Raw genomic sequence first — 72,089 nt, forward strand, 5'->3', positions numbered from 1 at the left:
ATTAAACAAAAACCGGTTTGAGCTCCCAAGACTAACCAGACAGGTTCTCTTAATCTCCTTTTATATTTCAAGCAGATAACACTCAGAAGACAAAATTCCTTCAGCATGGCCTCAGGTTGAGGATGGGTAGCCTTTTCAGCCAGCCAGCGCTTAGCCACAGAGAATTTACTCTGCCAGTGGAATTCCTTGGAGATGAGGCTGCATGAAACTCGGAATCATGCGTGTTTGTTATTACAACAAACTTGGGCATCAGTTGAGGTGCGAGGCGAGGCACTGCAAGGGAAAGGGAAAAAATTCCTGGCTCCGAGTTTCCCTGAAAAGCACGCCCAGCTGCATGGGGGTTTGACATCGAAAGACTGTCCTGAAAAAAAAAGGCGGTCTAACCCCCCCTGAAAAAGATGTCCGTAACGCATAAGGGGGCTTGGGCCAATGCTTTCATTCACTGATGAATGCCCGTCATCCATTGGATGAACTTAATTATTTCCATTGAGTTGTTTAAAATTAATAATTAAGGGGGAATTGTCTCCTCCCCCCCCCCCCCCGCAACTAAGCTGGCTGGCTAGTCACTCAACTCTTCCAATAGCTACCTCCAGCCTTTGTTCTATGAACAATAGGCTCCTCACCTCAGCTATTGACACCGCCCCCAAGCCGGTGTTTACCTGAGTCGCCGGCCCGAAGGCAGACGACCCGCTGAGACCTGGAGCCAGAAAATTCACAAGACCGCCTCTGAAGCCACAGACTTGTGGGGGGTTTGTCGATCCCCCAAAAGACTATTTAACCTGTCTTAAAATTATTAAAACCAGTCTTGACCGGAATCCCCGCCTTGACTCAAATCTCTTTTCGTCTCCTCTGTCCCTGTTCCCCCAAAATTCTCTCAACGGTTTACATGTGGCTGCTGGCAGCTACAGTTAACACCAATACTCTTGAAACTATTCCACAAAATAGAAACTGAAGGAACACTACCCAATTCCGTCTACGAACCCACAATTACGGTGATACCAAAACCACACAAAGATCCAACAAAGAAAGAGAACTTTAGACCAATTTCCCTTATGAACATCGATGCAAAAATACTCAATAAAAGTCTTGCCAACCGAATCCAAGAACACATCAAAACGATCATCCACCATGATCAAGTAGGCTTTATCCCGGGAATGCAGGGTTGGTTCAATATACGGAAATCCATCAATGCAATCCACTACATAAACAAACTCAAAGAACAAAACCACATGGTCATTTCATTGGATGCTGAAAAAACATTTGACAAAATTCAGCATCCTTTCATGCTTAAAGTCTTGGAGAGAACAGGAATTCAAGGCCCATACCTAAACATAGTAAAAGCAATATGCAGCCAACCAGTAGCTAGCATCAAACTAAATGGAGAGAAACTTGAAGCAATCTCACTGAAATCAGGGACCAGACAAGGCTGCCCCCTTTCTCCTTATCTTTTCAATATTGTACATGAGGTACTAGCTCGGGCAATTCGACAACATAAGGAGGACAAAGGGATGCAAATTGGATAGGAAGAAGTCAAACTATCTTTATTTGCAGACGACATGATAGTCTACCTAAGTGACCCAAAAAACTCCACTAGAGAGCTCCTACAGCTGATAAATAACTTCAGCAAAGTGGCAGGTTATAAAATCAACACAAGCAAATCAGTGGCCTTCCTATACTCAAAGGATAAGCAGACTGAGAAAGTAATTAGGGAAATGACCACCTTCACAATAGCCACAAACAGTATAAAGTATCTTGGGGTGACTCTAACCAAACATGTGAAAGATCTTTATGTGAAAAACTTCAAGACTCTGAAGAAGGAAATGGAAGAAGACCTCAAAAAATGGTAAACTTCCCATGCTCATGGATCGGTAGAATCATTATAGTAAAAATGGCCATTTTGCCAAAAGCAATAAACAGATTCAATGCAATACCCATCAAAATCCCAACTCAATTCTTCACAGAGTTAGAAAGAGCAATTATCAAATTCATCTGGAACAACAAAAAACCCAGGATAGCTAAAACTATTCTCAGCAACAAAAGAAAATATGGGGGAATCAGTATCCCTGACCTCAAGCAATATTACAGAGCAACAGTGTTAAAAATTGCATGGTATTGGTACAGTGACAGGCAGGAGGATCAATGGAACAGGATTGAAGATCCAGAAATGAACCCACACACCTATGGCCACTTGATCCTCGACAAAGAGCCTGAAAATATCCAATGGAAAAAAAATAGCTTTTTCAACAAATGGTGCTGGTTCAACTGGAGGTCAGCCTGCAGAAGAATGCAAATTGATCAATCCTTGTCTCCTTGTACTAAGCTCAAACCCAAATGGATCAAGGACCTCTATAAAGCCAAACACTCTGAAGCTAATAGAAAAGATACTGGGGAAGACCCTTAAGGTCATCGGTACAGGGAGAAAATTTCTGAACAGAACACCAATAGCGTATGCTCTAAGATCAAGAATTAAGACATGGGACCTCATAAAATTACAAAGTGTCTGTAAGGCAAAGAACACCATCAAGAGGGCAAATCGGCAACCAACAAATTGGGAAAAGATCTTCACCAATCTTAGATCAGATAGAGGGCTAACATCCAATATATATAAAGAACTCAAGAAGTTAGAGTCCAGAAAACCGAACAACCCTATCAAAACATGGTGTACAGAGTTAAATAACGAATTCTCACCTGAAGAACTTCGGATGGCGGAGAAGCATCTTAAAAAATGCTCAACTTCATTAGTCATTAGGGAAATGCAAATCAAAACAACCCTGAGATTTCATCTTACACCATTCAGAATGGCTAAGATTAAAAATTCAGGAGACAGAAGTGTTGGAGAGGGTGTGGAGGAAAAGGAACACTCCTCCACTACTGGTGTGGTTGCAAATTGTTACAACCACTCTGGAAATCAGTCTGGCTGTTCCTCAGAAACTGGGCACCTCACTTCCAGAAGATCCTGCTATACCACTCCTGGGCATATACCCAGAGGATTCCCCACCATGCAATAAGAATACATGCTCTATTATGTTCATAGCAGCCCTATTTATAATTGCCAGATGCTGGAAAGAACCCAGGTATCACTCAACAGAAGAGTGGATGCAAAAAATGTGGTATATCTACACAATGGAGTACTATTCAGCCATTAGAAACAATGAATTCATGAAATTCTTAGGCAAATGAATGGAGCTAGAGAACATGATACTAAGTGAGGTAACCCAGACTCAAAAGGTGAATCATGGTATGCACTCACTAATAAGTGGATTTAACCTAGAAAACTGGAATACCCAAAACATGATCCACACATCAAATGAGGTACAAGAAGAAAGGAGGAGTGGCCCCTGGTTCTGGAAAGACTCAGTGAGGCAGTATTCGGCAAAACTAGAACGGGGAAGTGGGAAGGGGTGGGTGGGAGGACAGGGGAAGAGAAGGGGGCTTACGGGACTTTCGGGGAGTTGGGGGCTAGAAGAGGGGAAATCATTTGAAATGTAAATAAATTATACCGATTAAAAAAATTTAAAAAATGTACTTTAAAAGGAGTTACCACAGTGAAAAAAAAAAGAAAAAGAAAAAGAAAAAGAAAAAGAAAAAGTTGAATTTCTGAAATTTGATTTGCAAAGTGACAATTTACATTGAGCATGGAGTAAATGTTCTGGAACATTTGAGAATGATGAATAAATGCCCTAAAGTCCTGGGGAGATGGTAACCATACTAGGGTCTTATATGTAGACTGAGAAGCCCATTCTTCACTGGCATTGGAGCCTATACTATCAGGATCCATCATATACTGAAGACCAGCTGAGACATACAGTCTATAGAGTTGAGCAACTGCTATACTGTTGGAATTTCCCTTCACAGCTAGCCATTCCTGGATTAGTGGCACTGCAGGTGTAAATCATCCCAGTGAATCCACTTTTAACATCAGTTATTCATTCTGTAAGTACTGTGGCTCATGGAAAAGCCTGATTAATATGTTGTTTTATCTCATCAATAGAAATTCAACAAACAGAAATCAGTACAAGATCATTAGTTAATAATTCCCAATACTCATGAAAACACCACACAAATGATGTTCAATATTTGTTTATTGAATGAAAGCCTCAATCATCATCACCAGAATTATTATTTATTTATTTGTTTGATATGTTTCTGTCTCCCATGTTCCTACTACCACAACTTATTATTTAAGCATGTACAAACCAAGAAGTCATTAGTTTGGCCATTTAATTTTCTCCAAATTTCTCCTTCTCCCTACTAGGTGATGGCCACGTGGTGGGGTAGCTTCAGAGGCTTTAAGTTGCTTGGAATTGCACAGTTCTTGAAAATAGAGATTTAAGCCCAATGTCCTGAACTGCCAGTTTGAAGCTTGTCATGGAGTCATCCTAGCCTTCTCACTATCAATGTCCACAGTACCACAGGTTTTCTGTGGTCAGGGTAAATCAATTCCATGGTAAATAGATGCCTCAAGAACCAGATAAAATATTAGAAGAGTGAGACAATTCCCAAGGGAATCCAGGCCTAATAGGGCCATAATAGTTTTGGTTTCTCATTAATACTGCAATTTGTGAACCCAAGGTTCATTCCACTTCTCTCAATTTTTCCTTATGCTGGATGGTAATGTCCTTTGGTCCATTAAAATTGGAAAGGGTTTGATTGAAGATACTGTAGAATATTAATCCTTAAAGACACCATGCAATGATTCAACCTTTGATGACGTCTCTCCAGATCCCCACTCAGCAAATTCTTCTGTGTAACAAAAACATATTACTGTAGGTTTTTTTCTCTGCATTGTACAATCCAGCAAGATAAAACCTGTTCATTAATTCTAAGTGAGAGATACCATTGCAATGCTTTTAGACACCTATCCAACTCACCCTGCACAGAGAAACTTATTTTTCTTCTTTTAGCTTAAGAAAATTTTCCCAATTTGTTCTAGTACCAATGATTAACTCCACAATGCTCCAAGGACACTTGCTCCAGATAATCTCTAACCTTCCTTAAGGCATAAACTATTGCCTGATTTCCTCATTCAGTACTTTCTCATTCCATGCTTAATATTTCCTCTACACATTGCCTTGTGAATTGTGTCTTCCACCACTTTCTCTCTCTAGAAAGAGATAGATATTGTCATATCAGACATATATTTGTGAAAATTTTTATTTAATAAAAAACTTATGCTTCAAAAATTGTAAACAGAATGCGTTTTTAAATACAAAATTTGAAGAACATTGAAGCACCTGTCACTCTCAGTTTTGCTGTGAGCCTTTGAATGTTGACATAACAATGGCCTGTCATCCTGACTACTAAAGAATCATAAGACGTCAGTGGTTGGTTTTCCAAGTGCAATTTTCAGTTTGGAATTTAGTGACTAGAAGGAAAATGATCATTTTCCATCCAAATATTTGTTCTAGATTCCTTGTTCTACTGTAAAGGTATGTATTTAATAACTAATGTAATTCTTTTGATAGTCTAATTGAATCAGTACTTGATCTATCTAGATTCCTCCACATTTTCGGAACTAACTTATAACTTGACAGTGGCTTCATTCAAACATACTTATTAGCAATATTAACTACTAATCCTCAAAGAAACAAAGTTATCATGTAATGGGAGGTATGGTTTGATCTTCCAAGAGAATACTTTCTATAGTCCTTAGAAATTCATATCCTGGACATGAGAGACGAACATTTAACAGAGTATCAGATTGTGTTTCCCCACTGATACACAATCAAAATTGTGTTTCCCACACTGATACAAAAAAAAAAAAAATACAAACTTTTCTAGTAAACTGGCCAGGTTCAACCTAAAACCTATGAGCTGTCAGATTTTCAGGAAATTTCTATTTTTTTTTTACTAGATATGACATGAGTTTTTTTGTGTTTTTTGTTTTTTTTTATGTTTCCAATATTTTAATGTTCATTCATATAGAAAGAAATCCCTTTCCAAACATGTCCATTTACTTTCAATATTACATACCATGAAACAGAGTTCATATTGTTTTAAAAATTATTTTTACAATATTGTTGACCATGTGTGATGTTATCAAATGGCTGCTGTTCCTCCTGACTCGTCTAATGTCAAGGCTCCTAAACCCTTTCTTGTTAAAACCTGGTGTCTCTCTCCATATTCTTTGAAATATATATTAAATGTTTTGGGCAGTGTAATATTCATTTAATATATGCTTTAATCTTCAAAATTTATAAGCAGGTTAGAGCAAAGAACCACAAAGATAGTAGCTATCAATCTGTCTATTGATCTATCATCCATTTGTCTCTATATTCTATCACCTATATAACTTTCATATACATATGAACGGTTATGAAAATGTTATTCCTTCCAAAGTATTATGGCCCAACAACTATTACAAAATATTTTTAAATCTCCTTAGAATAAGAAAAGAAATGCATGTAATCCTGTGTCTGTTGGAATGAGCCTTAGGATATTGACATCACAATGGTTCTTAAGGATGACTACTACAGAACCCTCAGATTTCAGCAGTGTGTCTAGCAACTGTAGTAAACAGTTTGGTGTTCAGGAGCAAGAAGAGAAAATTCAAGTTTACTGAAAGATTCTCTCTGACAGGCTCCACAGAAAAGGTATTTTTATAAGAATTTTTTTCTCTTGATTGCCTAATTCTATCAGGAAAAGTTCTCTCTTTATTCCTCCAGATCTTATGAACTATCTCAACTAAGCAGTGTTTTTTTTTGAAAATGGAGTTATTGGAGGAATATCCAATATCAATGTTCTATAGAAACAGCATTATTTTGTAAGGAGTGATATGCTTTAAGCATACAGGAGAACAATTTCAGTAAATTGAAAAAAAAGTCCATGTAATGAGTGACAATTTATGTGCAACACAATTGTTTTAACTACCATAATTACAAAGATTTTTGAAAGAATTCGTCATATACATACATACATATATATTGGATATATTGTTGACGAAAATCTGTTATTCCATATAAATACTCGAGGATCATCAATTATTCACTAATATAAAAGCCACATATATGAAGGGAAAAGGCAGTATGTGGCCTTTTCTAAAATATGACATAGTCTTACACTATGGACATCACACTTCTAATTTCCCTTGGTTTTTCTGTGTTTATTTGATTTCCATAAGATGCTACATAATTAATTGTAAGATTTAAAGTGGATCTCTACATTATTTTAGGCATACTTGCTAAATAAACATTTTTTTTACTTAATATTTATGTATCTTTTTCCATAGAATTTAACGTTTCCTATGATTTTTACACATATTAGACTCTAACATTCACAGAGTTGGTGAAGTTTATATTCTGTCTTTTCAAATTTACTCTCGATAGGTTGAAAAAAATTAAGAAATATATATATATATATAATATTATATTATATTATTTATATATAATGTTTTATAAAAAGATTTCTCCTATTGTTGCAGAAATATTATTGTGGTTATCTATTTATATTTATCATCTATTTATTGTTGTGAAAATATATTATTCCTTACAATAGAGTGTAGAAGGAAGATTGGAAATCCCTGCATATGATCCTTGTACACAAGTGGCAGCTCATATAAGCCTTTTGACTATATAGTTTCCTAATTAGTATAAAGAATCAAGAAGCATCTGATATACCTATTAATAGCAGCTACTAATCACAGGAAACTGCTGGCACCTAATATTTCCTGGTTGGTAATTCTGTACATGCTAGAGAAAAGTGCTGTGATTAAATGAAGCCATATTCAAGGTTACACTGTAACTTATGACCATGGAGGTCATTACATATAATCTCCACAGCCCAGCTTCATAGCCTTCATATTAATCTAGAAGGTATGAAGTTGATAATGACATTGTCAAATAAACAATTTAAGCTGTGTTCTCTTAAGTTTGTATATGGCTTAGAGAACACACATCAAAAATATACTTTGCTTATTTTGGGAAATAAACTTCTGGTCATCCTTACATACTATTTCTGAAGATCCATTTCAAATATTGTGTGAAAATAAAATGTTCAGAAGAGAATAATTGAGTAAATTTTGTTTTCAACCCTGATGAGTCATTTTAAGTACCCAGCATAGAAAATGTTAGTGTCTGACTGAAGCAGGTTCAAAATATATGAATATCCAGGCTGTCTATCAGTCTGTAATTCTTCTTGTCATTTCTTCTCAACTCACATTTAGTCTACACTTGTAAATACTCACAGTATTTCAATAAAGTAATCAACTCACTTGAGTGAAAATGAAAAAAATGTATAAACTGAAAACGTGCCTTTTAAGTATAGTTGGTATAAGTGAAATTTACTTAAATATTGGAGAGTAAAAGAAGCTAAAATGAATGTTTTTAGAAAGACCATATGTTTGTTCTACTTCTGCTGTCTATTAATAGCAATTAAAATTATTTTGAGAAGTAAAGTTAGTTTGAGAAGTTATAGTAAGAACATTATTGGTCTCATAGGAGATAATTGTAAATATTTCCACTTACAATGAAGATTATCTATTATCAGATATTTAAATTAGAGATTTTAGTTTTAAGCAATTCTTCTGAATTTTTGATCATATATATACAATTAGATACCTTGTGATTGAACGAAAATATAAGTACAAATTATTTTATTTGATGTAGACATGTGTTTGTATATTTGTGTGTGATTGTCCATGTGTATTGTTTAGTAAAGTTACATAATATGTTTATAATTTGACTGTTACATGGTACAATAGATAGTGTTGAAACTTTTGTCTATAGTATCATGTTTCGAAAGCATCACACATTTGAAATATTTAGCTAATTATACACACACACACACACAAACACACACACACACACACACACACACACACACACACACATATATATATATATATATATATATATATATATATATATATATATATATATATATGTATGTATATACATACACACAAAAACACACACTTGTATATATACATATATATGTATATATACATATATATGCACATATATATATATGTATACATATACATATGTGTATATATATATGTATACATATACATATATGTGTGTGTGTGTGTATATATATATATATATATATGTATGTGTGTATATATTTGTATATATGATGAATTTGTGTTTACATTTTGTCATAATGTCTCCTGAATCTGAGAGAGGCAAATTAAATATCAGTTTAAGAACAAAATATCAGCTTAACAGTGTGTTCCATACAGACTAGCACACCCAGGTTCACACACTCACATATATAAACACAAACACTCACCAACACACATGTACACACACACACACACACACACACACACTCACACTCACAGGGGACATACTCAACCTATCATGAAAAAATAGAAAAGTCACAAACCTGGGTTAAAGTCTGGAAGACAATTCTACAAGCAAATCATCGTAGGAAACATGCAGGAGTAGCCATTCTAATATCAGATAAAATTTACTTTTAACCTAAAGTCATCAAAAGAGATAAGGAAGGAAACTTATTACTGGTCAAGTTAAAAATCCACCAAGAAGACCACATCTCCAGGTCCTGCAAGAGGCAAGAGGGGCTTCCGGGCGGCCAGCGGGGAGAAGTTGGTGTGCTCTGGTGAATCCAGCAGGCATCAGCAGGAGCCTTCAGTTGTATGCATTGGGATCTGAACAGCCTGGGCCACAGCACTCGGTCTCCAGGAAGTCCTGGAGACCTGGTGTGCACCCATAGGCAGTCTGAGAGCTAACAGCACAGCTCGCTCCTGTGGCAAGGAGCTTAGGCTTCAGTCCTGAGGCCTCTGGCTGTAGCCCTCAGACCTCACCTCTTTAGTATCCAGGTCACCCTGGGCGGCAACACCACATTTCCAGGTCTTGCAAGAGGGAAGAGAGGCTTCAGGGCAGCCAGTGGGGAGAAGTAGGTGTACTCCGGTGAATCCAGCAGGCCCCAGCGGGAGCCTTCAGGTGTCTGCTTTGGGGTCTGAACAGCCTGGGCAACAGCACCCTTTTTCCAGGCAGTACAGGAGGTAATCTGTGCACCAGGGGCCACCTGGGAAGCGGCAGCTTGCACTGGTGAGTCCAGCACTGACAAGACCAACTCTCACCAGTGAGAACTAGATGGCAAAAGGCAAACGCAGGAACGTCACTAACAGAAATCAAGGCAATATGGCAACATCTGAACCCAATTCTCCTTTACCAGCATGTCCTGGATACCCCATCACACCAGTAAAACAAGATTCGGATTTGAAATCACTGGTCATGATGCTGGTACAGGAACACATGAAGGACATACTTAAAGAAATTCAGGAGAAAATGGATCAAATGTTAGAAGCCCTTGCAAGAGAAACAAACAAAAAAAAAAAAATTATTGAAAGAAATCCAGGAGAATACAAAAACCAATAATGAGGAAAAACATTTAAAGAAATACAGGAGAACTTTGGTCAACACGCTGAGGTCATGAAAGAGGAAACACAAAAATCTCTAAAAGAATTACAAGAAAGCACAAACAAGCAAGTGAAGAAGTTAAGCAAAACCATGCAGGATCTAAAATCAGAAGTAGAAACAATGAAGAAAACTCAAATGGAGACAAATTTGGAGATAGAAAGCCTTGGGAAGAAATCAGTGGACATAGATGCAAATATCAACAACAGAATACAAAAGATAGAAGAAAGAATCTCAGATGCTGAAGATACCATAGAAACCATGGACTGAACAGTTAAAGAAAATGCAAAATCAAAAAGCTTGTAACCCAAAATATCCAGGAAATCCAGGACACAATGAGAAGACCTAACCTAAGGATTATAGGCAAAGATGAGAGTGAAGATTTACAAATTAAAGGGCCAGAAAATATCTTCAATAAAATTATGGAAGAAAACTTCCCTAACCTAAAGAGAGAGATGCCCATGCATATACAAGAAGCCTACAGAACTCCAAACAGATTCGACCAGAAGAGAAATATTTCCCGTCACATAATAATCAAAACACCAAATGTACTAAACAAAGAAAATATTAAAGGCAGTAAGAGAAAAAGGCCAAGTAACATGTAAAGGAAGACCTATCAGAATCACAGCAGACCTGAGACTATGAAGGCTAGAAGATCCTGGGCTGATCTCATGCACACTCTAAGAGAACACAAATGCCAGCCAAAACTACTAAATCCAGCCAAACTCTCAATCACGGTAGATGGAGAAAATAAGATATTCCATGACAAAACAAAGTTTACCCAATATCTATCCACAAACCCAGCCCTACAAAGGATAATAGGAGGAAAACACCAATACAAGGAGGGAAACTTCACCCTGGAAAAAGCAAGATAGTAACCTTTCATCAAACCCAAAAGAAGTTAATCAATCAAATTTAAAAAATAACGTCAAAAATGACAGGAAGTAACAATCACTATTCCTTAATATCTCTTAACATCAATGGACTCAATGCCCCAATAAAAAGACCTAGACTAACTGACTGGATACATAAACAGTACCCTACATTTTGCTGCTTACAGGAAACACACCTCAGGGTCAAAGACAAACACTACCTTAGAGTAAAAGGCTGGAAGACAATTTTACAAGCAAATGGTCTCAGGAAACAAGCTGGAGTAGCCATTTTAATATCAGATAAAATTGACTTTCAACCCAAAGTCATCAAAAGAGACTCTGAGGGCATTTTCTTCATAGGTCATTGGTGTAGCAGTCCCATCCTACCATAGGTAGAGAAAATTCTGGCTTGTATTAGAAAATAGACAGAGCAAACTATGCAAATAAAGTTTAGACACCCTGTCCGGACTTTTTTGTGATAATCAACAAACTGAATGGTGATATAAGCCTTGCCTTTCCATCAGTTCATGACTTTTTTTTATCACAACAATAGAAAGGAAACATCTCATAACTATCATTTGCATATTTTAATAGATATGTCTTAATCTTTTTCATTAAAATCCCAAGTTTCTGTCTCTCAAAGTGGTACACAATGTGTTTTTTAAGCAAAGTAATAAGCTTTTTAGAAAAAAAAGTAGAAAGAAAATGAGTATTCTTAATGTAAATCTTCACAAAAGAAAACATGTGATATAGAATTGAAACTTTTTTTTTTAAGTAAAAGCCTAAAAACTCATATATTAAACAGGAATTTAGAGAGAGTAGGGAATGACAACTTCTATGATTGTTTAAATGTGAAATGTTCTCTGCCATGATGGTTATGGGTTTTAACATTCTGAAACTGTTACCGCCAAATAAACTTTTGTCAGAATCTATAATGTGGCAAGCTAATATACTAGCAGATGATCGTCTTGAAATGCTTGCATTGGATTATTATATGATCTGTGACAGCTGAACCCCCATTGAACAAGGCTTTGGGGGATTTATTTTAGGAAAAGTCTCCTGCTATTTATATGCTTTTCGTGTTATGATTATACATTTATAATAATCAATATGTAATAGCACACCCAATTGTAGCAGATCTCTGTAGATCCATGAAGATGTTCTGTCTTATAGGGATGCTATATAGACAAATAGATAACTTTAAATTTAATGATGATCCAAAAAGAATTCCTAAAATCACTGTGTGGTGGTGTCACTTGCCTGCCAGTAATCCCAGCAGACTTGGAGGCAGACACATGTGGATTTATGAGCTTGAGGTCAGACTGGTCTACAGGGTTTGTTCCAGGATAGTCAGGGCTCTACAGAGAAACACTGTCTCAATAAAACCAAAATCAAAAAAAGATTCCTAAAATTATATCTGGAATTATTTAAGCTCTTTTAAAATGGGACTACTCCTAAATCCTTTTCTATAGTCAAACTGCAATGAAAATATTGCCAGTCTCCCAAGTGTCAAAAGTTAATAGTAACCCGACTTTCTCCTACTCAGACCACATGTTAAGAGGTTATAAAACAATTAGTCAAATGTCCTAAAAAGGATACTAGGAGTTATTATAGGTGCTAGGACAGAAGATAAAATATAAACTGGGTTTATTTATACAAAACTTCACTTACAACTTAGTTATGGTTTTAAACTTTCTATGAACTTGTAGAAAAGACATATGATAGATGTTACTATCTAGATAATTACTACTATTGGATATACTCACAAACATTCTCTGTTGTAAACTTCTATTCCAATTTGTGATTTGATCCTTGTGTGAACTTGTGATGAACTTGTAACATGTGATCATGCATTTTGAAAGATGTTTAAGTACTGAAGTTAAAAGAGATAGGATACTACTACTACTACTACTACTACTACTACTACTACTACTACTACTACTACTATTACATTTCTCTCTCACTCTCCTGCTCTCTCTCACTTTTTACCTTTCTACAATTAGAACTTCCCCCCTCCACCTCACCTACTTAAGATCTTTCTGCTTTTCCCTTTTGATACCTTTACATTAGAAACTTTTACAACTTAGTAATAGACTAATTAACTACTTTTATAAGAGTCCTATTTTTCTCCCTGCAAAGACTTCTGACTAGCAAGCTGAAAGTTAGAGGCCAGCAGTTGCTGTTGAGATAGAACTAAGACCATACTGCTTAATCCTGTGCTGTTAGCCTACAGGTGTTAGCCACCTAAGGCTGCAGTCTTTGACCATCAGAAAGAGCAAGACAGTTTTTAGGATATTTTAGAAGTTATCATCAGCATTTTAGTACAGTTAGAATGACAGAGACCCTCAGACTTCAAAGCTATCATCACAGAATCCTACTCTCTGCATACCCAACTACCTTTACCTACAAACACTCATGTCTCCATATACTGAAATACAATCTTAATATTCTGCTATTTACTTTCTTAACATCTTTTCCCCTCTAATGTTCCCTGAAACCATTTCATGTCATATTTTATATGTGGTTATTCACTATGTTGTACTAGTGCTGGTCATGTGAATTTGGATATGAGTGTATCTACTAGAACAAAGAAAACATGCTCATTAGTTAAACAATCCTCCCAAAAAGCTTCCAAGTGCCACTTTATCCTCCTAAGAGATAGAGCATGTAGAAAACATCCACATATTTATGTACATAATTTTGGCTGGCTTTTCTTATGAATATCTAGAGATACACAATTACTATGAGTTCACAAAAGCAGTGCCCATATTCATGTCCAGAATAAGCATTTCACAGCACTGATCATTCCCTGTTCCTTATAATCCTCACTCCTGATCATCAGTGCACTTTGCTGACATGTGGAGAGTATGAATGGGGGCCTGGTATTTCATTTAGGGTTTTGCTTTCAATGTCACTTATTACCTGAACACTGGAATGCAGTTGGACTTTCCAATGACTGTTGTCCAATTCAAAAGAAGTTTTTTGACTAAGATTGCAGCCAGTCTATGTGTGTAAACATAAACATGGAAGGCGATTTTACAACATCACCATGAGCAAAATTATAATATGTTCTATCCTATGACCAATGAGCCTTTAACTACAATTTCAGTATTAAGCATTGCAGTCCCTCACGTGGTTCATGTCTCAAACCTGTAAACATACATGGTTACCTCATAATAGTTGTTCAACCATAGCAACGGTGTGATGAATTTAACAGTGTTATAGCATGCTGTTTACAGCAGTAGGTAAGACCATGGCTAACTTTTATCTCCCCAACCACCCTGAATAGCATACTCAGACACTATAAAAGTTAACCAGAAAGGAGATAGTTTTCTCGTCATTTTGAGTTGGAATTCAGTTAAAGGGTTTTTTGCTGTTATCATCTTTTTACTTTCACATCGCATGAATTTTATTCTTCATTCAATTATGTTTTAGTTGTTTCATGGGATTGAAGGCTTTGATATCATTTTCAATGATACTTTCTCCAATTAACTCTCCCTAACTACCAGTTTAGTTCACATTCCCTTGTTCCTAACTGTATAAGCCTTTTAAATTCCCAAACCTCTATATTCACATTTTTCCTAGAATTCACTATACCTATTGATGTAGACTTAAATGTATCCTTCTAAAAGCTCCTTCTTTTCTTCTACAGAGCAGAAATATAACTATGTATCTGTAAAGAATATATCATTGACATAACAAGAGATATAACGAAATATAATTATTTCAAAGTTAGAAAGAAACTGAGAAATGTGAGTGACACTAATAAGAGAAGAGTTATCAAGAGCTCATTACTAACAAAAGAAATTGGAATTTAGATTTTCAAATATAGTTTCACTTTCTGAAAATTGTAAATTTTCTGATATAGAAGTTATTCTAACACAAAGTACTGCCAATAATGTTGGATAAAAGATATTATTTCATATTTTTATGAGTTTAATTATATCAATCCATTGAAAATCATTAGGATTTACATCATGTGCTAAAATCTGAAATATCTTATGATGCCATGATTATTCATCTAGTTGTTTCCAGTTTAGGATCGAATCATGTTTGAATATTGATCATATGCAAGTAGAAAAATTGGAATCATCAATGAATTTCTGACAAAATATTGTTTTTCAACAAGATGAAGGAAATCTTAAATGTATAAAGTAAAATATTAAAAACACTGAAAACAAAGGAAAAAGATAAGATTAATATGAATATGTGTATAAATTAAATTTGAGCTGGAAATTCTACTGATGTCGGATTTGCATTCATATTATATATTTTAAATCAGACAAAACTTTGGGGTAAAGCATATATATATATATATATACATATATGCGTATATATGTGTGCATTTGTGTATGTGTGTGGTGTGTGTGTATGCATGTGTAACACATATATTGATTGTGCTTGGTCTGGAGAGTTGCGTTATTAGGAGGTGTGGCCTTGTTTGAATAGATGTGGTCTTGTAGGATGAAGTGTGTTACTGTGTAGTTGGATTTGATACATTCCTCTTAGCTTCCTGTAAGTCAGTCTTCTATCTGCCTTTTGGTAAGTACATAGAATTCTCAGCTCCTCCTGAACTATGACTTCCTGAAAGGTATCAAGTACGCAGGTTGATGAAAACGGACTGTACATCTGACTCTGTAATCCAGGCCCGTTAACTGTCCTGTATTGGTGTTTACTTTGTTAAACTGTCTCTTCATAGCTCTAAACCCCAAATGAAGACACTGTGGATGGAATTAACAAAAGATGTTAGAGAAAATGGGCAATTTTTAGACAGTGATATGCTAGAATGTTGTAGTCTGGTGGACTTTATCAGTAAATAAAAAAGGTCACTAAGGTGGAATTCATGAATAGAAAATACTAAATGATATATAATTTATTAGAAATTTGAAAAAGGAAAGAAGGATTTAGGAAAGTAAGAACATCATGGGATAAAAGATGAAGTCAATTTTTATTTCTTTTGATGAAATTTGCATTTTTCTTTTTTTTATTCGATTTTTTTTTTATTTACATTTCAAATGATTTCTTCTTTTCTGGCCACCAACTCACTGAAAGTCCCATGAGCCCCTTACTTTTCCCCTGTTCTCTCACCTACCCCTTCCTACTTTCCTGTTCTGGTTTTGCCCTATACTGCTACACTGAGTCTTTTCAGAACAAGGGACTTCTCCTCTGTTCTTCTTTACCACATTTGATGTGTGGGTTATTTTTTTAGTATTAAAGTTTTCTAGACTAACATCCACTTATTGATGAGTGCATACAATGTTTGATGTTTTGGGACTGGATTACCTCACTTAATATGATGTTCTCCAACTCCATCCATTCGCATAAGAATTTCATGAATTCACTGTTTCTAATGGCTGAATATTACTTGATTGGGTAAATATATCACAATTTTTTGCATCCATTCTTCTGTTGAGGGATACCTGGGTTCTTTCCAGTTTCTGTCTATTATAAATAGGTCTGCTATGAACTTAGTGTAGCATGTATCCTTATTATATGCTGAGGAATCCTCTGGGTATACGCCCATGAGTACTAAAGCAGGATCTTCTGGAAGTAAGGTGTCCAGTTTTCTGAGGAACCGCCAGACTGATTTCCAGAGTGGTTGTACCAATGTGCAACCTCACCAGCAGTGGAGGAGTGTTCCTCTAGCTCCACATCCTCCCCCAAAACCTACTGCTCCTTGAATTTTTAAATTTAGCTATTCTGACTGGTGTAAGATGTTTGCATTTCCCTAATGACTAATGAAGTTGAACATTTTTTTTTATATTTTTATTTTCTATATTCTTTGTTTACATTCCAAATGATTTCCCCTTTCCCGGATCCCCCCTCCCCATATGTCCCATAAACCTTGTTCTCTCCACCCATTCTCCAATCACCTCGCTTTTCTCTTTCCTTATATTCCCCTCGAATGCTAGATCAATCCTTTCCAGGATCAGGATCATCTCAATACTTCTTCATGGGAGTCATTTGTTATGCGATTTGTGTCTTGGGTATTCAGCACTTCTAGGCTAATCAATATCCACGTATCAGAGATTGCATTCTGTGTGTATTTTTTGTGATTGGATTACCTCACTTAGGATGATATTTTCCAGATCAAACCAATTGCCTAAAAATTTTGTGAATTCATTGTTTCTAATTGCTGAGTAGTATTCCATTGTGTAAATTAACCACATTTTCTCTATCCATTCCTCCTTTGAGGGGCATCTGGGTTCTTTCCAGCTTCTGGCTATTATAAAAGAGGCTGCTATGAATATAATGGAGCATATGTCTTTATTGCGTGCCGCGGAATCCTTTGGGTATATGCCCAGGAGAGGTATAGCAAGGTCCTCCGGAAGTGTCATGTTCAGTTTTCTGAGGAACCGCCAGACTGATTTCCAATGTGGTTGTACCATCTTACAGCCCCACCAGCAGTGGAGGATTGTTCCTCTTTCTCCACATCCTCGCCAACACCTGCTGTCTCCTGGGTTTTTGACCTTAGCCATTCTGACTGGTGTAAGGTAAAATCTCAGGATTCTATTGATTTGCAATTTCCTCATGCCTAATGATGTTGAGCACTTCTTAAGGTGCCTCTCAGCCATTCAATTTCTTTAGGTGAAAATTCTTTATTTAGATCTGTACCCCATTTTTAAATAGGGATATTTGATTCCCTTGGGTCTAACTTCTTGAGTTCTTTGTATATATTGGATATTAGCTCTCTCTTGGATTTAGGGTTGGTGAAGATATTTTACCAATTTGTTGGTTGCCAATTTGTTCTTTTGATCATGTCCTTTGCCTTATTGAAACTTTGTAATTTTATGAACTCCCATTTGTCAATTCTTGATCTTAGAGCATCAATGAACTCCATGTAAAACCAGACACACTGAAACTAATAGAAAAGAAAATGGGGAAGACCCTAGAGGACAAGGGCCTGGGGAAAAAGTTCCTGAACAGGTCAACAATAAATTAAAATTTATTTTTAAAAGCAATATGAACTCCATTTCATGGTATGCAATATTGAAAGTAAATGGACATGTTTGGAAAGGGATTATGTTCTATCTGAATGAACATTAAAATATTGAAAACTTTTAATAATTCATGTCATATTTAGTAAGAAAAAATATAAATTTCCTGAAAATCAGAAAGCTCATAGGTTTTAGGCTGAACCTGACAAGTTTACAAGAAAAGTGTGTAAACACAATTAGACAGTCTAGAAAATGTTCCTCTCTCATGTCCAGGGTATGTATTTTTTAAGGTTTATAGAAAGCATTCTCTTAGAAGATCAAATCATATCTCCTATTACATGATAACTGTATTTCTTTATGGAATTAATAATGAATATTTCCACTAAGTATATTCAAATGAAGCCACTGCCAAGTTACTAGTTAGCTCAGAAGATTTGGAGGAATCTAGATAGATCAATTCCTGATTTGATAAACTTTCATAAGAATCAAATTAGTTCTTATGTGCTTACCTTTACATTGGAGCCTGGAATCAAGAATCAATCAATGGATGACTCTAGTCACTGAATACCAATCTGAAGATTGCAGTTGGTAATCCAACCACTGAGGTCTTATGTTTCTTTAGTAGTGAGGGTGATAGGCCATTGTGATATCAATATTCAAAGGCTCATGTCATAACTGACAGTGTCCAGTGCTTCAAAGTCCTTCAATCTTATGCATTTAAAAATGTATTCTTTTTACAATTTTTGAAGAATAAGTATTTTTATTAATAAAATTTTCACAAATATATCTGATATGATATATAATAGGTACATAGTTAAAAGGATTGGAGGAAAGAAAAACACAAACTCAAATAAACACACACACACTCACATATATGAAGATGGATACATAGAGAGAGAGAGAGATAGATAGATAGATAGATAGATAGATAGATAGACAGATAGACAGATAGATAGATAGACATTTGAAAGATATCAGGAATAATATCTGCTCAAGAAAATGAAGAATATTTTTAAACTGAGTATAATGCATGTTCATTCCCACATAGTCTCAATACCTAAAACTTTTTTTTGCCCTATCAAAGGTATATGTAAAAATGCAACATCATTAACACTGTTAATCTTAGATATCAACATGTAAATATCATAGAAGATATCACATATCATATAGTGATTTACTACGTAAACTAAGAAAGATTCACCAACAGGGTGTCAGACTGCATTGAAGATTTAGTTATATTTTTTCCATAACAATATTTGCACATTTCAGAATCACAGTTAAATATAAAAACATTCTGTAAATTAATCCATTCTACCATCTACAACTTCATTATAAAAACCATTAAGTAGATACAAAATATTATTCTATTTGATTTTATTTCTATTATTTAAAGTTTGAGGTTTAAAAATTAATGATTTTTTTCTTCCTTATATTTTTCAGATAAAACATAACATTTATTTCCTTTCTGCAGGAGTCAAACTTGGTGTCTTGCAGAAATATGTTTATCTTGTTCTCATATTCTGGGGACCCCAGACCCATTTCTAATATACATGACCCATACCAGTGCTAATTCAGGAAGCTGAATACAATTCAGAGCCAGCTTGTTTCCGAATCCCACAAATTTCCAGACAGACAGACACACATATACAGAAAGAGACACACACAGAAACACACACAAACTTAGGAAGAGAGAGAGACATAGAGAGACAGAAAGACAGAGAGAGACAAGGAGTCAAAGAGAGAAGTCAGGAAGCACAAAAATGGTGGAAGCTAAAAGAGTGTAGACAATTTGTAAAACTGGGCTTTGTGGTGATAAGCTAGTATCAGGAAATGCAGAAGGAAGAGATGATGGCTAAATGTCCGGGGAAGGGGGTCATGTGAATGTCAGATAAAGACAGACTGGAGAAGTTGCAGGAGGAACCAGAGTTAGCTTGGAACATATCCTGACTATGTGTACTTTGCAAGACTTCCAGGTGGATTCCATCTGCACAGGGATCAAAACCTGCAGAAACACACTGTAAAGGCTACAGAACTGCACAAGAAGTGCTTGTTGTCTGAGACCCCTCAATCAGAAGAGTCTATTATAAAGATAATTGTCAGTAAGGCTGCCTAAGCTATAATGAAGTAAGTCATGATGGAGTCAATATGATTATCCTGATGGGGATCCTGGAGATGGCTGTGTTTGGTACTGCTTCTAGATCATCTGATAAATATTATGGTCCATATTCATATCCACAATCATAGTAAGGTACTTATACATAGCTGGCACTGGAGATCAGATTGATGTCTAGATCCTACATGTCACAGTAAATTCAGTTGAGGATCCTGATGCATACTTATAGCACCCAATTTTGAACGTGCAATATGTTTTGATATCTGTGATCCTACCAGTAAGAAGAAGCTGTGTTAATGTTAGTACTACATACCGTGAACAGAAATCATGACAGAATTGATTATTACTAATCTTATTGAGATTATAGAGATGGCCATGATTGGTGTTGCCTCTTGAGAATCTAATGAATTTTATGGTACATCCTCACACTCACAATCATATTAAAGTAGGTATTCTTAGTTGGCACTTAAGATAAGATTGATATCTGAAACCCTACCTGCAAAAATTAATTCAGTTTATGCTCCTGATACATGTCGGTAGCACAACATATCGACCATATAATGTATTTTGGTGCTTGGAGCCCCAAGAATGTCAATGTTTCCAGCTGCCAGTAAAATTATTACTGATGTCAGTATTCCATGCTTCTGAACCATTTAAGAGAAACCTCCTTCAATTCTCAAGGAAGGGAAGGTATTTCTGTACATGTTCATACCTGTCCTCTGAAACTACCTTGATTTTCCTGAAACTACCTGCCAACGTCCACCATGATAAATTCGAGATCCCTTTTGCTAAAGGGAAGCAGGTTGCAACTGATTCAGATTACCACTTTTGAGAACATTGAAGATATCCTTGATCCCATCTGCCAGGAAAATTAATTGAGAGTACTAACCCATGATGCCACTGGTAACTATTATGAAACCCATTGTCTGTGGGTCATTCAAAAGTTCCATTTTATTTGGAATTCTTCAGCCAGAAGTGTCTATTGTGACATTCCTCGTCAGTGCTGCGGCTGAAGTGCGTAATGTGGTAAGTGTTGTGTGCTGTTACTGGAACCATTTTATGAATATGATACTACCTAAAACCTGAAAGTTTGTTTGTGTTTGTACTGCATGTGGTGAAGAACAATCATAATTTAGTCATGGTTCCTGTTGCTGTTGGAGACCATGATGATGACAATGATCTTTCTGCTGCATGAGAATCCATAAAATTCAAAGATCTATAGTGCACTCTAAATCAATTTGTGTTAAACGTTCTGAGTTGGCCCTAGAGATCTGATTGATGTCTGAGAACTTACCTGCAATAAGAAGCTATGTAAATATCTGTGATGCATGCACACAGGTATCAATGTTTACCATGTAATTTATAAGATCCTTCTGCCACCAGAAGAGGTAATGATGTCCTGACACGGCAGAAGTAGTTTTTGAACATAAAATCTTTTTCCATCTGATTCTATCTTGATGTCACTGATATAAACTTGTGGCAAAAGACACCATGGTATTGCTAAAGATCTATGTGACCATTGGCAACCTTGTAGTCAATTATGTGTGCTGTCATTAAGAACCATGTTATTATTTCTAAAATATTAAATAGCTAAAGTACCTGCAGGGACTATGACAATGGCAATCATTCCCACTGCCTGTAGTAGTCATCTTGAAAACCATTGTCCATGAAGTCAAACGTGAAAGTCAAGGTCATTACTTCTCCCCCATGCCATACAGAATTCTATGTTCTATGATATAGTGAAGCAACCTGAATAATGACAGCAGACACCATTTTATTTCCATTATTCTTTAGGTCTCTCACTGCCATGTGTCAGTGATCCCTGCTGTCTCTTTGTGATCACAGTAATATGAGAGTGACCACAATAATAACAGTTGGTAGTAATATTAATAGTCAAAAGTCCTGCCTAATATCTTAATTAGGTAAATGCTGTGTGCATCTACTGAGTGTACCATTAATGCTGCTGATCCTACCTGCAAATTGATAATATGTTGATGTCACTGCTATATGAAGTAGCCAACAATCATGATGGAGTCTATAGTTTCACATGCTGATGGAGACCTTCATGATGGCTGTGATTTGTGCTGCTGCCTTTGGAATGCTGAATTCTAAGATCTGGACTGATATATGATATTATATTTAGGTAAGTGTAATGAGCTGGGATTGAAGATCAGAATGATGTCTGAGATAATAACTTCCACAGCTCTGATGACAGCTCTGATGGTTTTGTGTATCTCCTGCTGTGGACCATGAGTTCATTGATAGATATATCATGAGGAAAGCCAGCATTGCATTTTTACATTTTTAGATTTTGTAGGCAGCAATGCTGTCAGTAATCAGTGTACCATCTCCATGTAGCACAAGAAGCCATCTATTCACCCAGTGACACAGAGGAGACATCCAACACCAGTGAGAACTGTTCTGAAGCTCATAGTAGCCCATGAGGAACACTCAGGGAGGAGCCTTCAAATTTGTCTCCGGCTTTGGACTATGTTCTGCCATGCACGAAGGTAGTTAAGCACTGAGGAGTTATAGCAGTATAGTAGGACAACTTCTGCTGCTCAGAGAAAGAGCCAGGCACCCTGAGGATACAAGAGCCTAGAAACAGCCTGGGACTGTATTCTTCCAATTACTGCCTGTACCCAGATTTGAACTGAGCTTCATTTTTACATACCGAAATATAACTACAAGAGAGAGGTTTTCGCAGAATTACTTACACAGCAGTGTACACAGAGAGAATGGGCCTCCCAGGAGCACAGAGAAGCCACAGTCAGACACAGCAAAACCAGCTTACAATAGAGATAACCAGATAGCAAGAGGCAAAGTCAAGAACATCACCAACAGAAACGAAAGCAACATAGCTGCATCAGAACCAAGTTCTCTAACAAAAGGAAGTTCTAGCTACCCCATCACTGCAGAAAAGCAAGACCTGGTTTTAACATCACACCTCATGAAGCTGCTAGAAGATTTCAAGGAAGACATAAATAACACCCTTAAAGAAATTCAGGAGAACAAAAGTCAAAAGGTAGAAACCCTTCTAAATGAAACACAAAAATCACTTAAAGACATACAGGAGAATATATGTCAACAGATATAAGCCCATAAAGAGAAATCACCAAAATTCTTGAAAAAATAAAGGAGAACATGTGTCAACAGGCCTAAGTCCTGAAAGAATAAAGCACAAAAATCCATTAAAGAATTAACAGGAAAACATAAACAAACAAGTGAAAAAATGAGAAAACCATCCAGGATCTAAAAACAGAAATAAATGCAGCTATGAATAACGAAAGGAGACATAATTGGAAATAGAAAACAATTTTGGAGAAAAAAAATAGGAATCATAAGTGCAAACATCAACAATATATTACAAGCGATAGAAGAAAGATTTCAGGTGCTGAAGATACCCTAGAAAGCATTGACTCTACAGTCAACAAAAATGCAAAATGCAACAAGTGTGAACCCTAATCAGACAGGAAGTCCACGACGTGATAAGAAGGCCAAAACTATGGATTAAAAGTATAGAAGATAGTGAAGATTTACAACGTAAGGACCAGTAAAATCTGTCAACAAAATTATAGAAGAAAACTAACTTAACCTAAAGAGAGAGATACCCTTGGACATACGAGAATCCTACAGAACTCCAAATAGACTGACTCAGAACAAAAATCCTCCGGTCACATACTAATTATAATACCAAATATGCTAAGCAAGGAAAGAATACTAAAGCAATAAGTGAAAATGGTCAAATAACATATAAAGGTAGACCTCTAAGAAATACACTGGACTTCTCACCAGAGACTATAAAATCCAGTAGAAGCTGAGCAGATGTCAGGCAGAACCTAAGGGAACACAAATGCCAGTCCAAAGTATTATATCCAGCAAAAATCTCAATTTCTTTAGATGGAGAAACCAAGGTATTTTATTAAAAAAAAAAAAAAAAAACTAACTAACTTTTCCACAAATCTAGCTCTTCCAGGAATAATGATTTGAAAAACAAGAACAAATGAATTGAAAACATACAATGGAATAAACGAGTAATAATCTTTAAACAAACCAAAAAACATAACCACACCAATATAAAAAATACATAAAAATTTCAGGAAGCAACATTCATTGTTTCTTTATATTTGTTAACATGAAAGGATTCCATTCCCCCCAAAAAGACACAGAATTACAGACAAGATATATAAAGACGACTCGCCAATTTTCTGCATAAAGGTAATAAATTGCAGTGTCAAAGCTGAATACCACCTCACAGAAAAAGGCAGGAAAACAGATTTCAAAGCAAATGGTACAAGGAAAGAAGCTTGAATAGCAAATCTAATAGTGGATAAAATTGTCTTTCATCCAAAAGTTATCAAATAAGACAAAGAAGGACACATTATACTCAACAAATGAAAAATCAACCAGGATGACCTCTCAATTCTGAACATCTATGCTCCAAATAAAATGGAATTCTCATTTATAAAAGAAACTTTAAAGCCTACATCACAGCCCACTTAATAATTGTAGGTGACTTCAAGACCCAAATCTCTTCAATGGACAAATCAGTCTAACAAAATATAAATAGATATAGTAAAACTAAAAGAATGTTTTGAACAAATGGATTAAATATATATCTATAGAACATTCCATCCTAAATCAAAAGAACATAGCTTCTTCTAAGCACTTCACAGTATCTTCCCAAAATTTAAACCTATAATTGGTCAGAAAACAGACCTCAGCAGATATATCAAGATCAATCTAATCACATAAATCCTATCAGATCACTATGGAGTAAGGGTGGTCTTCAACAGCAACAAAAAGAACAGAAAGTCCCATATATAAGGAAGATGAACACTGATACCCAGGTCAAGGAATAAATAAATAAATCGTTTTTTTGTTTTGTTTTGTTTTTTTTTTTTATAATTTAAAGAAAATGAAGGGACAACATTGCCAAATATATGGATCACAATGAAAATGGTGCGAAGAGGAAAACTCTTAGCACTGAATGCCTCCAAAACTAAGCTTGAGAGAGTTTGCACTAGCAGCTTAACAGCACACCTTAAAGACTTAGAAGAGAAAGACGCTAATACACTCAAGAGAAGCAGAAGACTAGAAGTCATCAAACTCAGGGATGAAATCAACCAAGTTGAATCAAAAATAACTATACAAAAATCAACAAAACCGGGAAACTGTTACTTAGAGAAATCAACAAGATAGATAAACTTCTAGCCAGACTAACCAGAAGGCTCAGAGACATTATTCAAATTAACACAATCAGCAATGAAAAGGGAGAAATAACAACAGAAACAGAGAAAATTCAAAAAATTGTCAGATTCTGCAACAAAAGCCTATACTGAACAGTACTGGAAAATCTGAATGAAATGAATATGTTCATAGACAGTTACCTATTACCAAAATTTAATCAGGATTAGATATACAGTCTGAATGGTCCAATAACCCCTAATGAACTAGAAGTGGCCCTTGACAGTCCCCCAACCAAAAAAAAAGAAAAAAGAAAAAGAAAAGAAAAAAAAAGAAAGAAAGAAAATGAAAAAAATAAAAAGAAAGAAAAAAAAAAAAGAAAATCCCAGGACTAGATGGTTTTAGTTGAGAACTCGATCAGAACTTCAAAGGGGACTAAATACCAATACTCTTTAAAGTATTCCTCAAAGTAGAAATAGAAGGAACACTATCCAATTCATTCTATGAAGCCAAAATTATACTGATACAAAAACCACACAATGATCTAACAAAGAAAAAAGAACTTTAGAATAACTTCCCTTATGAATGTTAGTTCATAAATACTCAATAAAATTCTTTTCAACTGAATCCAAGAACACATCAAAATGATCATTCAAAATGCACAAGTAGATCTCATCCCAGGGATGCAGGAGTTGCTCAATATATGGAAAGCTATCAAAATAATCCACTACATAAAGAAACTCAAAGAAAAAAAATCACACGATCATTTTATTTGATACTGAAAAAGCATTTGAAGAAAGTCAGCATCCTTTCATGTTAACGTTTTGGAAAGAACAGGAATTCAAGGCCCATATCTAAACATACTACAGGCAATATACAGCAAACCAGAAGCCAGCATCAAACTAAATGGAGAAAAACTTGAAACAATCACACCAAAATAGGGATTAGACAAGGCTGCCCTTTATCTCCATATTTATATAATTTAGTACTTAATATTCTATGTAGAGCAATTAGACAACAAAAGGGGGTCAAAGGGATACAAATTGTAAAGGAAGAAGACAAATTACCACAATTTGCAGATGATATAATAGTATATTTAAGAGACACAAGAAACTCCACAAGAGAACACCTACAGCTGAGAAACAACTTCATCAATGTGACTGGATATTCAATTACCTCAAGCAAATCACATTCCTTTTTTCATCATTCCATTTATATGCAGTTCTTCCTTTGAGAAATTCATACACACGCACAGACGGAAACACACACAGACACACAGACACACACACACATATAATTTTTTCTAATTTTTTTGCTGTTCTCTCTTCACCCTTCCATTTATTCTTTTTTTTTTTAAATCTTTGAGGACCTTTTCCCTTTGTTTACTTTAGCCTTTACTGGAAGAAATTTCAATCAAGTTAGGTCAGATTATATAGGACAGTGTATATGGGCATACACACACACACACACACACACAGGAATCATTTTTTTGTTGTTTTGTTTTTTTTTTTTCTTTTTTTATTCGATATATTTTTTATTTACATTTCAAATGATTTCCCCTTTTCTAGGCCCCCACTCCCTGAAAGTCCCGTAAGCCCCATTCTCTCCCCCTGTCCTCCCACCCAACCCTTCCCTATTCCCTCTTCTGGTTTTGCCGAATACTGCTTCACTGAGTCTTTCCAGAACCAGGGACCACTCCTCCTTTCTTCTTGTATCTCATTTGATGTGTGGATGATGTTTTGGGTATTCCAGGTTTCTAGGTTAATATCCACTTATTGTAAGTGCATACCATGATTCACCTTTTGAGTCTGGGTTACCTCACTTAGTATGATGTTCTCTATCTCCATCCATTTGCCTAAGAATTTCATGAATTCATTGTTTCTAATGGCTGAATAGTACTCCATGGTGTAGATATACCACATTTTTTGCATCCACTCTTCTGGCCAGGGATACCTGGGTTCTTTGCAGCATCTGGCAATTATAAATAGGGCTGCTATGAACATAGTAGAGCATGTATCCTTATTACATGGTGGGAAATCCTCTGCGTATATGCCCAGGAGTGGTATAGCAGGATCTTCTGGAAGTAAGGTACCCAGTTTTCTGAGGAACCGCCAGACTGATTTCCAGACTGGTTGTACCAATTTGCAACCCCACCAGCAGATGAGGAGTGTTCCTCTTTCTCCACATCCTCGCCAACACCTGCTGTCTCCTGAATTTTTAATCTTAGCCATTCTGACTGGTGAAAGGTGAAATCTCAGGGTTGTTTTGATTTGCATTTCCCTAATGACTAATGAAGTTGAACATTTTTTAAGATGCTTCTCCACCATCTGAAATTCTTCAGGTGAGAATTCTTTGTTTAACTCTGTACCCAATTTTTTAATAGGGTTGATTGGTTTTCTGGAGTCTTAACTTCTTGAGTTCTTTATATATATTGAATAATAGCCCTATATGGGATGTAGGGTTGGTGAAGATATTTTCCCAATTTGTTGGATGACAATTTGTTCTTTTTATGGTGCCTTTTTCTTTACTGAAATTTTATAATTTTATGATGTCTCATTTGTCAATTATTGAATTTAGAGTATACACTATTCGTGATCTGTTCAGAAAGTTTCCCCCTATACCGATGTCCTCAAGGGTCTCCTCCAGTTTCTTTTCTATTAGCTTCAGAGTGTCTGGCTTTATGTGGAGGTCCTTGATCCATTTGGATTTGAGCTTCGTACAAGGAGACAAGGATGGATCAATTCGCATTCTTCTGCATGCTGACCTCCAGTTGAACCAGCACCATTTGTTGAAAAGGCTATCTTTTTTCCATTGGATGTTTTCATCCCCTTTGTCGAGGATCAAGTGGCCATAGGTGTGTGGGTTCATTTCTGGATCTTCAATCCTGTTCCATTGATCTGCCTGCCTGTCACTGTACCAATACCATGCAGTTTTTAACACTAATGCTCTGAAGTATTGCTTGAGGTCAGGGATATTGATTCCCCCAGAATTTCTTTTGTTATTGATAATTGATTTAGCTTATCTGGGTTTTTTTATTTTTATTTTTGTTATTCTAGATATTTTTGAGAATTACTCTTTCTAACTCTATAAAGAATTGAATTGGGATTTTGAAGGGTATTGTATTCAATCTGTATGTTGCTTTTGTTAAAATGGGCATTTTAACTATATTAATCCTGCTGATCCATGAGCATGGGAGGTTTTTCCATTTTTTGAGGTCTTCTTCAATTTCCTTATTCAGAGTCTTGAAGTTCTTGTCATAGAGATCTTTCACATGTTTGGTAAGAGTCAACCAAAGGTACTTTATATAGTTGGTTGTTATTGTGAAGGATGTCATTTCCCTAATTTCTTTCTCAGCCTGCATATCCTTTGAGTATAGCAAGGCTGCTGATTTGCTTGAGTTGATTTTATAAACTGCCTCTTTGCCGAAGTTATTTACCAGCTGTAGGAGTTCTCTCGTGGAGTTTTTGGGTCACTTAGGTAGATTATCATATCTTCTGCAAATAATGATAGTTTGACTTCTTCCTCTCCAATTTGTATCCCTTTGACCTCCTTATGGTTTCTAATTGCCTGAGCTAGTAACTCAAGTACAATAATGAAAATATAAGGAGAAAAAGAGCAGCCCTTTCACAGGGAGTGTCTACTCCCTGATTTTAGTGGTATTGCTTCAAGATTCTATACATTTAGTTTGATGGGGTCTACCGGTTGGCTGTATATTGCTTTTACTATGTTAAGGTATGGGCCTTGATTTCCTGTTCTTTCCAAGGCTTTAAGCGTGAAAGGATGCTGAATATTGTCAAATGATTTTTTTCTGCATGCAATGAAATGACCATGTGGTTTTTTTAATTGAGCTTGTTTATGTAGTGGATGGCATTGATGGATTTCCATATATTTAATCATCCCTGCATCCCTGGAATAAAGCCTAATTGATCATGGTGGATGATCATTTTTATGTATTCTTGGATTCGGTTGGCAAGAATTTTATTGAATACTTTTGCATCGATGTTCATAAGGGAAATTGGTCTGAAGTTTTCTTTCTTTGGTGTATCTTTGTGTGGTTTTTGTATCAACGTAATTGTGGTTTTGTAGAAGGCTTCTGTTTCTATTTTGTGGAATAGTTTAAAGAGTATTGGTGTTTGATCTTCTTTGAAGGTCTGAAGGAATTCTGCACTGAAACCATCTGGTCCTGTGCTTTTTTTTTGGTTGGAAAGCTTTCTATGACCCTTTCCATTTCTTTAGGGGTTATGGAACTGTTTAGATGATCTATTTGGTCCTGATTCAATTTTGGTATTTGGTATCTGTCTAGGAAATTGTGCATTTCCTCCAGATTCTCCAGTTGTGTTGAGTATAGTCTTTTGAAGTAGGATATGATGATGTTTTGGATTTCCTCAGTTTCTGTTGTTATATCCCCATTTTCATTTCTAATTTTGTTAATTTGGATACTTTCTCTGTGCCCTTTCATCAGTTTGGCTAAGGGTTGATCTATCTTGTTGCTTTTCTCAAAGAATCTGCTCCTGGATTCGTTTATTCTTTGTATGGTTCTCTTTGTTTCAATTTAATTGGTTTCTGCCCTGAATTTGATGATTTCCTGTCTTCTATTCCTCCTGGGTGAATTGTCTTCTTTTTGATCCAGTGCTTTCAAGTTGTCCTTAAGGTGCTATTGTACCCTCTATCAGTTTGATTTTTGGAGGAACTCAGGACTATGAGTTTTCCTCTTAGTACTGTTTTCATTGTGTCCCAAAGATTTGGTTATAGTATGCCTTCATTTTCATTAAATTCTAAAATGTCTCTGATTTCATTCTTTATTTCTTTGTTGGCCAAGTTGTCAATGAGTAGAGCATTGCTCAGCCTCCATGTGTATGTGGGCTTTCTGTTGTTTTTGTTGCTAATGAAAACCATGCTTTCTCCATAGTGATCTTATAGGTGAAGTCAACTTTCAGGTGCAAACAATAGTGTGGTGGTTTGAAGATGCATAATTATCAGGACTTATCAAAACTTTGAAAAAGTAGGGTAAGGAGATGAAATATGTCATGGTGAATCACAGTAAAGGTTAGGCTTTGAGATTTCTTGAAATTCTCAAGTCTAGGCAGGGTGATACTGATGATATTTCCAGTGGCCTGAGGGAAGGTGTCTCCTGTCTGCACATGGGTCATGATGTAGGACACTTGGCTCTTCTAGCATCACGTCTTCCTGCACAGTGATATACACTTCCTCACAAGGTGGTAACAGAAGGAATCAAATAGATAAGAGAAGGGGTAAGATCCCACATGGATAAGCTTGGTATTTATGTTTTAGCAGTGAATTCTGAGTAATATCATGTTAGACATTATTATTACTGGGTTACTTTTTTCATGTGAACATAAAGAGACATAATTGTGTGTCAAATTAACAAGCTATGGATTGGGATGGTTACTCTCAGTGTTTATCTTCATTACACCTAAATTAACTACAATCTAGAAATGGTAGGCACACCTATGATCCAGGTCTTGAGGATGAAAAACAAAGTATTTTGTTATAAAATCAAGAATTGTGAGGACACAGGTTTAGATCCATCCCTAGAAGCATATTAGCTATGAAAAGCTTGGGGACAGGTAAGGTGCATATCCATAATCACAGGAGAGAGTTGAATGCAGATTTCGGAGGTCCAGTCCATTCTGTTATAGAATAATTTCCAGGTATACAAAAGCTTGGGTCCAATCATAGTGATATAAGACATTCATCTCATTACTCAGATGTGAGAGCCATACAGATCTGAGTTCAAGATCTATCAAGTTCAAGAATTACAGAGCTAATTCCGTGATATCCAACCTTAGAACATGAAATCACTAAAAACAGAAACCTTGTGTAAATGTAATTGATCGTGGGAGAAAATTTACAGATCCAGCATCCAGAAGAATTTGTTAAATGTTAGAATGTACCTATGGGTTTATAATGAAGAATTGAACCTGGTACTGGTACAACATATGCTACTTAGCAAGATTTCAGATAATGATTCAAAACATCACTGAGGAGAAATTTTCTGGGAAGTGTAACCAGAAATCAAAAAGAAACTGAATTCCAGAGAAAGACCTCTTGCTGGCTACCAGGTAATATGTAAGAACCTTTCAAGTGGTAATGAATTTGAATGAATAAAGGGATAATGAATAGACATTGAATCTTGCCAGTGTGGGAGACCAGTAAATATCAGTGAAGAAAGCACAGCCTCATGGGCAATTGAAGATTCAAGACTGAAGGGTTTTTTTGAATTGTAGCTGATGCTTGGGACCTTGATGATAGCTTTCCAGAGACTCTTGGTAGAAATGCTGCCTAGTTACAGTAGAAGATGCCACTGTATTTGAAATGCGAGTTCCCTGGGATGACCACCAAGAAGAGCAGAAACCATGGAGTGAAGTTATCCAGAGCCTAGTGTGATAGAGAAAGAATAGTTGGAGGAGTGGCTCAAGCCCTTTGTAAGAACCCAAAGAATCATGCCTGAACCAAATTAGATACCTGCTATGTAAAGATGCAATGTTGAAATGAGAACAGCCCTAGTGAAAGAGGTAGATAATAGTTTAGAAAGCTGAAAGAATGCAGGAAATCAGAAATGTAGATATAGACTTTGGTGTTTGCTCTGCAAGTTTTTGGAATTGATTTTGTCTAGACTTTCCTCAATGTTAAGTTTTTGGAGTATATGACCTACTATTTCACTTACATTTTATAAGGGATTGCAGTTCTAAGAATGCATGAATCTTAAAAGAGACTTTAACTTTAAAACACTGCTGAAGCTGTGCTAGAATATGTGGAGTTGTATTTACTCTATTTTTTGTATGGGTATGCATAGGTATAGCCCCAATGCACTCATGTGTTTGAATAATCTAATGGGTTCCTGAGAGTGGAATGTGATTGATTTAAAAAGCTTACCCTAATGGAAAGTGTGGAATAATCAGATGTTTTCATATTGGGGAAGATGTAGCTTTCTTACAGGAAGTATGCAACTGCATGTCACAATGTAGTTAGGTCTTGTATGTTTCTTGAAATTCTCAAGTCTGGGCAATGGGTTCTAGAGAGTCCTCCTGGATGGCTTTGGGAGAGTCTTTTGCCTGCCAGTGGGTCATAATGTAGGACACTTGGTTTCTTTATTAATGACTCTTTCTGCATAATACTGTACTTCATGCCATGATGAAAAAAGAAGGAATCTCTAAAACTGTAACCCAGCCTTGATTGAATGTCTTCCTGTGTAAGAATTGTCTTAGGGATAGAGATTATATGGCAATGAAACCTTTATTAAACAGATATGGGGGCCAAGGACTTGTATATTATTGGCATAGTTGTGAGCATCATTTTTAAGAATGCAGATTTTGTCACTATGGAAAGCTGTGGGATGGATTAAGTGGGGCTCAATTGGACAAAATAGTACAGCATGGAAGACAGTGGTGCTGAGAGTGATTTCAACTGTTGAGACCTGGTTCAATGGATTTCAGAGGAATAGAAATTTAGTATGCGTCTTAAAAACAATTTTCATGTTATTTTTTTGTAGTTCTTTTTGCCCTTTTCTGAAGATTCTGCTTGAGCATAAGGTAAAGTGATTTAGGATAGTTACTATAAGAAAGAAATTCACTAAGCCAATTCATTTCAACTTTCTCCAGTCGTTCAGTCTTACAGGGAAGGTTTTATTCATCAAGTGCACCAAACTGAGGAGGAAAAATACAAAATGTATGGTTCAGACATAAGTGGAGAACCAGAAAATGGAATGGAGCTAAATGCTCTGTAGATGAATATTAAATATGGTTAAGGTAGTGTTAATATTGGGTAAGATGCCACCTAGCTTACTGTTTATGGTTTTGCAGTGAACCAAGAGAAAGTTTCATCATTATAGGCATTACTATCAACTGGTTATTATTCCCATTTGGACACAAGGTAATATGATTGTGTTTCAAATTAAATAGTGATGGATTGTGATGACTATTCTCAGTTGTCAATTCTGTCAGAAGAAGACTGCATCTAGAAATGGAGGCCATAACTGTGATTCAAACCTTTTTTTAAAATATTTTTTTCTATATTCTTTGTTTACATTCCAAATGATTTCCCCTTTCCCGGATCCCCCCTTCCCATTTGTCCCATAAACCTTCTTCTCTCCATCCATTCCCCAATCAATTCCCTCCTGTTTTTCTCTCTCCTTATATTCCCCTCCAATGCTAGATCAATCCTTTCCGGGATCAGGACCTTCTCCATACTTCTTCATGCAAGTCATTTGTTATGGTATTTGTGCCTTGAACATTCAGGTCTTCTGGGCTAATTATTATCCTCTTGTCAGAGATTGCATTCCATGTATATTCTTTTGTGACTGGGTTATCACACTTAGGATGGTATTTTCCAGATCAAACCATATGCCTAAAAATTTTGTGAATTCCTTTTTTCTAATTGCTGAGTAGTATTCCATTGTGTATATTTACTACATTTTCTGTATCCATTCCTCCTTTGGGGGCATGTGGATTCTTTCCAGCTTCTGGCTATTATAAATAAGGCTGCTATGAACATAATGGAGCATGTGTCTTTATTGCATGCCTGGGAATCCTTTGGGTATATGCCCAAGAGAGGTATAGAAGGGTCCTCCGGAAGTGTCATGTCCAGTTTTTTGAGGAACCACCAGTCTGATTTCAAAAGTGGTTGTACCATCTTACAGCCCCAGCAGCAGTTGAGGAGTGGTCCTCTTTCTCCACATCTTTGCCAGCACCTGCTGTCTCCTGAGTTGTTGACCTTAGCCATTGTGACTGGTGTAAGGTGAAATCTCAGGGTTGTTTTGATTTGCATTTCCCTAATGACTAATGATGTTGAGCACTTATTAAGGTGCCTCTCGGCCTTCTGAATTTCTTCCGGTGAAAATTCTTTGTTTAGATCTATACCCCATTTTTTAAATAGGGTTATTTGGTTCCCTGGGGTCTAACTTCTTGAGTGCTTTGTATATATTGGATATTAGCCCTCTATCAGATGTAGGGCTCGTGAATATCCTATCCCAATTTGATGATTGCCAGTTTGTCCTTTTAACAGTGTCCTTTGACTTACAGAAACTTTGTAATTTGATGAAGTCCCACTGTCAATTCTTGATCTTAGAGCATATGCTATAGGTGATCTGTTAAGGAACTTTTCCCCTTTGCCCATATCCTCTACGGTCTTCCACAGTATCTTTTCTATTAGTTTCAGTGTGTCTGGTTTTACATGGAGGTCCTTGATCCACTTGGAGTGAAGTTTAGTACATGGACATAAGGATGGGTCAATTCACATTCATCTGCATGCTGACTTCCATTTTAACCAGCACCATTCGGTGAAAAGGCTGTCTTTTTTCCACTGGATGTTTTTGGCCTCTTTTTGGAAGATCAAGTGACCATTGGTGTGTGGGTTCATTTCTGGATCTTCAATTCTATTCCATTGGTCCACTCGTCTGTCACTGGGCCAATACCATGCAGTTTTTAACACTATTGCTCTGCAGTATTGCTTCAAGTCAGGGATACTGATTCACCCAGAATTTATTTTTTTTGTTGAGAATACATTTAGCTGTCCTGGGTTTTTTGTTATTCCAGATGAATTTGAGAATTGCTTTTTCTAACTCTGGGAAGAACTGAGTTGGGATTTTGATGGGGATTGCATTGAATCTGTAGATTGATTTTGGTAAGATGGACATTTTAACTGTATTAATCCTGCCAATCCACAAGGATGGAAGATTTTTCCATTTTTGGAGGTCATTTTCGAGTTCCTTCTTCAGAGTACCTGAAGTTCTTATCATATAGATCTTTCACTGATTTGGTTAGAGTCACACCAAGATACTTTATATTGTTTGTGGCCATTGTGAAGGGTGTCATTTCCCTAACTTCTTTCTGAGCCTGATTATCTTTTGAATATAGGAAGGCAACTGATTTGTTTGAGTTGATTTTATAACCAGCCACTTTGCTGAAGTTGTTTATCAGCTGTACGAGTTCTCTGGTGGAGGTTTTCAGGTCACTAAAGTAGACTATGATGTCATCTGCAAATAGTGTTAATTTGACTTCTTTCTTTCCAATTTGTATCCCCTTGACCTCCTTATGTTGTCTAATTGCTCTAGGTAAAACTGCAAGTACTTTATTGAAAAGATATGGAGAGAGAGGACAGCCTTGTCTAGTCCCTGATTTTAGTGAGATTGCATCAAGTTTCTCTCTGTTTAGTTTGATGTTGGCTAACGGTTTGCTGTATATTGCTTTAATGATGTGTAGGTATGGGCCTGGAATTCCTGTTCTTTCCAAGACTTTTAGCATGAAAGGATGCTGAATTTTGTCAAATGCTTTTTCTGCATCTAATGAGATGATCATATGTTTTTTTTTCTTTGAGTTTGTTTATGTAGTGGTTAGCATAGATGGATTTTCTTATATTGAACCATCCCTGCATCCCTGGGATGAAGCCTACTTGATCATGGTGGATGATCGTTTTGATGTTATCTTGGATTCGTTTGGCAAGAATTTTATTTAGTATTTTTGCATCAATATTCATAAGAGAAATTGGCCTGAAGTTCTCTTTCTTTGTTGGATCTTTGTGTGGTTTTGGAATCAGCATAATAGTGGCTTCATAGAATGAGTTGGGTAGATTTCCTTCCGTTTCTATTTTGTGGAAAAGCTTGAAGAGTATTGGTCTTAGCTCTTCTATGAAGGTCTGATAGAATTCTGCAATGAAGCCATCTGGTCCCGTGCTTTTTTTTTTTTTTTTTTTTTTTTTTTTTTTGGTTTGGAAGACTTTCTATGACTCTTTTTATTTCTTCAAGTGTTATTGGACTGTTTAGTTGATATATTTGATCCTGATTTAGTTTTGGTTTCAGGTATCTGTCTAGGAAACTGTCCATTTCCTGCAGATTTTCCAGTTGTGTTGTGTATAGGCTTTTGTAGTAGGATCTAATAATTTTTTTAAATTTCCTCATTTTTTATTGTTATATATCTCTCTTCGTTTATAAGTTTGTTAATCTGGAAGCTGTCTCTTTGCCCTTTGGTTAGTCTGGCTAAGAGTTTATCTATCTTGTTAATTTTCTCGAAGAACCAGCTCCTTGTTTTGTCAATTCTTTCTATGGTTCTCTTTATTTCTACTTGATTGATTTCGGCCCTGAATTCGATGATTTCCTGCCTTCTAGTCCTCCTGGGTGAATTAGCTTCTTTCTTTTCCAGGGCTTTCAGGTGTGTCATTAAGCTGTTAGTGTATGCTTTCTCCATTTTCTTTTGGTGGCACTCAGAGCTATGAGTTTTCCTCTTAGTACTGCTTTCATTGTGTCCCTTAGATTTGGGTATGTTGTGTCTTCATTTTCATTAAGTTCTAAAAAGTCTTTAATTTCTTTCTTTATTTCTTCCTTAACCAAGGTATCATTGAGTAGAATATTGTTCAGTTTCCACATATATTTGTGTTTCTAGTTGTTTTTGTTTCTATTGAAGACGTTTTAGGACTTAATGAAAATGAAGTTACTCCATAGATGACACACATGATTTTGATCCAAAACCTGGCCTGGAAAAACATAAGATTTATTCCACATCTAGAAACATATTCACCATGAAAATCTTAGATTCAGGCATGGTGGAATTTATCTTTAATCACAGGAGTCAAAAGCAAGTTTATTTCTGAGTTCTATACCATCTTGGTATAGATCATGTTCCAGGTAAAGAAAAGCTTAGGTCTAGGCCTGTTGGCATACAACTTTATTTTCAGCACCCAGGTATGAAGACCATCCAGATTTCTGAGTTCAATTCAGTTTACTGAGCTACTTACTTGGCAGCCAAATACAGATAATGGGGACATAGGAAAGTTGTGTAAATGTAATAGAACTGGGGGATGGTAGGAGAGAATGTTCCTACCACAGCAACCAATCGCACTTGGGAGCTTCAGGCGACTCACTATGCCTTTAGAATCAAGAGTAGAACAGGTTATGTGGACAACTGATACTGGTGAGCTAGAGATAAGAAACTGCCAGTAATTTACAAGAGACTAATGACTCTAAGGTGAAATATTTGTTAAGTGTCACCTGAGAACACAAAAAAGTTGTATTCCAGAGAAAGGCCTCCTGCTGGCATGCAGGTAATGTTTAAGAAATTGTCAGGACATGGAGAACTATTGAGGCTTGTCAGTGTGAGTGGTCAGAAAATATCATTGGAGATTTTTCAATCCCAGTGGCAGCTGAAATCCCAGTCTTAATTGATTTTGTGATGAATTTGAGGATTGCCATCTTAAAGACAGCAAGCATATCAGAAGGAATAGGTGTATGTGCTGTCTCTTTGCAGATGAAAACCCCAGTTTATTGGATATGGCAGTACCATAGTATGACCATGAATACCAGCAGCAGTGGAGTGGAATAAGCTAGGGCTTAGAGTGATACAGAGAGCCAAGTTGGAGTTGTGAGACTCCATATAATAGTTTCTGGCTATTATAAATAAGGCTGCTGTGTCTAGATTTACATGGAGGTCCTTGATCCCCTTGGAGTTGAGCTTGCTGATACAGAGAAAGATTAAACACTCCTTTACCTTTGGTGGGATTGCAAGATGGTATAACCACTCTGATATCAGTGTGATGGGCCCTCTGAAAACTGGCCATGATACTTCCATGTGACCCTGCTATTCCACTCCTGGGTATATACTCAGAGGATTCCCTAGCATGCAATGAGGACACATGCTCCATTATGCTCATTTCAGCCTTATTTATAATAGCCAAAGTTCGAAATAACCCATATGTCATTCAATGGAGGAACAAATATAGAAAATGTCATATATTTACACAATGGAATACTACTCAGCAATTAAAAACAATGAATTCATGAAACTCTTAGGCAATTAATTGGAAATGGAAAATATCATCCTACATAAGGTAACCCAATCACAAAAGAATACACATGGAATGCAATCTCTGACAAGTGAATATTAATTAGCCCAAAAGCTCTGAATACACCAAAACCAATTGGAGTATCAAATGATTCGCATGAAGAAGTAAGGAGAGGGCACTGATCCTGGAAAGGCTTGATCTAGCATTGTAGGGGAGTACCAGGGCAGAGCAAAAGAAGGGTGGTGATTGGAGAATCAGTAGAGAGAAGAAGGCTTATGGGACACATGAAGAGGGGAGAACCGGGAAAGGGGAGATCATTTAGAATGTAAATAAAGAATATAGAAAAGAAAAAAAAAGAAAAAAGAGCAAGAATAGAAAAAAGAAAGAGATTGAAAGGAAGGAAAGAAGAAAGAAAGAAAGAAAGAAAGAAAGAAAGAAAGAAAGAAAGAAAGAAAGAAAGAAAGAAAGAAAGAAAGAAAGAAAGAAAGAAAGAAAGAAAGAAAGAAAGAAAGCTGTTTTGAACATAGTGGAGCAAGTGTCTTTATTGCATGCTTGAGAATCCTCTGGATATATTCCCAGGAGAGGTATAGCAGGGTCCTCTGGAAGTGGCATATCCAGTTTTCTGAGGAACTGGCAGACTGATTTCAGAGTGGTTGTACTATCTTGCAGTCCCACCAGAAGTGAAGAAGTGTTAATCTTTCTCTGGATCCTTGCCAACACCTTGACGACAGTCTCCTAGTTATTAACCTTAACCATTCTGACTTGTGTGAGGTGAAATCTCATGGTTGTTTTGATTTGCATTCCCCTAATGACTAATGAAGTTCAACATTTTTTTATGGTTCTTCTTGTCCATCTGAATTTCTTCAGGAGAAAATTCTTTGTTTAGCTCTGTACCCTATTTTTTAATAGGAATGTATGATTCCCTGGTTCTAACTTCTTGAGTTCTTTGTATATATTGGAATTTAGCCTTCTGTCAAATGTAGGGTTGGTGAAGATCTTTATCAATCTTGTTGCTAATTTGTACTTTGATGGTATTTTTTGCCTTACAGAAGCTTTTTAATTTTATGAGGTCCCTTGTGTCAATTCTGGATCTAAGAACATGAGCTACTGGAGTACTCTTTAGGAACTTTCCCCCTGTGCCCATGTCCTCCAGGGTCTTCCCCAGTTTCTTTTGTATTAGTTTCAGTGTGTCTGGTTTAATGTGGAGGTTCTTGATCCACTTCGACTTGGGCTTAGTACAAGGAGATAATAATGAATCAATTTGCATTCTTCTGCATGCTGACCTCCAGTTGGGCTAGCACCATTTGTTGAAAAGGCTACCTTTTTTTCTACTGGATCTTTTCAGGTCCTTTGTTGAAGATCAAGTCACCATGGGTGTTTGGATTCATTTCTCGGTCTTCAATTATATTCCATAGATCCATTTGCCTGTCACTGTACCATTATTATGCAGTTTTTAACATTATTGCTCTGCAGTATTGCTTGATGTCTGGGATGTTGATTCCTCCACAAGTTCTTATACTGTTGATAATAGTTTTAGCTATCCTGGGTTTTCTCTTATTCCAGATGAATTTGAAGATTGCTTTTTCTACCTTTATGAAAAACTGAGTTTGAATTTTGATGGGGATTGTGCTGAATCTGTAGATTGCTTTTGTCAGGCTGGCCATTTTAACTATATTAATCCTGCCAATCTATGAGCATGGAAGATTTTTTCCATCTTCTGAGGTCTTCTTCAATTTCCTTCTTTAGAGACCTGAAGTTCTTCTTATGCAGATCTTTTATTTGTTTGGTTAGAGTCACACCAAGATGCTTTAGCTTGTTTGTTGGTTGGTTTTCTAATGTAGCCTTACTTTGTAGGACATGATTATTGTGCTTCACAGTGGTGAAACAGTTGTAAATATGAATTATTCACCCAACCACACTCTTGTTAATATAAAAACACATTGAATAATGTTGTATATATAAGTGTGTGTATGTATGGATATATACATATGTGTGTGTGCATCTATACATTCAAATGTATATTCACAATGTGTGTATCATAATTTTAAGGCCATCCTATAGGTATGTAGCTTATTTGGATACAATTCATATTACTAAACCAGTCTTTGAATTATTAAATACTCTCACAACAATAAAACATTTTAACACCTTCAGAATGATTTACACCCATCATCAATAATTTCAGAGAACTTTCATTACCCTCAAAATAATTCTTCTTTATATTAATAATAATTCTCCCAAAGTTATCAGCCTTCCTTATACACAGGTTGACAACTGAGCTCCAGAATTCTTTTGCATTCCCTGTGCTCAAAGTCCCCAAACACTAGTGTTCTAGATGCACAGTAATATTGAAGTGGCTGCTTCCAGATTCTTTGGAATGTCTCCTATTCCAAATGATGTTTTGTGTGGGCAGAGATGACAGGATGTTTTTCTAAAGCAGACATAAAAAATAATGCTTTGTTAAAGGAGACATAGGTGACTGGATGTTTTGCAATAACAGACTCATGAAAGGATATGTGGTGTTGAGAAGGAATATAAATATAACCCCAGAGACAGTGGGAGCTTGATCAATGGTTTGCTTTCTTCCACCTCAATAGTCTTCCCTGAGGATTCACACATATTGGCTCATAGCAAAATGTTTTGCTGAGTTTCACTTGTGGTGACTTGATAGAGAGATATTGAACAAAGGGCTTCTTGTGAGGTTCCTGCATATTCTTGCCTCTCTCACAGACTCAGGCTGGTTTGTGAGACTCTCGGTTGCTTATGGATTGAAATGAAGTTGCTGGTTCATGTGCGGTGGTTCATGTGCGGTGCTTGGCAAGAGCACTGAACTGCAGCTCCTTATAGACAGCCTGGACATTCACCTACATCAGTCAGACACTAACAAACCTTTTCTATGTTGGGACCTAACAGTGTTTGATCATAGTTGAAAGCAAAATTTACCCAATTATTCACTTCTGAACTTTTCATTTTCTAACAGTTTTTGTAATGAATTTTCAGTAATATTATCTAAAGATGCCCAGAAATTTTATCTTCCAAGCTGGATGAAGTATTGATGTCTATTCTCCAGACCTTTTAAGAACTATCTTAAATTATTTAGTGAGAACACATTTTAAAGTATTTTCTTGAGAATATCAGTATCAACTTCATACCTTCTAGAATAATATGAAGGCTATGATCATGGGTAATAGAAAATATTCTGTGTCTATGTTGTCAAGGAAAACAAATAACAGAGGAGACTACAATACCAAGCAATATATCATTCATATGAACCAAAGAGGAGAAACATTACACAGATAATCAGCCATTAAGCCATTTTTCTTCACCAATCTAGTTCTACACAGGGAAAAACAGTCTAAAGATAAAGTATATATTCAAGATGATAGAAATGATAAATAACCCTGTACTCATTCATCATAGATGTGGGACAAGTAAATGGCAACAAGCAAATAACAGATACTCATGATACTAGTCTATATAATGCTGATACAGATAGCAGGTGTTGGCGAGGATGTGGAGAAAGAACACTCCTCCACTGTGGGTGGGGTTGCAAATTGGTACAACCACTCTGGAAATCAGTCTGGTGGTTCTTCAGAAAACGGGGCAAGTCACTTCCGAAAGATCCTGCTATACCACTCTAGCGTATATACCCAGAGGATTCCCCAGCATGTACTAAGGACATATGCTCCACTATGTTCATAGCAGCCCTATTTATAATAACCAGAAGCTGGAGAGAAACAAGGTATTCCTCAACAGAAGAATGGATATAAATAATGTGATATATACACACAATGGAATACTATTCAGCCATTAGAAACAATGAATTCATGAAATTCTTAGGCAAATGGATGAACCTGGAGAACATCATACAAAGTGAGGTAACCCAGTCTCAAAAGATCAATCATGGTATGCACTCACTAATAAGTGGATACTAACCTGGAAAACTGGAATACACAAAACCTAATCCACACATCAAATGATGTACAAAAACAACGGAGGAGTGGCCCCTTGTTCTGGAAAGCCTCAGTGTAGCAGTATAAGGCAAAACCAAAACATGGAAGTGGAAAGGGGTGGGTGGGAAAACAGGGTGAATGGAGGACCAGAGAAGGAGAAATCATTTGAGATGTAAATAAAAAATATATCAAATAAAAAAAATAAAAAAAAGATGCAATCCTGCTATTTGAATAAAGTAAAAAAAAGCAGGGAGATATGCCAGTACGTGACAGGATTAGTAGCATCATTAAAACTGAGTTGTGACTATTGAAAATTTTAGGGATAGGTGGAATATACAGTGATACCTGTTCTCAAAATAAAATACTTAAAATAAGAGAAGCAAGGTGTCCTCTTGCTTGTGGTTTCCATATAGATTGTAAAAAACAGAGAGGGGTATCCCTGATTATGATTTTTGTACCCAAACTGCAACCCATGTAAACTTCTTCATCTCATAGACTCAAAATTCATATGAAGAATCAAGAAGCAGCTATGATCCCTACTGTTAGCTGGTACTAATTACGGAAACCTGCTGATCCCAATTACTTCCTAGTTGGTGATTCTGCACATATTAGAGAAAAATTCTCTGATTGAATGAAGCAGAATACAAGCTTGCATTCTATCTTATGACCACGGAGGTGTTTTCTGGGACTACAACACATATAACTTCCATTGCCCATCATCATAGCCTTCAAATTATTCTAGAATGTATGAAGTTCATACTGATATTATCCTGTTAATAATTTAAGATATGTTCTCATTAGTTCGTAAGAGGTCTGGAGAAAGACATCAATAACATACCTTATTCATCTTGGGAGTTAAACTTTCTGGCCATCATTTAAATATCAGGTGTTTCTTAATTATTTCAGGACAAGAATAAAAGAAGGATTCACACCTATGGAGAAATGAAGTCTGAGTATTCTGTAGCAGTCAGGAAAAAGGACATAGATACACTGTGAAGTCAATATTTTAAAGATCATGACAACTGATTAAAAAACAAGCATTTATTTCCGTTACAATTTGTGGTTCATTTATTTTCTAACAGTTGTTGAACCATTAGTGTTTGTTAGAAATCACATATTTCCACAACCATATCTATAAATGTTATATAGGTGAGAGATAGAATATAGGGCAAGATGGATAATAGATCATTACAGATTGATAGCTACCCTTTCAGTGGTTCTTCACACTGCTCATGAATTTGAATACAAAAGCATATATTAAGTGAATATCATACTGTCGAACACAAATGATAAAAATGTCAAAGAATATGTAGATAGACAACAGCTTTTATTTAGAAAGCATTTAAGAGACAGGAGATTAGATGTGTCAGGATCACAGCAGCCTTGATTATCATCACCATATCAAACAATAATGTAAACAATTTTACAAAAACCAATTAAATTTCATGATAATAAATATTAAAAACAAATGAACATATATGGAAAATGATTCCTTTATTTTTGAATGAACACTAAACTTTTAAAGTTTTTAAACACAACATATCTAGGAAAAAATAACAGTTTTCTGAAATCACAAGCATTTATAGGTTTTTGGTTGAAAATTAATCAGTTGACAAAAAAGTCTGTTATTCATAGTGGGTAATACAATTAGATTGTCTAGAATATACTCCTCTCTCATGTTTGGGATAGGTATGTTTGGAAGATTTATAGAAAGCATTCTCCTGAAATCTCAAAGCATAGCTCTCCTTACTTAACTTTTTTTGTTAAGTGAACTGGTACTGAATATTGGTACTAAGTAACTTTCTGTGAGGCCACTACCAAGTTAAAATCTAGTTTTCTAGATCTGGAGAGTCAAGATAGAACACTTCCTGATTCCATTAGACTATCATAAGAATCAAATTAGTTATTACATACATGTCTTTATAGTGGAGCCTGGAATCGAGAACCAATCAATGGATGTGAAATGATCACTTTCCTTCTAGGCACCAAAGTGAAGACACCAAACTGAAGTTGTTAAGTCAACAACTTAAGACTAAGGAATCTTTTTTTTATTGATATATTTTTATGTACATTTCAAATGATTTCCCCTTTTCTGGGTCCTCACACCCCACAAGTCCCATAAGCCTTCTTCCCTCCCCCTGTTCCTCCATCTACCCCTTCCTGCTTCCCTGTTCTGGAATACCCGTATACTCTTGCACTGAGAATTTCCAGAACCAGTGGCCACTCCTCCATTCTTTTGTACATCATTTAATATATGGATTATGTCTTGGGTATTCACAGATTCTAGGCTAATATCCACTAATCAGTGAGTGCATACCATGATTAATCTTTTGAGACTGGGTTACCTCACTTAGTATGATGTTCTCCAGCTCCATCCATTTGTGTAAGAATTTCATGAATTTATTGTTTCTAATGGCTGAATAGTACTCCATTGTGTAAATGCAAATCAAAACAACCCTGAGATTTCACCTCACACCAGTCAGAATGTCTAAGGTCAAAAACTCAGGAGACAGCAGGTGTTGGTGAAGATGTGGAGAAAGAGGAACACTCCTCCACTGCTGGTGGGATTGCAAGATGGTGAAACCACTTTGGAAATCAGTCTGGCAGTTCCTCAGAAAACTGGGCATGACACTTCCTGAGGACCCCGTTATATCACTCCTGGGCATATATCCAGATGAATCTTCAGCATGCAATAAGGACACATGCTCCACTATGTTCATAGCAGCCCTATTTGTAGTAGCCAGAAGCTGGAAAGAACCCAGGTGTCCTTCATCGGAGGAATGGATACAAAAATGTGGTATATTTACACAATGGAGTACTATTCAGCTATAAGAAACAATGAATTCAACACAAAGGATTGTTTAGTAGTCATGGTGACAGGTCACTGTGATGTCAACATTCTAAGGCTTATGCCCTAACTGACAAATGACAAGTGAATTTCTTTTCCTTATGTCTTTTGGCTTTAAAATTGTATTCTTTAACAACTGTTGAACAATAAGAATTTTTCTCCATTGGTGTTTTTGAGTCCTTCATTTATTCTTGTCCTGAGATCGTTTCGAAATGCCTGACTTTTACATGAATACTCTGTCTGTTGGCCCAGAAAACAGATTCCATAGTAGACTACAATACCAAGGAAACACTTCAATAATATCAACAATAGACGAGAAACATTACACAGTATACTTACCCATTTAGCCATTTTTCTTCAGCAATCTTGTTCTACACAACGAAATAACAGTCGGAATATAAGGTATATATTCAAGATGATATAAATGATAAATAACCCTGTACAAGTCAGGATAGAAGTGGGACAAGTGTAGGGCAACAATGAAAAAGCAGAAACCCATACATACTACTGTATATAATGCTATACATTAACTATTTTACTTATACAAAACATATCCAGAGAGAAGCAGTTTATAAGAAAATGGATGCCATAATACTCCTGCATCCAATGAATACACTTAATTTACATACACTTGCATACATTTCTTTAGCATGCTGGTGCAAATATTTCTTTGTGTAGGGTTCAGGCTTCAACTAGTTTTTCATGCGCATTTGTGTTCTCTTGTTTGCCTAAGACTTTCGTGGTCATATCAGTGACTTGTGTAATTTTTTTTTTTTTTTGCTAGTAACATCAAAAGTGTTTTTTAAATTGTATCAGGGTGAAAAATGATAAAATTAAAACAATATTTGAGGACAGCCTTTTTCCTTTATTGATCTTACAGATTTATGGGCATGTGGGTATATTTTCATTTTCAAATATTGACATTAATTAACTTAAATACTTCTTATTCATGTAAGTTTTTCACCACTTGGTTAGAGTTAGAACAAAGATACTTTATAATATTTAAGGTTATTGTGAATAGAGGTTTTCCCCTGATTTACTTTTTATTAAGTAATTAATGGGATTTAATTGAAATAAGTGAACTTTCACACAGAAGGAATATTCATTTTGTGTGTTATTAATGTATGCTGGTATGTGTTGAACTTGCAAGATATATGTATTTCTCCTGGAATTTTTAGGCTCATTTATGTTTACCAATCTTCAGTAAAAGAAATAAAGGAAATCCTGGGTGATGCAAAGAAAGGCATCCTTGTAGAAACAGAACAGTGAATTTGTCAATATGAAAATGTGTGAGTGAGTCAAGTCAAGGGACTTGCATGTGATAATCATAGAGATAAATAAGGAGGATTAAATGGTTGAACTTTAGAAGGATCTACAGAACATTTTTTTTCTGAGAAACCAAATGATAGAAAATTATGTTCAATGGTGAAGTATGGAAAATAAAATTAAGTCTAATCAAAGTCTTCTTGGATACTACTGACATTTAAGTACCAATCATGGCTCCTATTGTGATACCTTGCTGTAGTGGTTATTGTCATACTTCATAGTTGTTGCAAATATATACAACTGTCAATTGCTTCACTAACATGTTGACTTACCTACTATTTTATGTACCATAGAAACCCATTTTCAAAGTAAAGACTGCTAAGTCATTTTTTTTTCTTGAATCTGTTGAATTCTGAGGCATCCCTGTAAGATCCCTTTGCAAAGATACTCAACTCCTCAACACTGAAAGAAAACCAAGAGTTACCTCAAACTTTGCTATTTTAGGGAAAGTCATGTCGTATTCTTTAACAATTGGAAGGAATTCTCTCAACAGGTTTAACATCTTGGCTGGGGATCAGATTTATAGAATTTATAGAATTAGTGAGGCCATAGACTTGAAAATTTATCACACTAATTTACTAGATGAGCTCAATTCCTTTCCTTATCATTCAAAGTAATTTTTTTAATTTATTTTTTTTAATTTTTACACACCATATTATAGCCCCTCAACCCATCAACTATCAGACTTTTCTACCACTGATACCTCGTTCCCTCCCAGAAGTTTCCACATGGATGTCCATATCTGCCACTCCACAAGACCTCTAAACTCCCCGAGGTCTGTCTTTTGATGGTTATTTGCATCATCTCTGAATAAACACAAACATAGTAGTTCTCTACTGTATGTGTGTTGGGAGACTCATATCAGCTGATATATGATGAATTTTGGGGGGTTCAGTGTTTGAGAGATCTCAGAGGGCCAGATTTATTGAGCATGCTGGTCCTCCTACGGGTTCTCCCTCCTTAGTTTCTTTCACCCTTCCCTAATCCAGGAACAGGGGTCAGCTATTTCTGTCCATTATATGGGTTTAAATGTCTGTATCTGACACTTTTTGCTGCTTGTTGGATCCTTCAGAAGTCATTCATGATAAGTCCTTTATAGGGAATACTCCATAGCATCAGTAATAGTGTCAGACCTTAGGGCCTTCCCTTGAGCTAAATTCCATTGTGGACTTGTCCCTGGACTTTCTTTTCCTCAAGCTCAGCTGCATTTCCATCCCTGCAGTCCTTTCAGACTGGAATAATTACAGGTCAGAATTGTGGCTATGGGATGTCCACCCCCCCCCATTTGATGCTCTTTCTTTGCTGGAAAAGGATTTTATATGTTCACTCTCCCTATTGTCAGGCATTTCATTAAAGGTCCCTTCCTTTGAGTTCTGCGTGTCTCTCAACTTTCAGGTTTCTGGTATATTCTGGAGAGTCTCCTCAACCTTCTGTCTTCCAAGGTTGCCTGTTTCCATTCATTCTGCTGGCCCTCAGTCCTGCAGTGCTTTTCCTTTCACAATACCTTGACAGGTTCTCCTCTCCCCTGATGCCCCCCACCTCCGTCCACATTCCCTTATGTGTCCCATCCCTTCTCCCCACTTCTGATTCATTTCTTCTCCCTCCCAATTGGGACTGAGGTGCCTTCACTTGTGCACTTTTGCTTGTCTAACTTTTTTTGAGTTCTGTGGACTGTATCTTGGGTATTATGTACTCTTTTGCTGAATACCCACATATTACCGAGTACATTCCATGTATGTCCTTTTGTGTGTGAAATACTGCACTCAGGATATGTTAATTATCTTCTCATAGAACAATTTTCTTAGTGATGGAGTCTCTACGCTGCAATGACTTAAATCAGCAGAGCCTAGAGTGACACAGAGAACTGAGTTAGAGGAGTGACCCAAGCCCTCTGATATTATAGCCCTAAAGGTCATGTGTCAACCTCATGGGATATCTGGTGAGTAAAACTGTTACCAGGAAATGGAACCTATCCCAGTAAATTAAATAGATTTTAATTTACAAATCTGAATAGAGTTGGATATCAGATATGTAGATAGTATAGTCTTCCTCCAACTAATTTTTGGTCTTGATTTGGTTCAGTAGTTCCACACTATGATGTTTTGAATTGCTACTGTATATCCTGAGATTTTGGGAGTATGTTACATATTATTCAAGTTTTAATTTATAACGTATTATTGGAAGTGAATGAACTGTATTTTGTATAAAGGTTTGCCTAAGTATAGCGCCAATGTACACATGTGTTTGAAAAACTTATGGTTTCCAGTGAATGGAATAAGGTTTATTAAATCTCTTACCCCATGAGAACTGTGGAATAATCAGACATTTGCCCATATTGGGAACGAGTAGCTTTCTTACAGGAAGTATGTCACTTCATGCCACAATGAAGGTGAGTCTTGAATGTTTCATGAAATCCTCAAATCTTGGAGTGGGGTCTAGATGATCCTCCTGGTTGGCTGTGGGAGAGTCTTCTGCCTGGCTTTGGGTCAAAATGTAGGACACTTGGCTCCTATATTAACATATCCACCTGCTAATACTGTACTTTGTGCCATGAAGAAAACAGCAGGAATCTCTAAAACTGTAAGCCAGTCTTGATTAAATGTCTTACTCTTTAAGAGTTATTTTAGTAATAGTGACTCTATATGGCAATGAAACCTTTACTAAAACAGAAGTGGGTGCCAAAGTCTTGGCACGTTATTGGCATAGTTGTGAGCATGATTTGATTTGAGAAATGTAGGTTTTATGACTATGACAAGCAGTGGGATGGATTAAGTGGGGCTCAATTGGCCAAAGTAGTTCAGCATGGAAGACAGTGGTGCTGAGAGTGATTTCAACTGTAGATACCTGTTTCAAGGAACTTCAGTGGAATACATTTTTAGTATGTGGCTTAGAAAAATTTTCATGTTATTTTGTTGAAGGGATTGTTGCCCTTGTCTGAAGAGTCTGTCTGAGCATAAGGTAAAGTGATTTACAATAGTTACTTTAAGAAGTTCTCAAAGCCAACTCATTTCAACTTTCTCCAGTGGTTCAATCTTATGGGGTAGGTATTAACCAAGTGCACCAAATTGAGAAAATCAATACAAAATATATGGTTCAGAGATAAGTGGGGAACCTGGAAGAGGAATGGAGCTAAATCCTGTGTTGATGCATATTGAATAGAATTAAGGGTGTGGTAATATTGGCTAAGATTTCAACTTGCTTACTGTTATATTTTTGCAGTTCACTAAGAATAAGTTAAATCATTTTAGGTATTATTATGACCCTGATATTATTCCCATTTCAAAATAAGAAAATATGACCATGTTTCAAATTGACAGGGGCTGGATTGTGATGACAATTCTCAGTGGTCAATTCTGTTGAAAATGAACTATATCCAAAAATGGAGTTCATGACTCTGATTCAGATCTTGAGGCTTGAAAACATATGATTTTGGTCCAAATCATGATCTGGAAAGACAAAGATTTATTTCACATCTAGAAGCATATTCACCATGAAAATCTTAGATTCAGGCATGGTGCAATTTATCTTTAATCCAATTAGACAAAAGCAAATCTATTTCTAACTTTTTTGCCAGCTCTGTCCAGAGCATTTTCCAGGTAAGGAAAAGCTTACGTTGCATGTTGGCATGAAACTTTAATCCAAGCAGGTATGAAGACGTTACATATTTCTGAGTTCAATTCAGTTTACTGAGCTTGTTCCATGAGAACCAATCATAGATAGGGAGGACTCTCATTGAAAACAGGAAAATTGTTTAAAAGTAATTTCACTGGGTATGGGGGCATGTTTCAGCCCCTACATCAAATAAAACATGGCAGCTTCTGGCATGAAACTATATCTTTAGAATCAAGAATCGAACAGGTTAGTAGAACAACTGATTCTAGTTAGCTTGAGATAAGAAATTGTCAGTGATTTAGAAGAGACTAGTGTGTATGAGATGAAAACTTCTGGTAAGTGTTACCTGAGAACAGAAAGAAGCTTTATTCCAGATAAAGACCTCCTGCTGAGATCCAGGTAATGTTTAAGAAACTGCCAGCTAATAAAGGTTTTGGTGGAATGAACAGGTCATGGAGAACAGTTGAGTCTTTTCAGTGTGAGTAGTCAGAAAATATCACTGGGGATCTTTCAACCCAAATAGCAGTTGAAGTGCCAATCTTAATTGATTTTGTTTTGAAATTGAGGCTTGCTATCTTAAAGACAGCATATGAGAAGGAATAGGTAAATGTGCTGCCTCTTTACAGATGAAGACCCCAGATTATTGGAGATGACAGTACCAGAGCATTGGTATTAGATCTTCGTTGAAGGTCTGATAGAATTCTGCACTTAAATCATCTGGTCCTGTGCTTTTTTTTTTATTTTTATTTTATTTTATTTTATTTTATTTTATTTATTTATTTATTTATTTATTTATTTATTTATTTATTTATTTATTTATTTATTTATTTATTTATTTATTTTGGTTGGAAGACTTTCTATAACCCCTTCTAATTTCTTCAGTGGTTATGGGAACATTTAGATGATCTATTTGATCTTGATTTAAATTGGTATTTGGTATCTGTCTAGTAAACTGTCCATTTCCTCCAGATTCTCTGGTTGTGTTGAGTATAGGCTTTTGTAGTAGGATCTGATGATTTTTTGAATTTCCTCATTTTCTGTTGTTATATCTCCCTTTTTATTTCTAATTTTGTTAATTTGGTACTGTCTCTGTGCCCTTTGTTCAGTCTGGCTAAGGTTTATCTATCTTGTTGATTTTCTCAAAGAAACAGCTCCTGGTTTTGTTGATTCTTTGTATGGTTCTCTCTGTTTCCACTTGATTGATTTCAGCCCTGAGTTTGATGATTTCCTATCTTCTATTCCTCCTGGGTGAATTCGCTTCTGTTTGTTCCAGAGCTTTCATGTGTGCAATTAAGCTGCTAGTGTGTGCTCTCTCCAGTTTCTTTTTGGAGGCACTCATCACTATGAGTTTTCCTCCTAACACTTCTTTCATTGTGTCCCAAAGATTTGGGTATGTTGTGCCTTCATTTTCTTTAAATTCTAAAAAGTCTCTGATTTTCTCTGAATTCTTCTTTGGCCAAGGTATCATTGAGTAGATTATTGTTCAGCCTCCATGTGTAGGGGGGCTTTCTGTTGTTTTTGTTGTGATTGATGACCTCTCTTACTCCATAGTGATTTGATACGAGGCATGGGATTATTTCAAACTTCCTATATTTGTTGAACTTTGTCTTGGGACCAGTTATATGGTCGATTTTGGAGAAGGTACCATGAGGTGCTGAGAAAATAGTATATACTTTTGCTTTACGGTGAAATGTTCTATAAATATCAGTTAAATCCAATTGGTCCAAAGCTCCAATCAGTTTTCTGTGTCCCTTTTATTTTCTGTTTTTCTGATTGGTCTATTGAGGAGAGTGGAGTGTAGACGTCACTCACAATTATTGTTTTAGGTGCAAAGCGTGCTTTGTGCTTTAGTAACGTTTGTTTTACAAAAAAGTGTGTCCTTTCATTTGGCACATAGATGTTCAGAATTGAGAGATCTTCCTGGTGGATTTTTCCTTTGACCAGGTATCCTGTCAATACAGGTCCAAAGTGTAGGTCTTATCAAAAGATGGTCAAAAATTTTCCAGTGGGTCAAAAAACAGACAAATGTCTTACAAATACAGATTGGATTACCAGGACCAGGTTGACTATATAGACATCATCCATATCACACAGGTAATTCAGTGGGATGATATTTTTTAGGTTTAACCTTTTTTATATTCCTAGAACAAGAATCAAGTAGCACTGTTAGTTTGATTTGCACTGTAATGTGAATTGATTTTAGAAATACTGAGTTATTCTTGCTCATACCGAAAGGAGGACTAATCTGTTTCTTCACTCAAACACAGTTCAAGCCAATGTAGATGGAACTCAACAAGCCTGCGTTGAAATAAATAACTGGATACAAGCTTCTCAGTACTCAAATATTGACATAGCCTAATGATTTTTTGATTGGAGATTGTTTAAAATGACTATACTATGAACATGTGTGTGTGTTTGTGTGTGTGTGTGTGTGTGTTTGTGTGTGTACATCATGTACATTATATATACAGCCTTTTAGGAAGCCACATGTTTCTTGATTTCTTTCCATGATTTTGTTACTAAGTTATTAACAAAACATATTGCTAGATTTCCATAATGGCTATACCTAAAATTATTAGTTAAAATTTTGTTTTACTTAATTATATATAATAATCTTTTAAAAATGAGTAATATAGAAATACTGTGTGACTAAACATAATTTATTTTCCACTTTCTTTCTTTGTGTACTAGGACATCACTTCAGCACAATTCAGTGGCTTCTATTGTAAGCATCAAAAGCACATCTTACAAGTATTATACAAAAAGATGATTATTTATACAAATAATTTAAACAAATAATTGGAAATGTCTTCTTATCAAACATTCTGATCTTATCAAAAGGGTTTGTAAGAAACAGAAATATTGGAAGCAAAAACCTTACTTCTTTCATCATTCCTTTTCTATGGAGCTTGTCCTTTGATAAATTCGCATGCATATACACTGTGTTCTGCTTCCTTTTTTCTTTTTCTTTTTTTCTTTTTCTTTTTCTTTTTTCTTTTTTCTTTTTCTTTTTGCTCTTGTTCTCTTTGTTCCTTCTCGGGTTTGACAGAATCCTTCACAGAATACATAATGGATGTTCATGATAGACAGAATATCACCCCCTCTGCTTTTGTGTGTGTATTATTGACAGAGAGAAAGAGACAGAGAGAGATAGGGAGAGAGAGGGAGGAAGTGAGAGGGAGAGGAAGAAAGAGTGAAAGAACTTGAGAATGTAACACAGCTTTGGTTACTCTTAAGCTAATTTGTTGTTCCAAAGTTGAAGATAGTGACTCCACCTCTCTCAGATTCTAGAGCCAATAGCACACAAGTATAAACCGTGATTAAAAAATCCAAAATCATATAACTCTTTCTAAACTTCAAATGTGTGATGTTTTTGAAAATGATAATTCAGAGAAAGATTTTACACACTATCTAATGTACCGTATCATAATGTACCAGTCAATATAAGAGAGTATTATATAATATTTACTAAAGGATACGCATGACTCCCCAAATGCCAATATAGAGACAGGTTTCAATCACAAGAAACATTTGTACTTATATTTTCTTTTCATCTGAAACCATCTAATCATATATATATATATATATATATAATTTTTATTCATATACAAGAAACAAAATTCAGAAGATTTGATTAAACAGCATCCTCTACTTCCAATATGTATGATATTATATGCTCTTCCATGAAAAGCATCTTCGTATTCCTGGAAATAATGACAATAACCGTTTATGAAAATAATAATTCTGTCCATAATATGAATAAAATAAAAAAAAATGTTTTAATTGTTTTCTTTACACATCAGAATTGGAACAAATATATGGACTTTCAAAAAGAAACCAATCATTTTAGTATTGTTTCCTATCAAAATCTAAGTGAATTTCATTTCCTTACAGCAATGACACATATAAGGCACACTATCAGCATATGTATGTATATACATATATACACACACGCACATATATATATAATATATATATGTATATATGTGTATATGTCCATTAGGAGTAGGAATAATATTCTCCATCATGATTTGCTCATCACAGCATGCAGCACTGACATCAACATAGCTTCAAGTTCAGGTAGGATCATAACCACCAAAGTATATTACATGGTCAGTATGTGGTGCTACCTGCATGCATCAGGAACATCAACAGAATTTTTTGGCAGTAGGGTTTCAGATATTAATCTGAACTTTATTCCAAGCTAAGAGCACTTACCTCTATATGTCTATGAGCATCAATATAGACTTTCTAATTCATCAGATTCTCAAACAGTAACACAGAAAACAGCCATAATTTGGGTCTCCATCAGCAATAGGAATAATGGATTCCATCATGACTGCTGTTTACAACATGCAGCAGTAACATCAGATTAGCTTCTTCTTATAGGTTGGGTTAAAGGCATCAAAGATCATTACTAAGTTGATATCTGGGACTACATGCATGCATAAAGAACATCAACTGAGTATCCTCTTTCAGATATATCTCAGGTGTCAATCTGATCTCCATTGCCAGCTAAGAACATGTACCTCAATATGACTGTGGGCATAATTATGGGCACTGTAGTTTATCAGAGTCTCAAGCAGCAACACCAATTACAGCCATAACCAGGGTCTCCATCAGCAATAGGGACAATAGATGTGCTCATGATTGCTGATCACAACATTCAGCACTAAAATCAATACAGTTTCTTCCTCTCCTTACAGGAGGGATAACATTTATCAATGTATGTTACATGTTCAACATTGAGGTTGCATTCAAGAATCAGCTACATGAACAAAATTTCCTGTGACAGGTAGGATCTTGAACAATATTCAAATCTCTAGTGACAGCAAAAAAATACTTACCTCCATTTGACTATGTGCATGAGTATGAACAATGAAATTTATTAGATTTTCAAGCAGCAACAACAAAGGTAGCCATCACCAGGATCTCCATCAAGACAGTCATTGTGGGCTCCATTATGACTTACTACATTAAAACTTACCCAGTCATACTGACAATGTTCTTTATAATAGAATATTCTCCTGAGGGGTCTCATACATCAAGAACCTCTTCAAAAACACACTAACTCTGGATCTCAATATGCCTTCAAAGAAGTATTTTAAATATACTTCATTTGTCAGTTGAGAGGGTAAGATGAACTCAGGCTTTCAGAATATGTACCTAAAAGACACTTAATTGTACCACAAGGATACAGCTTAAATATGTTCATTGTGAATTAATTCATAATACACAGGAACTGCAAATACCATATATATCACTCAATTGATTACTGGAAAAAATGTGATACATTTACACAATGGAGTATTACTCAGTTGTTAAAAATTATAACAAGTAATTCAAGGACAAATGATTAGAATTTGAAAAGCTTATTCTGAGTCATTTTCCCATAACTCAAAATGTATACATTTTATCCTTACCTAACTAACCTCTCTGGATCTATGGATTTTAACTTGATTACCATTTACTTAAAACCTAACATCTACTTATATGTGAATGTATAGTATGTTTTCTTTTCTAGGTGTGGATTTCCTACTCAGAATAAGCTTTTCTAATTCTAATCATTTTACTATAATTACTTGTTATCAATTTTAACCACTGAGTAGTACTTCATGGTATAAATGTACCATTTTTTTTGGTCCACTAATAAATTGAGTGATATATGTGGTATTTGCAGTTTCCACCTATTATGAATAAATTCACAATGAACATAGTTAACCTGTGTCCTTGTGGTACAATCAAATGTCCTTTGTGTACATGCTCAAGAGCAGTATATCTTGATCTTGAAATAGATCAACTTCCAATTTTCTGAGGAGCTTGCAATTTGATATCTATAGGGGGTGTAAAAACTATTCATTCCCACGAGCTCTACACTCTCAACAGCATGAGTTGTCACTTGTGTTATTGATCTTCTCCATTCTTCCACCTGTAAAAGGGAATATTAGGTTTGATTTGCATTTCCCTCATGGCTAAGGATTGATAATTTTTTTTGGGTTCCTATCCTGAACATAATGTATTTACATTTGTAACCCCATTTATAACTTTAGTATTTGTTTTTTCAATATCTACATTTTTGTGATCCTTTTTTGTTGGATATTATATTTCTATGGGAAGTGGAGTTGATAAAATCTTTTCCCATTTAATAGGTTGCATTTATGGCCTATTGATGATGCTCTTTGCTGTTTTAAATTAGCAGGAGAATGATTGAATATTATATATAATTTTTGTGGTATATAAAATATATGTTACAAAATATTAAAGTTACTACAAAAACCAGTTATTTGTTAAGATAAATATTACATACATGCCTATCTTAATTATGTCATATACATAATTTTTTTATATTTACACTTGATATCATTATTTCATTCTTTATAGAACTTAGAAATTATATTCTATTCTATAATATAAATCAACACATTAATATTTTCTTTATTTTATACATATTTTAATTAATTATTGTTATAAACTTCGTATTTTATATAACACCCCGCCAAACCCTATCCATCCCCTGACTGCTTCACATCCAGTATCTGCTTCCCTTGCACTGTCCCCACATAGATGTCCCTACACACCCACCCTGCCTGACTTCTAAACTCCCTGGGGTCTCCATTTAATTGAGGGTTAGATGCATTATCTCTGAATGAATACTGGCCACACAGTCCTATATTCTTTGTGTGCTAATGGCCTTATATCAGCTAATGTATATTGCCTGATTGATAGTCCAGAGTTTGAGAGATACTGTGAGTTCAGAATAATTGAGCTTGCTGGTTCTCTTACAGGGTCAGCCAAGCTTGATTTAGCCTTCCCTAATTCAACAGTAGGTGTAGCTGATTCTGTAACTTGATTTGTTCCGAATATCTAATTATGACACCTTCAGTTGTTTGTTGGGTTTTCTTGAATTCTGTCATGCTAGGTCCATTTTGGGAGCATTCAGTAACAGTGTCATTCCTTGAGACATCCTCATGTACTGAATCCCCATTTCAACCTGTCATTGGAACTTCTATTTCTCTGACGCTTCTACATTTTCCTCCCTGTAATTCTTTGAGAAAGAAACAATTTTGGATCAGAGGTATGAATGGGGGATGACCCCCCCCCTTCCTCAATTGAAACCATATCTTCTTCCTGGAGATACGTTCTATAAGTTCCCTCTTCATACTGTGAAGCTTATCATCTAAGGTTCCTATTTATTATTTCTGTGAGTCTCTCACCTCCCATATCTCTTGTGGATCCTGGAGGATTCCCACAACCTCATACCTCCCTAAGTTGCCTGTTTCCATTCTTTTTGCTGGACTTCAGCGCTTCAGTCATTTTACCTTCCTCCGTGTCAGATGAGGTTCTACTTCCCGCATCTGACCCTCTCTCCTCAACCCAGTCTATTTTCCCTCCCAGGTTTCTCCCTTTCCCCTAACTTGGAATTGCTTTCTTCTCTTTCTCAATTGAGAATGAGTTATGCTCTCATAATTTAATTGAATCTTTTTCAAAGCCATAGTTAATTCTTCACTATGTTTCGGCGCTAATCTGCCCCTGGATCCTGGCCATTTAAACAGTGTCAGACATGGTTTTTCTCTTGTGCCATGGACCTTAAATTGTACTAGATCCAAATGTCTGGGCCTCCATTACCTGAGCACTTTTTGTAGGCAGGAAAAATTGTAGGACAAAGGCTTTGTGACTGGGAGTCTGCTCAATAAATAAACTGCTAGGAGCCTTGCCTGGTAACAGAAGATGGGCAGTTCAGGATCCATATCTGCAATTACAAAATGATGCTGCTAGTGTCATTTTTATGGACTGCAGAAAGTTTTACGTAGGGTTCCTGGATCTGAGTTCTGAAGCATGACTGTCCTTTCCTTAATAGCTACTGTGCACTTATATGAGAGCACATACCATGTTCGTCTTTCTTTATCTGAACTGTCACTCAGTATAATCTTCTTTAGTTCCATTCATTTGCATACAAATTTAAGTATATTATTGTTTTAAAACACTGATAAATTATTTCATTGGGTAATTGACCACATTTCTAAATCCATTTTTCAATTGAGGGACATCTATGCTGTTTACAGTTTCTGACTCTTATGAATAAAGATGCAATAAAGATGGTTGATCACGTTACTCTGTGGTAGCAAATTAAAAACTTAAGGGAATATGCTCAAAAGTGATAAAGCTGTGCCTTATTGTAAAAGATCATTTTTTATGTGTCTCTAAATATGTGAAATCCTCTGTTGAGAATTGCATCTTCGACCTTGACTCATCAGTTCTTCAATACAGAGTTTATTTATGTTTTTGTGAGTCCATAGACTTTCAGGTATTTCTTTTGTTTAAATTAACTTTTAGGTTTTGGTGGCCTGATAGGACATGGGATTATTTAACTTTTCTTTCTCTGTAAAGATTTAATTTGTTAGCAACCTTTAAATTTTAAAGAATGCTTCATGAGGTGCTGAGAAGAAATTATATTCTTTTGTATTTGGTGACATGTTCAGTAGATGTATGTTAGAATTATTTGGTTCATTAAAGTCTATTGTCTACAGTATTTCCTTGTTTAGATTTTTTCTACATGACCTCTCTATTGTTGCAATTGGTGTATTGAAGTCACCCACTATCAATTCCTAAGGCTAATGGAAACTAAAACTTTGGTACAATGTGTTTCCTTTATAAATGACGATGCCCTTCCATTCGGAAGAATAATTATAAGAAATGTACATCACCTTGTTGTTCATCTTCTCTTTGAAATTTATTTAATTTCTTTTCTTGTCTGTACTCAGTTTTGGCTTGAAATCATATACACACACATATATAATAAGAATTGCTTAACTAACCATGACTAAATTATATATATATATATATATATATATATATAACTTCATTTGTGTGTATATATATATATATATATATATATGTAACATATATATGTAACATATAACACACACACACACACACACACACACACATATATATATATATATATTACAATGGCTAAACTAGCTTGCTTCTTTGGTCCCTTTTACAAGATAGATCAGGATACTGAGTGCTTACGTTATGAACTGAAACACGAGGCAGAAAGAATTAATTGGAGGTACTAGCTATGAATTTCTCTCTGTGATGATATACTTTTTCCTCACACCAACACAAGACCTGCTAGCAGCACTAACGATTTGGGATCACTTGTACAAATTCTCAATATTAATGGTTGTATTTCTTCCTTAAACCACAATAGCACTCCCTACTCTCAATAGTTAGAGTTCATGTAGGGGGAAGTATTGGAAAAATTGTAAGTATCACAGATACTACATGACTATAGAGAAAGTCTGCTTTAGAGACTTGAAAATTCAATTTTACATGTGAGTTGATAATGGCTATAACTCTATGCATGAGAACAGCTCAAGAGTATTCAAGACAAATCTCAGGATGCAGGAAAGAGATCTCTAGACAATCCTAGTGTGAGCTAAGAACTCTATCTGCTTCTTTCTGGTCACTATTGGGAAATGGAAATTTATATTTTTAGGGATATGGACTATGCACATACTGATATCAGTAACTGCATATAATTGTTTAATTGAGAAATGTCTCCTTTAGAATTAGGCATTAAAATACCTTAATCTCTGTAAGTCTGGAGTTTGAGAAGATATAATAGGTTATGTAGATGGTGGAAGAAGTATGTTATAGGGGAAGGTTTTGAGCCATTGCACATAACTTGGCTTCCACTTTATTTCCCGTTTTTGTACTTGTAACAAAGGAGAATTCTCAGCTTCCTTTTAGTTTTACTATTCCTAAGCCTTGCTGACATACAACCATTAATGAAAGAGTCTTTCGTATCTGAAAACATATGCCAAAGTAAACTGTACCTATTGTGATAAGCCCTGGTCATGGTATTAATCATAGCAACTGTAAATTAATAAAATGGACGTTGTGCATCTACGAAAAAGAACACAGAATATATGGGATAGTTAGTGGTTATGGGATAAATGTAATGAAAGAATTATAAAATATAAAAAGCAGAGTGGATTTTTCTTTTTTAACCTAAACATGCATCAGCTAAATACGAAGAAACTAGGTAAATTTATACTTTATTTATCATATATGTGCTCAGTACATTGAATCCTAAATGATAATTAAATAATTAGTTAATACAGCTTTCTATGTTAACTATTATAAAACATCTTTTAAATAAAGGTTTATATGACAGTTAATTATCAGAATAAATCGGAATGGTATGTATAATGCTTCTATTATAAAAAATATGAGGATAATAAATATTCATGGTTTATAAAGAAGTAATCAAAGAACTAAAAATTCAAAGATATGAGAACAATTACCAACATGAGAAAATTACCTTCCCGCAATTCTCATATTTTAACAGCCATTTTGTTTAAAATTGTTAATTAACAAAAAAATGTGCATGATGTTTAATATTATTCATAATACCCAAAATGAAATGAAATAATAATAGATAAAAAGATTGATCTATTAAGAAAACAGCATGCTTTCATAGAAGTATTCTTGCAAATATTACTAAGGTAATAATGACAGGTATTTTACTTATGACATATTTCAGATATTAATCATAAAGAACCCTTTATTTATATTTCTCATTTTGCTATGAATATTTGGAGATGTAGTGTTTAAACTAACACACTTTACAAGTAAAACTGTAGTTGTGCTGGCCAGAGTTCCAAGAATTATTCTTCCAATCGGTACAGAAATTTACACATAAAGAGAAAGATTTTTGTCAGAGAAAATATAATTTCTCATTGTAACTCATTGTTGAGACTCTCTGAATTATTTGTCCTTTCTCTACAACAACTCTCACTTATTATCTTCTTTCCTAAAGTTTTCTCAACATAAACTCAAATAGATGAATAAAGGCAAAGATTTAGATCCAGTGTAGTGTACCATTTTTGATCTAATAAATAGAGAAAACTAGAAACCTGCCAGGAATGAACTTTAAAGACTATAAGATAATATGAAACAAAAGGGAAAGGAAATTATGTGAGTGAGGGAACAGCTAAGAAATAGAAGTGGAACATATGATGAAATATTTAATAGGTTACCTAAATAAGAGAAAATTTAGCACCTGTAGCCCGACAACAATAGAGTTTTTAACTGTATTTCAACTTCATAAAATTAATAAAACTAAATACTAAATAAGTGATATTAAAATTCAATATTTTATTGCTATTCACTTTAGCACTTGGAAATATGTTTTTCTAAATTCTAAGTATATAAAACTTTGAAAATCTAAAAAATAACTTTGCATATTATGTATTTTATTAATTTTAATTTTTAAAAAGAGAAAGAGGCAAAACAATGAAAAAAGCCAATATAGTTCCCTGTAGCCGTTTGGGATTTATTGGTTTACAGAGCTATGTAGACTATGCATATTTTAATTCTATAAACAATAATTAACATTAGTGGATAATGAATTGTCTTCATAATGGCTTCCATATCCATACACACCATTTGTTTAAAATTTTATTTTGCCCTGTCTGCACTTTGTCATGATGTAGGACACGTTTCCAGAACCATGGCTTCCTGCACGGTTCTATAGACTTCCTGACAAGCTGATAATAGAAGGAATCAAATAGATTTTTAAAAAAAGGGGGTAAGATTCCACCAAAGTAACTTGCTATTTATGTTTTTGCAGTAAACCTTGAGATATGTCATATTAGGCATTACTATGACTGGGTTACTTTTTTCATGTAAACATAAAGAGACATGATTGTGTCAAATTGACAAGCTATGTACTGGCATGGTTACTCTCTGTGTTCAACTCTATTACATCTCAAATGAACTGCAATCCAGAAATGGAGGGCATACCTGCCCCAGAACAAAGTAAGAAACGTAGAAGACATCCAAATCATTTTAACTTTGTTCCCAATATATAAATTTATAATTAGTTCACATATAAAACTATACAATTGCATATATAGTAAAAAATTATAGTATATTTTATACATATTGCAATCCATGCATTTTTAAATTATTTTATTTTCTGTGTACAGGTAGTAAATAAAAGTGATATTTACCAATTTATTTTTGAATTTTTTTATAAAAGCCTTTTTTGCTGTTTAATTTTGTCTTTTATAATGAAAATAGTTTCTTCTCTTATGTAGTACATTGTAACCACTGTTTATAATCCTGGCTCTTCTCCACCTTCCTTCACCCCCAGATATATTCCCTCATTTCCTCTTCGTAAAAGCAAAGGACTCCTAGTTATGAGAACCATACAGGACAAAAGAAGACACAATAAGACAAGAAAAGTGAAAGCCCTCATTTTATCATGGTTTCAGGAGACAACCCAATAGGAGGCTACTTGTCAAGAGCACAAAAAAAAAATAAGAATTGAGGATACACCTCCTCCCATCCTTAGGAGTTTCACAAAACACTAAGAAACTACCTCACCATAACAATTAGAGGACCTGGGACAGACCTATGCAGGACCTGTTCTTGCTGTTTCAGTCTCTGAGAGCCCATGTGAGCCTTTATTAGTTGGTTTGCTGGATCATATTCTGCAGGTATTCCCCCTTCCCTTTGCCATCTCCATCTTCTGAGCAATTCCCTGATCTCCAAGGGTAGGAAGCTGATAGAGTCCTCCAACATAGATGCTGCATATTTACTGCTGGAGTAAGCCTCTCTGATGATATCTGGGCAATGCAACTATCCATCAACACAGCTCAATATGTTTAATAACATTTTTTTGACGAATTATTTTCTCTATGTAGCTTTGTCTGTCCTAGAAACTTCTCTGTAGGCCAGATTGACCTTGAACACAAAGGTCTGCAGGCCTCTGCCTGATTTCTTTGGCTTCCCTTCTCAGTTCCCTTCCCTTCCCTTCTCAGTTCCCTTCCTTTCCCTTCCCTTCCCTACCCTTCCCTTCCCTCCCCTCCCCTCCCCTCCCCTACCCTCCCCTTCCCTTTCCTTCCTTTCCCTTCCCTTCCCTACCCTTCCCTTCCCTATCTTCCCTTCCCTTCCCTTCCCTTCCTTCTCTTCCTTTCCCTTCATTCCCTTCCCTTCCCTTCATTTTCTTCCCTTCATTCCCCTCCCCTTCCTTCCCCTCCTCTTCCCTCCCCTCCCCTTCCATTCCCTTCCCTTCCATTCCCTTCCCTTCCCTTACTTTAACTACACTACCCTTCCTATCCTGCCCCTTCTCTTCTTTTCGATTGCTGTTGTAATGTTCATTTCCATTTCTCCTTCTTTCTCTGTTTTTACTTTCTTTGTCTTTCTTTTTCTGCCTTTTCTCACTCTTTTTTCTTCTTCAATTGCTTCCTTGCTTCGTTTCTTTCTTTTTCTTTCTTTCTTTCTCCTCTCTTCCCACTGTCCGTATATGGATGTCTTTACCCCCACACCTGATCCCTAAATATCTCTCATATCAGGTAGTGTATATTGCCTGTTTGGTATTCCAGAGCATTAGAGATATTGGAAGTTCAGATTCATTGAGATAGTGTTATCTAAGCTTAATTTGACCTTCCCTAACTCAACAGTAGGGGTCAGCTGCTTCTGTACATTGATTAACTTCAAATATCTGCATCTGACTGCTTCAGTTGTTTGTTGGGTTGTAAAGATTGCTGTCTTCTTAATATCCATTTTGGAAGCATTCAGTAACAGTGTCATCCTTGTCACTACCTCTTGCACTGGATCCAACTTTGTACCTGACATTGGGACTTCTATTACTCTAGCTCCTGAACATTTCCATCCCTGGAATTCTTTCAGACAGAAACAATTTGGATCAGAGGTATGAATGTGGGATGGCCCCCTACTCCCTCATTTGAAACTCTGTCTTCCATCTGGAGGTAAGCTCTATAAGTTCCCTCTCCATACTGTCAAGCATATCATCTAAGGTTCCTACCATTTATTTCTGTGAGTCTCTTAACTCCCCGGTATCTGGTGCATTTTAGAGGATCCCCCCAACCTTCTATTTCCCTAGGTTGCCTGTTTCCATTCTTTCTGCTGGACCTCAGAGCTTCAGACCATTTTCCTCCCTCAGCGTCAGATCAGGTTCCTGTCCCCACTTCTAAACCCATCTACTCTGCCCTGTCTACTTTACCTCCCAGGTTTCTCCCTCCCTCCTTACTTGTGATTGATTTCATCTCCCTCCCATGTGTGAATGTGTTATCCTCACATCATTTAACTGACTCTTTTTCATAGCCATATTTAATTTTATACTAGGTTTCTGAGCTAATCTGATCTTGGATCCTGGCCATCTAAACAGTGTCTGACATGGTTTTTCTCTTGTGTCATGGACATTAAGTTGGACTACATTCAAATGTGTGGGCCTCCATTAACTGAGCACCTTTTGACATTTTGTCGGTAGGACAAAATGTAGGACAAAGTTTTGTGACTGGGACTGCTTCCCATCAATAAGCTTCTAGAAAAATTGCTTGATTACAGAAGATGGGCTGTTCAAGATTCATATCTGCAATTTCAAAAAGACATTGCTAGTTTCATTTTCACAGTTTCCAGAGAGTTTTATTTAAGCTCCCTGGGTTTGAGGACTGAAGCACAATTGTCCTTTATTTAACAGCTAATGTACATTTCTATGTGAATAAATACTATATTTGTCTTTCAGTATCTGAGTTATGTCACTCAATATACTCTTCGAAAGTTCCATCCATTTGCCTACAAATTTAGGATAGCATTGGTTTTACCAACTGAGCACATATTTCATTGGGAAATTGTACCACATTTTCTTAATCTATTTTTCAGTTGAGGGACATCTATGCTGTTTACATTTTCTGAGTATTATGAATAAAGATGCAATAATGATCACTGAGGAAGTGTCTCTGTGGTAACAGAGTAGAAACTTTGGAACATAAGCTAAAAAGTGATATAGCTGTGTCTTACTATAGAATATTTTACAGGTTTCTGAGGAACCATTATATTGATTTTCATCATGGCTACACTAGTTTCTAATTCCCCCAACAGTGGAGGAAATATGATCCCCATGTTTCAAGTCCTTGCTACCAGGTACAGTTCCAAGAGATTTGATATTAGTCATTCAGATAGTTATAAATTAATCACAAATTAGTTCTAAGTTGTGTCTCCCCAATGGCTAAAGATAATGAAAAAAAATTAAGTGTTTCTAAACATTTGAAATCCTCTGTTGAGAATTTACCTTCTATCGTGATTCAGCAGTCATTGAATACAGAGTTTATGTATATTTCTGTGCCTTTGTAAGCCTTCAGATATTTCGCTTGTTCAAATGGACTTTTAGTGTATTGTGGTCTGAGAGGACAGAGAGGATTATTTAAATTTTCTTGCCTCTGTTAAGATTTAATTTGTTAGTAATGGGTAAATTTGAAGAGTGTTTCATGAGCTGATGAAAAGAAAATGTATTCTTTTTGGTTTTGATGATATGATCAGTAGAGGAATGTAAGTACTCTTTGGTTCACTATTATCTGTTAGCTCCAGTATCTCTGTTTAGGTTTTGTCCACATGCCCTCTCCTTTATTGTAAAAGTGGTATTGAAGTCATACACTCTCAGTTCCTGGAGTTGCATGATTAAATATAATCTTTGTACAATTTGTTTCCTTTGTAAAGGGTGATACCTTTCCATCCAGGACAGTCTTTTTTTAAAATTCAATATATTTTTATTTACATTTCAAATTATTTCCCCTTTTTTCGACCCCCATTCCTTGAACATCACATAAGCACCCTTCTATCCCCTTGTTCTTCCATCAACCCCTTCCCACATTCCTGTTTTAGTTTTGCCCTATACTGCTAAACTGAGTCCTTCTAGAACCAGGGGCCACTCCTCCATCCTTCTTGTACCTCATTGATGTGTGGATTAGGTTTTGGGTTTTCCAATTTTCTAGACTAATATCCACTTATTACCAATACTGATATTTTGAGAATGGGTTACCTCACTTAGCGTGATGTTCTCCAGATCTTTCCATTTGTCTAAGAATTTCACGAGTTCATTGTTTCTAATTTTTTGCATCCATTCTTCTTTTGAGGTATACCTGGGTTCTTTCCAGCTTCTGACTATTAAAAATAGGACTGCGATGAACATAGTGGAGCACGTATTCTTATTACATGCTGGGGAATCCTCTGGGTATATGTCCAGGAGTGGTATAGCAGTATCCTCCAGACGTGACATGACCAGTTTTCTGAGAAACGGCCAGATTGATTTCCAGAGTAGTTGCACCAGCAGTGGAGGCGTGTTCCTATTATTCCACATTCTAGCCAACACTTGCTGTCTCCTGAATTTTTAATCTTAGTCATTCTGATTGGCGTAAGGTGAAATCTCAGGGTTGTTTTGATTTGCATGTCCCTAATGACTAATGAAGTTTAACAATTTTTTTTTCTAAGAAATGAAAAATCACCTTGTTGTATCTTTCTAATATTTATGAAGTCTTTCCTTATCCTTGGTACTAATTTTGGTTTGAAATATTTACATAAATGTATACCAGCATGGCTAAACCAGCTTGCTTCTTTGGTCCATTTGATTGTACAGGATAGATCAGGATACTGAGTGCTCACATCCTGAACTGAAAGCAGGAAGGAGAGAGAATTAATTGGAGGTAATGAGATGATACCAACTGTGAGTTTCTGTCTGTTATGATATACTATTTTCCTCACACCAACCCCAGCCTTGCAAGCAGCACTTAGCATTTGGGATAAGTTGTTCAAATTCTCAATGTTAAGGATGGAATTACATACTTTTTTTTTATTCAAAATTTTCTTCTTTTAAAATACGCTATATTCTTCATTTACTTTGCAAATGATTTCCCCTTTTCAGGCTCCCCACTCCCCGAATGTCCCATAAGCACTCTTCTCTCCCCCTGTTCCCCCATCTCTCCTTCCCACTTTCCTGTTCTGACATTCATCTATACTGCTGCACTGAGTGTTTCCAGAAACAGGGGCCACTCCTCCGTTCTTCTTGGACATCATTTAATATGTGGATTATTTCTTGGGTATTCAAAGTATCTAGGCTAATATCCACTTATCAGTGAGTACATACCATGACTGATCTTTTGAGACTTGGTTACCTCACTTAGTATGATGTTCTCTAGCTCCATCCAGTTGTCTAAGAATTTCATGAATTCATTGTTTCTAATGTCTGAATAGTATTCCATTGTGTAAATATGCCACATTTTTTGTATCCATTCTTCCATTAAGGAACACATGGGATCATCCCAGCTTCTGGCTACTACAAATATGGCTACCATGAACATAGTAGAGCATGTGTCCTTATTGCATGCTAGGGAATCCTCTGAGTATATGCCCAGGAGTGGTAGCGCAGGATCCTCTGGAAGTGATTTGCCCAGTTTTCTGAGGAACTGCCAGACTGATTTCCAATGTGGTTGCTCTAACTTGCAATCCCACCAGCAGTGGAGGAGTGTTCCTCTTTCTCCACATCCTCACCAGCACCTGTTGTCTCCTGAGTTTTTGACCTTAGCCATTATGACTGGTGTGAGGGGAAATCTCAGGGTTGTTTTGATTTGCATTTCCCTAATGATTAATGATATTGAACATGTCTTAAGGTGCTTCTCAGCCGTCCGAAGTTCTTTATGTAAAAATTCTTTGTTTATCTCTGTACACCATTTTTAAAGGGGTTATTTGGTTCTCTTGGTTCTACCTTCTTGAGTTCTTTGTATATATTAGATATTAACCCTCTGTCGGATTTAGGGTTGGTGAAGATCCTTTACCAATCTGTTGGTTGAAGTTTTGTCCTTTTAAAAGTGTCCTTTGCCTTACAGAAACTTTGTAGCTTTATGAGATCTCATTTGTCTATTCTTGATCTTTGAGCATAAGCTATTGGTGTTCTATTTGGGAAATTTTCTCCTGTGCCCATGTCCTCAAAGGTCTTCCCCAGTTTCTTTTCACAACAGCACACCCTTCTATCAAGAGTCAGATGTCAACTTGGAGGAGGTTGTTAAAGATTCGATGATTCAAAGTTAGTGAATGACCCAAAGAAAGTCTGCTTTCAAGGCATAGAATGCATTTTTACAAATGAGTTATAGTGGCTATAACTATATGCATGAGACCAGTTCAAGACCATGCCAGACAAATCCCAGGATACAGGGAAGGGTACTCTAAAAAATTCCAGTGTGAGGTTAAAAAATCTAGCCACTTCTTTTTGGTCACTATTGGGAAATTGAAATTTATATTTTAAGGGAAATGGACCATGAACTTAAAAACAACAGTACTGTATATGATTATTTAAGTGATAAATGTCTCCTTTAAGATTAGATATTAGAATACATTATTCTCTTCATGGCTGATGTTTGGGAAGGTATAATAGCTTATGTAGATGGTAGAAGAAGTATCTTATAGAATGCAGGCTTTGAATATTTGCACTTCACTTGACTTCTACCTTATTTCCTTTATAGTGCTTATAACAGATGAGAATTCTCAGCTTCCTACTAGTTTTACTATTCCTGACACTTGCTACCATACAACTCATCATGAAAGAGCCTTTTCTATCTGTAAACATGACAAACTAAACTATACCTTTTGTGCGAAGTCCTGGTCATGGAATTTTATCATCCCAACTGTAAATTAATACAATGAACTTTGTAAGGTTATCAAAAACACATAAAATATGAATGGGGTAGTTACAGGTAGAGGCATAAAAGGAATGAAGAGACTACAAGAAATGAAATGCAGAATGCATTTTTCTTTTTTAACCTAAACATCCATCAGCTTAGAATGAGGAAACTAGGAAACTTTAGTTTATAGTATTTTGTGCTCTGATTGGATTCAAGGCCCACTACACAGATGGGCAAATTTGATCATTTCCCATAGCTCAGGAGGTCATTTGACATAGTTGAGAACCTACTATGATTCTTTTTGGCTAGGTGGATATAGTATCAATCAACCCACACATGAAAACATATCATATATATTTGAGTAATATTTAGTTGTAATAATAATGTAATTCCATCAGTTGAAGAAAAATAGGTAGAAAATGTTATGTAAATTGAACGAAGCCTGAATCATTGTATACATGGTTTTTGAAAGGTAAGTTAGAAGTAAAAAAATAACTTTCACTATGTATGTTCATTTACTTATAACTTACATGTAGTATAGGTATTTATATAGCTATCTAATAGTGTGAGATCTTTTGATATATTCTGACACTCTGATTTCATCTAACCCTCTCCCCTGCTTCTGCATGCATATCTCTCCCTAATTAGAACCTGACTGACTATTCTATGATCTTCATCAGTTCACTTGTAACTTCCTTTTGACCCTTCTACTGCTCTCTGATTTAAAAGCCTTCGATGGTTCCTATTTACTGGATTCAGAATTTTCTTCATGTTATGCACTCAGATCAGCAGATTTCGATGTAGGAGACACTGATGAGAAAGAGCACACAACATTTCTGATTTATTGTCTAGATTAACTCACTCAGTACCATTTTTTTATAATTTTATTCATGTTCTTGGCAAAGTCTTTACTGCATCTTTTGACAGATGAATACTCTTCCATAATGTATATGGACCACACATCTAATCATCAAATAGGGCATTTATGTTACTACTACTTTCTAGTTATTGTGAATATATCAATAATGAATATGAAAGAGACATATTTACAGAAGAATGTTGAGTGTTAGGGTAAATAACAATGGGTAGTAAGTAAGATTCAGCACATCTAAAAACAAAACAATTTAATAAAATCCTTATAATGAGCTTGAGCAGGTGCTAGATGTTTTAGCTTCTTATGTGATGTAGTAAAATGTTCTAACAAAAGAGGCTTTTATCTTCCTGAGAGAGAAAATGTTAATTTGGCTCCCATCTTGAGGTTTCTCTTTTCATGACAGGGAAGTCACAGCAATGAGACCTTGAGAAAATTCATTACACCAAGCAGAGAGTCAAAAGTAGATAAGAATGAATTAATACATTTTTAACTTGCTACCTCCATTTTGTGTAATCCAGAATGTCTGAACCAGGCCATGATGCTTAATATAATTCGGAATGGCTTAGCTGTATCAAGTAACATAATCAAGTATTTCTGCACAGACAATATTTGAGATTTTTCTTAATTTAGATTAAGAAGATTTTTAATGTTTCCTTCTGTATCCTATATGTGCTTAGTATCTTGATATTTTAATGATAATTGAATAATTAATACAAACTTTTAAAATATTAGCTATTATAAAACATCTTATAAACAAAGGTTTACCTTTTAGTTAATTTTCAGAAAAATCAAAATGTGAGGTATACTGCTTTATATATATATATATATATATGAGAATAACAATTCTTTATGGTTTATAAAAAAATAATCAAAGAATTAGAAATTCACTGATATGAGATCAGTCACCATATATGTGAAAAAATTTCCTTTCAGCAGTTTGAATATTTTCAACAGTCATTTTGTTTAAACTTGTTAAGTATTAAAATATGTAATATGTTAAATATTTGACATAGTACCCACATTGAAAGGAAATAATAATGAATAAAAAGATTGAACTATAAAGAATACAGCATTTTTTCCCAAAAATATTCTTGCAAATATTTTAAGGTAAGAAAAACAGGTTATTTGACTTCTGACATATTTCTGTTAATAAACAAAAAAATCCTTGATTTGTATTTCTCATTGTGCTATGAATTTTTGGAGATATGGTATTAAAAATTTTATAGGTAAAATTGTTGTTGTGTGGTCCAAAGTTACATGAATAATTCCTTCAATCTCTTCTGAAATTTACCTATAAGGAAAAGATCTTGTCAGAGAAAAAGTTATAATTTCTCATTGTAACTCACTACTGGGACTCTGTGAATTCTTTGGATTTTCTCTACTAGAGCTCTCATGTACTACCTTCTTTCCTAGTGTTTTCTCAATATACACATAGAGAAATGAATAAAGGCAAAGATTTTGACGCAATTTAGTATACCATTTGGGAAATGATAAATAGAGAAAACCGGGAACACTACCAGAATTCATGAATTTCTTAGGCAAATGGATGGAGCTGGAGAACATCATACTAAGTGAGGTAACCCAATCTCAAAAGATGAATCATGGTATGCACTCACTAATAAGTAGATATTAACCTAGAAAACTGGAATACCCAAAACATAATCCACACATCAAATGAGGTACAAGAAGAATGGAGGAGTGGACCCTTGTTCTGGAAAGACTCAGTGAAGCAGTATAAAACAAAATCAGAACAGGGAAGTGGAAAGGGTTGGGTGGGAAAACAGGAAGGGAAGGGGACTGATGGGACTTTTGGGAAGTGGGGGTCCAGAAAAGGGGAAATCATTTGAAATGTAAATAAACATATCAATAAAAAACAAAAAACAATACATAACAAACAAACAAACAAAAAAGCTATAAGGTAATATGGAACAAAATGGAAGAGAAACGAAAGTAAGTGAAACATGTAAATTGAAAATCATGAAGAATGGTTATAGGTGGTGAAGAAATAGCTAATAAATAGAAGTGGAACACAAGCAGAAATCTTTAATAGATTACACTAATAAAAGAATATTTAGCACTTATAGCCAACCAAAAACATATTTTTAAGCATATTTCAAGTTAATAAAATTAATAAACTAAATTCAAAATAAGTAATAATTAAAATTTAATATTTTATTACTATACATTTTAACACTTGAAATATTTTTCTACATTCTAAGGATATAAAACTTTGAAAATTAAAAAGATAACTTTACTTGTTAGGTATATTATTATTATTATTATTATTATTATTATTATTATCATCATTATTTTATGTTTAAGAAGAGAAAGAAGCAAAAAGCAACGAAATAGGCCAAAAAAGTTCCTTGTAGCCTTGTGGGATTTAGTGGTGTCCAGTGCTATGCAGACTATCGAAAAGTAAACAATTTTGCTTTATAGACAATTATTAACATTAGTGGATAATGAATTGCATTAACACAGACTTCCATATCCTTACACACTTCTGTTTAAAATTTCACTTTAAGGGTTCTCAATATCAACTTTAAGTAAAACAGGGCACATGTTAAATATATGTCACTAATTAGATTGTGATGTTATTACTGAGCTGGTGTTTCTCAAATGTAATTAACCTAGAGAAGTCTAGGTCAGTTGTTGATTTACTTCTTTCAATTTTTTTCCTGTACAATATTCCTTGGAATAATTT

Source organism: Apodemus sylvaticus, chromosome Y (assembly GCF_947179515.1).
Source record: "Apodemus sylvaticus chromosome Y, mApoSyl1.1, whole genome shotgun sequence".
NCBI lineage: Eukaryota > Metazoa > Chordata > Mammalia > Rodentia > Muridae > Apodemus > Apodemus sylvaticus.